Source organism: Buteo buteo, chromosome 29, assembly GCF_964188355.1.
Source record: "Buteo buteo chromosome 29, bButBut1.hap1.1, whole genome shotgun sequence".
Lineage (NCBI taxonomy): Eukaryota > Metazoa > Chordata > Aves > Accipitriformes > Accipitridae > Buteo > Buteo buteo.
The window spans coordinates 1,045,857-1,099,998 of NC_134199.1; the positions used below are offsets into that span (position 1 = coordinate 1,045,857).

Here is a 54,142-nt window from a genome sequence, read left to right on the forward strand (position 1 = left end):
CTGACGACTTCAGCGCCCTGTCTGTCGGGAACTGCTGAAGCTTCACCCAGCTTTGTCAGGGAGGAGCGGGTTGCACCTCCACCTCACGAAGCGCAGCAGGTGGGGAGGCAACGTGCCTGCATGGTTATCGACCCTAGCGTGTGATCGGGTCATAAACAATCCACCCGCTGTAGTTCACCTCTTTCCCTGTCTCAGGGAGTGGTGTGCATGCATTGACCACAGCTCTGCAGCTGAAGCAGCGTTGGGCAGCTGCCATGTGAAAGCCATCGGTTTTCCAGGAGAATCTGGGCTGGGAGGAGCTGGTACAGCTACATTCAAAGAGCCAGCGTTTGCACAGCCTTTTTAACCAAACATTTTTCATTGATAGCAACATTACAAGTTAACAGTTTCAACTGAAGTTTTTATTCAATGACTCCACTGCTTTCCATATGCCAAGAAGCAAATTTAGAGGCAGCCATATTGCTGCTTTTGTCTCGAAGGATTTAAAAAAAAATCCAAACCACACAAAGAAAACAACACACCAGAAATACGTACTCTAACTGCAACATCTTGCTTTGTTTAATTTCTTACTTTGCTAATCATTCTTTACTTCCAATTCATTCTTTCTGTTTTGACAGTGTTAAGTTTTGGTTGTTAAGGGCAAAATTGGATAATCTGTGAGAAAAGAAAGTGGCAGGATTCAGTACCAGCTTTGGCATAAAGTGGCAAAGAGCTGAAGGTCTCATAGCTGTGAGCCTTTGTCACAGCACAGTGGAGGTGAGAAGCTGCACAGAAAGAGCTCAAACTCAGTCATATAGCCCAGTTTTCTTGGTACACACATGCTAGGGCTCAGTCCTCACTTTTTGGATGGAAAGGAGGCATCAAAGAGTATTACTAATGAGGGTTTTGTTGAGCTTTTTAAATTGTTCTTTGCTTCTCATCATCTGGTTTAAGAACACTCTTGCACATTCTCAATGCAAAATTAAACTGAAGCTGCCATTGTATATTGCAAAGACCAAAATCCTAAAGTTGTACACAAAAAGGAGTTAGTTAACTTAATGACATAGATCACAGGATAACGCAACTTGAAAGGAACCTCAGGCCTAGAGTTTAACCTCCTGCTCAAAGCAGGGTAAGCTAGATCAGACCAGCTTCCTCTGGGCTTTATTCAGTTTTGTCTTGGAAAGCTCCAAAGACAGACACTACACAACCCTCTCAGGGCAACCTATTGCTCTTCCTGATTGTCCTCAGGGTGAAAAAGTTTTTCTGGTAGTGGCTATATAAAAAATGATGGCCTGAATACAACCTCTACACCTAAGTTCCTGCTTATCTGAAGCTGTTAAGGAAAAAAAGGTGTGTGTGTGGGGGGGAATAAAAGCCAAGATATACAATACCTTTTTTATTGTACCTTTTGCTTGGTGTGGTGATTTTGGTTTTTTGGGGTTGGGTTTTGGTTTTTTGGGTTTTGTTTGTTTGGTTTTCCTTTCTTCCCCTTGTTACTGGTGACCATGGATGAAGACAGGACATTCAGGACAGACAGCCCTCTGGTTTGACCCATTTCTGACACTCACAGTTAGCAGACACTATTGGGAATGGAAGCTGTAAGGCAAAAAAACCCCAACCAAAAACTTCTCTCACCATGGTGAAAATAATGAAAATTCTGGAATGGGAGATGTCAATGATTTCACTGAAACCAGAACTTCACCTTGGAAGGCTTAACCGTATGGACAAATATTTAGCGCTATCCCCCCACTTCCCCCCAAAGGGGCCGTTATTATGTAAATAAAAGTTAAATGGAAAAATCTGATCAGGCATGAATGGCAAGTAACACACTGGACATTAAGTTAGACCAAGTATTAGTATGTATTTATGCACAAGAATAAAAACAGCTTTACAAGTTGAATTGGAAATTTAAACAGAGGAAGTTTAACAGCTTTTGTATATTATATTAAATAACCAAAACACCTTTTTCCAAAATTGGTAAAGAATAAATAATATAATTTACAATATGGTACAAAAAATAATCAGTAAGGACAGGCATTCTGCTTTATACATACACTATATAGGTATATTTATAATCTATAAAACAAATTCACATCTCAAACAAGCCAGAAACCTTAGATGATATGGCTTAACTATTATTAAAAGAAACAGCATTAAATTTTGCTGCCAGAACCATAAGCTCTAAAGCAGTTATCATGTTTCAATAATTAATGATAACTTATTGCCGTAGTGCTTGCCAAGGTTTCACTTAGTTAACATTTACAAATTGCTGTGAAATTAAGAGATTCAAAGGTTTGAAAAGGTTAAAAAAAAGTGCAGTACTTTCCTTATAAATGCATCTGAAGTCTGAGTGTAAAAAACAAAATGCAACTTAATTTCCACTCTGGGATCTGCGGAGTCAGTAAATGAGATGTCTTTATAGTTTAGATTTGATCCAAGCCATTTAGTTCAATTTAGAAATATAAAGAGGGGTGTCAAAAAAAAGGTTTAACAATGCCATATTAAAAACAATTAGTATTCCTATGCTTAGTAGATTTAGTGATAAAGGATAAAACGAATTGTGTGGGTAATGAGGATGCAACACCCAGCAGAAAACCCAGTTAGTGTGCACATGCACACACGGGTGGATCTAATTCTTAGGATGTAGTACTGCTTTTCACCCAGACTATGATGACAACAAATACTGAATTTTCTGCCATTCACCTTGCTGAACTGCTCAGAACTTCCTTATTGTATATAGTCACTAAACCAACATGGGGAAAGCCTAGAGCAATTAATACTAGAACTGGAGGTTGTTAGTGTCCCTCTCCAACCACCTTACAGTGCCCCAAGAAGCTATTAAGCTAACAAAGTCATGTTTACCTCAAAAACAATCCTGTGTGCATTTCTGTATAACTTGCTTAGGATAAGCTGACATTGTTACACATACAGATTTTGTTACTTCTGTTGGGGAAGCTGAAATAATTAAAATTGAAAAAGTTTTGTGTTTAACAAAGATTAAATATATACACGCACATAAGCACGCATGTATGTATGTGTGTGTATATACACACCTCTCCTACACCCCCCCAATTTTTCACTTAGCAGTCTTAGGCACAAACTGATGGTGATCAATCCTGTAAAGCACATCCACCTAAAATCTAGAGCTGGTGGAATCAGAGGTGTGTTTAAGTGACCTTTGACATATTAAGGGTAACAAATTCTGCATCAATTCAAAATTACCACAATGCTCTAAGTTATTTTTAGGTTTTTCCCTGATAAGACTTACTTGTCCTGAAAGGGCTTTATTACTAAACTGCAGTTTGCAAAGCATTACATTTCTGAAATCAAATTCTGTTTCGTAATGACAACTTTTAAGAGGCTGATGACAAACACATTTCTAACCACAAAATTCTGAGTGCTGAACTGACCTCTGTCATTTCCACTTTATTACTTGGTGGTCTAAGTCTACTCGCAAAGGTTCAGTACATTACAGTTTTCTGATCACATGGCGTCATTAAAAATAGCCACTATTCTGACTTCATTCTGCAATTCTATTATTCCCCTATGACAACTGAATGGGCTGAGAAAGGGCAGCTTGACACCTCCCTGTACCAGATGGCAGGAAGTCTCCACAGATCTTGAAGCAAGTGCTCCACCACAACACTGGCACTTATTCTCCTAGACAACCTAAGAGTCAACTACATCCACTCCATTACCAGCATGGGCAAAGAAGATGAAATGTTTGTCAAGCTACCTAAATACACTGGAGACCATCAGGCTGGTCTTTCAATATTTAGAAGTTTAAGAATGAGTGTTCAGATTTTATTTTTTTTTTATACAGTACTTGATTAGAATGTATCACATCTCCTCCTGCATGTCCTGTAATCCACAGCCACAGTAGGAGCCCTCTACTTTTGTCCTGCAAGTCCAAAGGATTTTTGGAGGTACAGCATATAGGATAATCAGCTTGCTAATGTAAGAAGCCAAAACCAAGAGGAAACAATCTGGGAAAGACTGAATGAAAATACAGCTCAACTCTAAGTAAAACTTAAAAGTTTTAGAGGGAGTGACTCTTGATATTAAGGGGTGTCCTCGCCATACCAAGGGTGAATGCTCAGAATGATACAGTCCTCAGCATTCATTGTTCTGACAGCCTTCAACTTTTTGTATTCTAGGTTTATATAATTTCTTGATAATTGCATCAGAATTCTAAAACAAGGCTCTGTAAGAATAATGAAAGAGAAATAATGACAGAAGGACTTAATATCCCACATGACATGCAGTCAGAATAGGAAGTTAGCTCACAGGTATGAAATTCTCCATTCTTCCAGTCATGATCGTTTTTTTGCTAGTAATACAGGTTTGCCTCCCTGTTGGCAACATCCAATTGCACTAATGCTGTTTTGACACGTCTGCATGGTTTCTATGTCAAAGAGCAGAATGTAGCAACCTGATACATAGGGTCTTGGAATGTCATCCAAATCTCACTACTTTTTGAGTGAAATCAGGAAGGTTGCTCTGGGTCACACAAAAGGTGCATCAGAGAACTTGTTACATTTTCTATTAACAACAGAAAGCATAAGGCAAACTATATAGCGGTTAAAAAAAATAATCTACATAAAGCAGGGTAAAAAAGTGACTGGGAAAAGAGCAAATCCAATCAGTGCATCGTGAGCAAAGTTACAAGGAGAAACTCCCAGTCAAATGCCTTGTAAAAGTAGCTAAAGGCAGGTAGAACTACATCCACCAAGTATAGTGCAAGTTGGGAAAATGAACCCCTGATAATAGCCTAAGAGATGGAGAAGTTTTGTTTATTTATTAATAATATAAAGTTGAGGTTTATATAGGACTAGCCCCTTGGATAAGTTCAGAGCTACTTAAAATAGCCAAAGGACATTCTCTTACTGGAGAAGCAGACAAGTGCTTAAAAAAGGGGCACAATAAAGGTATTCTCTCTCATGACAGGTAGGAAAGGAAATAGGAAAAGTCTCCTGAGTTATAAAGGTAGAATCAACGGACAACCAGCTGTAGAGAAAGTAACTTTATATTCCTTTGAACCTGCTGGTATCAGGATCTGGGTCTTTCAAATATTAAAACACTAACATTAAATGCATAAGGATTTAGTAGAGGGCGTACCAGATCCACTAGTGCCTGGGAGTGACTATAATGATGCCCTGAGGTACTACAGAGCACCTGGAATTCACAGAACAAGGAGGAAATAAGGAAGGACTAAGGGATTAAGCTAGGACTTGACACCTCTCCTCTTCATGACACAAAACAGATCTGAACAACTTTAGCGTTAACATATTATTTGTTTCTATACATTACAATATTCTTTCCTATTTCCTCTCCCAGGTAAATCCTTGGGTTTTGTGACAAAAGGTGGCAATATATACAGGTTTCCAGCAAAGCCAAGACTAATTATGACAAAGCTTTCCTAGTGATTCCAATAAGCTCTTTTGCAGTGTTTCCCAACTTAAAAAGCAACCGTTCTTCAGGGAAAGCAAAAAAAGCACTCTCCCACTCATGGGATGAACTGTGCAATGTAATGAAGAATCTCAAAAGTGGAGAATATGAGTGCAGTCAGGATGATGATGATTGTGACATGTGATGGCGTTTAAAAATAGCAGAAACTCCCCAAGGATCCATGCAGCCTGGGAGTAGGGTAAATCGGAGCTCCCCTACAAAACAAGAAAGCAGGTACGTGCCCCTGCTGGAATGGTCAAACAATAAAACATAGCCAAAGAAACAGAATGGTCTATAAAAAACAAAGCATCGTAGAGTTGCAGCGACTGTGAAGAGAGTGCAAGAAACTTCAGTTTGACTGATTGATAAAAAGAGTGCCAACTAGGACATGTCAAGATGCAAAATGGTTCCCATACCCACCCCCACCCTTCATCCTCCACAACTTCAATGTGGATCCCAAATCATGGCATTTTGATTACTACGCAAAAAATAATTCACGTAGGGGAGCTTCTGGCAATACCCTTCCCTGCTTGAGCTTCTTGCTTAGGCCATTCCAAAGTACAAGTCCAGGACTATCCCATAAATCTGCCATTGTATATCACTGAGGCAGGGGACACACCATTTCCTGTAATACTATTCCATGTTTTGTTGTTCCCATATATTGCACATTCCAGGACTTGCAAGTACTTCTTCAGACCTTTGAAGACAATGCTTCTCTTTTAGGAAAAAGTGCACAAGACAGGGACAACTGAGCCTCAGCTGCTTCTCTACAACCTGCCCTTGCCATGATCCAGCGCTGCAAGCTCCAACTTTAGCTGAATAGTCTATACCAGCCTGCTGGTCTCATACACTCACTGTGAGAGATCCCCAATTGGGGGACCACCACCTCCTCCATCGAAGAGAATTTCCCTGCGGGTTGGCTCAGGTATTGATAGTTCCTGGGCAAGGTCATTAAAACGAGATATGTAATCTATGCTGTTCTCATTCATCATGCAAGCCAGCTGGGAATCCACCACCTAGAAGAGACATGAGAGAAAAAAAGAGATAGATGTTAGTAGAAATTTCACAGAATCACAGAATTGTTTAGGTTGGAAGGGACATCTTGAGATCATTTTGTCGGACCATCCTGCTCAAGTAGGGTCAGTTAGAACAAGTTGCCCTGGACCTTGTCCGGCCAGGTGTTGAATTATCTTCATGAATGGAGATTCCACAACTTCTCTGGGCAACCTGTTTCAGTGTTTGACCAACCTCACATTAAAAAAAAGTTTTGTTGTGTTCCGGTAGAATTATCAAGTGTTTCAGTTTGTGCCTGCTGCCTCTTGCCTTGAGAAGAGTTTGGCTCCCTCATCTTCATTCCCAGCCTCTCCTCATACGAATGCTACACTTTATCTTGCTTTATCTGAGTTAGAGAACAGCTTTTATCCATAGCTAAATGGAAGCCTCTAAGAAAAAAAAACCAAAAACCCACCACCAAATTTATAGTCTCAATGGGCTTTACCTGCCTATCCTTAATTTAGCATTAAGGTACACTAGTACAAAAACTCTATAGATAATTACCTCTAACTTAATAACTGCATTTGTAAATAAAACTGAATTCTGCAGGACACTTAATAAAACACCCTTCAAAATTCTCCCATCATTAAAGCCATTTTAAAATGATTCTTGTTTCCTCTGAAGACTCCCACACAAACCCACATCTGCCACAACAGCTGCTCTGGTGTGCCTAAAATGGTGGCTTAACCCATTTTCTACTGAAGGCAGTTTGTAAGATCAAGGACTGCAATGTCACTTCAAATCCACACAAATAAATTATCATATATTCCTTTAATTAACACACACCTTGACAGACTGTCACCATCAAGTAAGCAGAATCTTTATATTTATGCCAGGAAGTGGAGCTGTGTGTGGAGTCTGAGGCTGTCAACGGCACATTAAAACAGCATGAGCTTGCTGCAGCTTCTGGTTACAAGGTCTGTACAGAACCTCCTTATCCAGATCCAAAGGACAATGGTTGAATGACATTTTCCTTCCATCATGGCAAGCTCCCACAAAGTTACAACGTATATGATGTTACACTGAGTCAACCACTGTAAACTGTAGGATAATTAACAATGGCAGGGACCTGAACAGGTCTCTAGTTCAACCTCCTGCTCAAAGCTAGGTCACCTAGGAAGACCGTCCAGCTTACTCAGGGCTTTATCCATGTTAGCTGTAAAAAGCTCTGAAGACAGACACCGCACAACATGTCTGGGCAACCTACTCCCCTGCCTGACTGTCCTCAGGGTGAAAAAGTTTTTCCCTATGCGTAGTCAGAACCTTTGGCAATTCAGCTTTTGCCTGTTCCTCTCACCACGCATCACCACTCCGTGAAAGGGCCTGGCTACATCTTCATCAAGTACTGGCGGGCAGTTGGGGCCCTCCTGCCCTGAAGCCTTCTCCAGGTTGAACAAGCCCAGTACCTTCAGCCTTTCCTCACAAACAGGTGCTTCAGCCCCCTAATCACCTTGGTGGCCCTCTGCTGAAGTCGCTCCAGTTTATCTATGTCCTTCCTGTATCTGATGCTCAAAACTGGTCACAGTATTCTAGACATGGTCTCACAGCTGTTGAGTGGGATAATCATCACTTTGTTCAATATACTGGCTATGCTCCTGTTAAAACAGCCCACAATGCTGTTGGTCTTAGCTACCACAGAACATCCTGGCTCATATTCAGCTTGCTGTCTATCAAGATGCCCAGGTACTTCTCAGCAGAGCTGTTTCCGAAACAGTCAGTCTCCAGCCTATACTGCTGTCAGCATTATTCCTTCCCAGGGGCAGGACTTTGCGTTTGTCCTTGCTGAATTCCATAATGTTCCTGCAGCTCATTCCTCCAGTCTGCCTCTGTCCCTCTGAAAGGGAGCTCTATCCTCAAGCGTATCAAAGCCTTAATAACTGCTGTCTTCACTTTACCCCTTTGAAAGACTTCAAAACAGAAGGATAATTCTACCAACAGAGAAAATAACTCAGCAGCATAGGACCTTTTGCCATTCTCTCAGGTAACTTAGTATTAACCATTTCCTGCTTCTTCCTTCTGGACTTATTTATTTTTTTCTACCAGTTCTCCAACTGCACTGCAGCGGCATCAGTATTAACCTTTCTCTCATTGCGGCAGTACACTCCCCCCCAGCAGGAAACAAAACTTCTCCAGGCAGGGAGAAGAGAAAAAAACCCCTAAACACTAGAGGCCGCAGGTTGAAATTTGAACTGACCAATTGAGACATGCCAGGTACACTGAGGTGACCTTCTTGGCCAATAGGGATTAAACGACCACAGGTCAGATTCGACAAGGGTATAAACGGGGTCCCACCGGAGGACGTGTTGGAATCAGTCCTCCTCAGAGAAGCAGTCTGCAGTCAGGGACTCCCCCTTGGGTCGTCGGGGCACTGCCTGAGGTAACTCCTCAAGGGAGAGAGCCCTCATCTTTTAGGTGAGTCATATGCGCATTTTGGAGCCATCATTTTAAATCTTAAGAATTCTTAAGTCAGCTGTGTAGTATTAATTCCCTTTACATCATTGAGCCTGTAGTTTATAAAATGTTACTGGAGTTCTAAATAACTTTCCTATTGAAGAATAAATCTGTGCTTTAACGCCTGTTGGATTTGATTGCGCGTGCACCCGTAACAGTATTTTCTATTCCTGCTCTACAAAGCAAGATACACAAACCAGAAGGATTATGACTCACTCTGTCAAAACAAAGATATGTCCAACAACACAAACATGACCTCCCCCAGCAAAAAGAACCTGGGTCAAAGGTGCTCACAACAGCTTCTTGCACCAGCTCTGGTGCTGTATACCCTCAAGTTATTTTACATCTTTCCGTTAAGACTGTAACCCTGTTTTACTAAGCTAAAGTGCAAATGTCAAAGTGTCTTTGCCTAGAGTATCTCTGGAAGGTATGATGGACAATATACAATAAAACTGCACTACAAAAGGAAGCAGACAGCTGAATGTAATTTGATGACATACCTCTGCTACATCTGCCAGAGACCGTGACACAAAAGAGTCCCGTGAGTTTCCATCCAGAAGGCTGGGTCCCAGCAAGGAGGTGCCACTGGTAGTCCCAACAGGAGTTGGCAACATTTTTCGTCCCTTCTCGGGGGAGATGAAACTTGCTATAAAGACAGTAAGTCACTGCACTGAGTGTTTGCAATTGGGAGCATAAAGAGAAGGACAAGGAAATAGAAAATGGAGGAGAAATCATCTATTTCTTCTGTCTCTTAAAAATTACGTGTTACCAGCATGAACACCATCAGCACACTGCTAAGAGTACAGAGACTCATTACACCGGTCCCATCAAATATTAATTAAAAAACCCCACCAAACAAACCCCAAACAAACCCAGTGATCTCATGTCTTTGAGATTATGCTCACCAAGCACAGAACGAAGCCTATTTTTCCAACAGCAGAGCCAAGAGCATCTTTTCCTTTTGGCAGAACAGCCAAAATGTCTCAACCTAACTGATGAGTCAGGCTCCAAACAGACTACAAAGAACTGCCAAGGAATTATTTGTCCCAAGGTATGGGCCCCAATCTAGCAATAGGATCTTTTCAGGAACAGACTTGTAAAGAGAAAAAAAAATGTATTCAAGGCAACACTGTTGAAATGAAAGCAAGAAGTAAGGGAAGAATTCTACAAACGTCCTACTGGGTTTACAATTTTCCAAAGGATTCACTTCTAATAAACAGTGCTCCCCTCCCTCCCCCCCCAGTTCTCTGCATCCTGACACTTACAAAACAAGCTGCTGAGAGACGAGTCTGTGGAGTCATTGGGGTACCACTGGGGATCATGGCTGGGAGAGGCAATCCAGTTCTGTTGAGGACTACTGGATGGGGACGGAAGACTTTTGGAGCTGTCACTGCCATTCAGCTTTGCAGGAGAGAGAGAAACACCTTCACCTGTAAGCCAATGTCAGGAATCACTGATTCAGTCAATGCGGTAAAGTTATAGGATACTGCACCAATTTCTGTTTAGAAAGGGGAAAAAAACCCCAAAACACCAAACCCCAACAACCAAAAAACCCTCCTATATATGTTAGAAAATAAAAACCAGGTACATAATTTTATTTCCAACAGGTATTAAAAAAGACCCAACCCAGTAACTGCTTCCTGGAAAAGTTTCTGCTGACATGTGAGATGACAGGATTTCTTTTTTAAGGTAATAGGAAGACTTTACCTAAATTCAGACTTACTGTATTGACCAGAGCTGATAGCTATTTCAATGATGGAATCACTGATTTGAGTGGCAGGTTCTCCTTGAGAAAGCACGTCTTCAGGTGGTCCAGGCAGAGAAATATCCAAAAGAGCAGAAACATTGGGAGGAGAGAGCCGGGTACTGGAAGCCTCTGATGAGGGAAGTGGAGGGGTGGAAAGACCATTTTGGAGGGGAGCCTTGGACAGTTCTGACAGAGAAAGGACTGATGTGCCCTGTTTCAAGAAACAAGAGATAATTGTTCATAGATTTATGAAGGACTTGGAAATCTGTCTGAAAAGCAGCAGCTTAGCTCCTAAGCATCAGATTAAAATCAGACATTAAGGGGTGGGGGAGGGAAAAAAAAAAAAAAAAAAAAGAAAAAAGAGAGGACTAATAATTCAGCAGATAATATTTCTAAAATTTTAGGAATATATTATTTATATGATAAATTTGTATTATTTTAATGAACAATATCTGTAAGCGTGAACAAACATGCTTCAGCCCACATCCTGCCAAATCATCTGACAAAATATGGGTCTGTAACATTCCAAAGAATGTTTAATACAGCCTACGTAACAGAAACAAACATAAGAATAAAATTAACATGATTTTGATGAACCTACGGATAGTTCTTAAGAATTAAGTATTAATTTGCCTTTGTGTAGGCAAAAAACCTAGAATTGCTTGGAGAGTATATAAATATTTTAAACTGCTAACTCACTCCTCTTTACAGCCAGACTTCCCAAAACTCAACTGAACTTTTTTAAGGAGTCTTGTTATTAGTACCTCATCACAGAACTGTTTGTGATTTTTTTCTGATGTAGTACATAAAAAGCTGTCCTGAGAGCAAGAACCAGAACCTAAGGCCCCATTACCACAAATAAATGCCTAGTAGGTTCATGTCCTAACATCTGTGCTGTAAAAAAAAATAAATTCCTCTCCCTTATGCTTTCCAATCAAATTAATTTGACCTCTTTTGCATGTATCTGTCACAGGAAGGGTGGAAACTGCTTCCACTGAAAAAAAGAAAAGCCTGTATCTGAGACTTAAGTATCTCACACAGGTCCTGCATCCCACCAGAGAAGGAAGTTGGGGATAGGACAACACCACTCTTACAACTTAGATGCTGCCACAGTTACTTTTAAAGTATCTATGTCTTATTGGATCTAGCATAAAGAAAAGTGATTCTCTGAAGAGGATGCTGGCATTACAATCACGCTTCTTGTCTTAATATTCCTCCTTCAGAAACATACAAGCAGCAGGACTGCCAATTGCTGAAATTTTTCTTTGTCATGTCTAAAATACACACGTATGATATAGCAGAGCAATTATAAACTTCTCCACTATATCAAGAAATACATAAAAACTATTTGCCCTTCAGAGGTCAGAGATGGTCAGCTTTGCTTTGCTTTTTTAGAGAACAGCACCCACATAAATTTAAGGACCCTTCCTAAATTTCTTTCTTTAAATTTCTTCAGATGCTAGAGGTTTCAATTTCCACAAAACAGTATCAATGGTGTACAATTACCTGGGAACAAGGGGGTTTAACTAGTAATACCATTGGTGTTTTCAGAATATTACCCATTTCATACAACTGTTCTTTCAACACATACTCTACCTGGAAACCATCAGGAACTGCCTCCTGCTCATGCCGTGTTGGTAGGCTGATGAACGGAACCCGACACCCAGGGCCTGAGCCCTAGAAGCACAACAGAAATCATGTGAGTGCCAAGTATTTACATGACGTGCTGCAAATATAGCTGGGGAGGTAAGAGACAAGTGCCTATCACTGTTTATGCATGCTTTTTTTTACTATCATGCCTTTCAAAATTGTCCATTAACTGTCTGAGAAAATGACACAGACTAACATGTATCTGGGTCTCAATAAAAGAAATGGCAAGGAGAAGTCACAGTTTCCATTCCAAATACATCCCTAAAAGTCCATGTTTTGCCCCAAATTCCCTCTGGAATTACTGCTTATTGAAACGCTACTGTTTCTTTTCAAGCCCAGATTTCTGGATAGCCAACTTCAACAGTCTCACAGCGAAAGCTATTCTATAGGATGGAAATCTGTTCAATGTGATGATGATTTGATCCCTCAACCCTGAAATACACACTACACAACATAGATTGGGTTTGCCATGATAAAAGCGTCCAACAGCAAGCTTCAGGAGAAAGCTGATTGAAGAGTCATTAATAACACAGCTTTTTTACACAGTCAAAGAGCAAGACACTTAAGTACTTTAAAAAGCATGCTCAAGAGACTCTGACCTCTACAGTGGTGATGGAGCCTCCGTTCTGATGCGCTACTGTTGACTCCTGCCCTGTTACCACTGTGGTCACTCCATCTGGTGACAATGGAGACACACCTGACAAACCATCTGCATCCAGGACAGGCACGGGGCTACCAGGGATAATACCAGCACTTTTAGCTGCCAAGTCAATAGCACCTTTTGTGAAACAAAAAAGCAAAAAAACACATTACAAGCCTTTTCTTCAGGCAATTACTTTGTTGTGACTCATCTAAAGGATGATTTTTTTTAAAAATTGCCAGAGTCAAAACTTAACACATGCAAAAAGTGAAAGTGGTAATTATCTGATCAGCTATATCAGTTGTTCCTCTTCACAAAGTGTAACACTTCTTTCAGCTAAAATGTTTAATTTTTCTGCCCTGTTCCAACATGTTATCAGGTATATCAAAACAGTTTAGAGAAACATCCCAGTTCTCTCCGCTGCCCTTTCCTTCTATTTTTTTTTTGTCCTGCAAATTGTTAAGTATTTGGTTATGCAATTTCTAGAAATTTCCTATAGTTTACTAGAGGAAACTCTAAAACAACGCAGCCTTATTTTGTTACCTTGTATCTCTAGCAGCCATTTAGACTCTATATAAAAAAAAGCATGTCCTTGCAGGGTCAACCTCACCCAGATCTTTTAAAATCCACTTAAACCATCTGAACGTCTTCCCATCAGAGAGAATCCTCTAAGAGGCAGTCATTGTTTTCACCTCAGTAGTCATTCTAATTATGGGACCCATTCTTTCGTTGCAAGACGAAGTATTTGCTTGGGGTACACCAGCATGTTTTTTTTCTTGTAGACTTCATAATCCCACATTAGTAGATAAGATGTGTATAAGTTTCTTTCAAATACATCACAACCCCTTTTCAAAGTGGTCTTACAACAAAACATCACAAAAGTGCTCAACTGTGGTTACAAATTCTAACCCCTTGCTTTGCCTGCAGGTCAGACGCAGCGATGGAACCTAGTTCAGACTGTCCCACCACTGACTGCTCCCTTTCTGCAGTCACACAAAGCCACAGAAAGTAAGATATCATTAACGCAGACGTTTTCTTTAACTTCCAAAAGCACTAATGATTCTACTGAGGGAATAGAAACCAACAATGTAACATCATCATACAGATCACAACAGACTGTGACTCACATTCTGTTTAAGAAATGACTTACTAGACAGATGGTTGGTAGCCTGTGTTGGAAGAACTTTGGGCACAATTGGACGAGAAACAGCAGCTTTAGTCAGTGAGGACTGGATTGGCCGAAATGAACCTCTCCCTAGGGTGAAGGATTAAATACCTCTCAAGCAAATGAAATATAACATCTTTAAAGCACAGCATAACACAGTTCAACGGAAGCAAAAAATTCCAAGCAGTAGCAAGCTCCGGGAATGCAAGTAGTGGAGATGATGAAACAGACTTGAAATAGTAATGCAAGCTAACCAGTGCCTTACCACACAACTGCAACAGCAAGTGTTGCTGTGTTATTGAAGCTGCTTTCATTATTTTCAAAGAAGGTAACCTTTAAGGTCTCATGTTGATTTTGAGATTTAAGCCGAGATGGGGGATCACCAGTACTACCATTGTACTCAAGTGTGTATCAGCAGAAAAGGAGAAATGAGCAGTATATTGATCATACTGTAAACAGTATCCCAGGTACTAGGAAAAGTCCATTATAAAATCTAGACAAATGATTACACCCTACAGAAAAAAATTATCAAGTATTTTATTCCAAAATTTAGTCTCCTTTAGAGAACTCCTTACTATTCCCTGCTTTCAATACTGGGAAACAGAAGAAAAAAAATTTCCATCATAATCATGACTTGCTTAACAATGATGCAGGAGAACAATCCCATCAACCTGTAGGAAGTGACTCAAGCAACTAGTAAATGACTCTGTGGTTTTGAAAGGGTATTTTCCTCTTTTTAGAGATTATTCCTTAATGTAGTTTTAAGGGACACTTCCCAGTCCATCTCATGGCAGCTAGAAGATACGCAGACTCACCTGTAATGGATGAGTTGGATAAAATAGAAAAGGAACAGACATGCTGGGACGGATTTCCAGATGGCCTGGGGAGCAGTGTTCTCTACATGAGAGAAACAACAATAAACCAGAACATATTTAAACACAGAACAGAAGGTAAAGCTCATCTTCTAAGGCACAGAAGTTCACAATACCTTTCAGTATAAGTAGAGTATTTAAATGGCATGATTATCATGCAACACCCACAGCAATAATGTCTGTGTAATCTTGAGAAAGAAACTACAGATAGGAATCACGTGTTCTCTCTGTAAACTACTTTAAGAGAAAATTCCCCCATGGACAATTCTCAGAGAAATGCTAATTAGAACTATATTCCTTTCCAATTATACTTGCAGTAATTTTCAAATCTCCCCAAGAATTACAGCAGTCATCTTAAGGATGGAATCTTGTCTGTGTGCAAACTGATCTTCCATTACAATTGAACAAGTGTAAACTAATGAGGCAGCTGTATGTACTTGGGAGCTCTCAAAACAAATGGAATTGCATAGACCAGAATATCTCAGTATCAAAAAACAGTACCTATGTAATTTCTAGGTCTCCTACTTTTATACAGAGCAGGAGGGACAAAAGAGTATATTGAAACTTGGCAACTTTGTTTTCCCCGAACAAGCGTCCATTATTTTGGTTTTAGATTTCTTGTATTTTGTCCACCTGCCTGTGGTTTCACAGTGGCATGTGCCTTTTTGTTGGTTAACAGAGTAGTCTAAAGGAGGTTAGTGCCTGCCTCCCACCAAAGTTCCATGACAACAGGCTACCTCTTACATAAATCTCTTTGCAAGTCCCATTTTTTTCCAGAAATCACTGTTCTTTCAAATAGTGTTATGTTTTATTGTGCTACAGAGGTTTATAACCACCCCAGTTTAATAACCATTAGTGAGTAGGAAGCAGGAAAAAAATACCTAAAGGGAGATCTTGTTGCAATAGCACTGACAGCTCTAACACTGACAGATCAGGATACCACATGAACACACTGCTTGTGCATCAGTACCAGCAGGCCCAAACAGCAGAACCTGCTTTCCAAGGAGGGGCTTTTTTTTTTTTTTTCCAAACTACCTCCAGACTACTACTGTTGTTGACATTCCTCATATAGGGAATATAACATAGCTGGTTACAATACAGACTAAAATGCTTCTTCCTTCATATGTTCAGCTTCACTTTTCCAGCAGATGTATGAAGGAAGTTCAATTCTTTATTTCGGTTAGGTGCAAATCACTATAGTTTTACTGATCTATTCAGAAAACAAAACAGGCATTTCACACTTTGCAAATTGTTCTGACCTGTACTACTAACGGCTTCCGTAAGTGCCTGTTCCGTAACTTCCTTGGCTTTGGCAAGAAGAAGTCTGACTGCATCTGGACAAGAACAGGAAATGCATTAGGAAGTATGTTAAGCATGCACACAGAGAATAAATTATACCCCCCAAACTCTGTTTTTCAATAAAGGTGTAACTATTTAAAATACTGTGTTTTGTTTTAGACAGGAGAATATTCTTTTTGCTAGAACATGAAAAATTTCCACCACAAACGTATTTTTGTAATTCTTGTTTTATGGAGATAAAGCTTTCTCCCAAAAAAACCATTTCACTACTTAACTACTGTTGCTTGCTATGAAGTTGTTACTGAGATTTTTATATATATATATATAAAAATATAAATAAAATGAGTGTTTCAACTAAATACAGCAATGAGGTTGTATTAAAATTAGCTGCACAAGAAGAAGGGTATCAGTTTTGCTAAACCCGGCTAACATATTTGCTGGAGCAAAGAGAGTGAACCAGTTTCATCAGGCTGTGTGATGGCATTCAGATTCAGGTCTGAAGAGGTGATGACACTTCAAAGCATAGTTATATAGTCAAAATCTGACTAATCTCAGCTAATATAATGTTATGCTTGAGCATCGCTAGATGCACTGCTTCACAGGGAAGCCCATACTTTCTGATGAACCAAAAAACCCCTGTAATACTACTGGAAGCTGGCTCAGGCACAATATGCTACTTTTTTCATTCAGTCATCTCACTTACACTGATTGTGTCTAAGTGCTGCCGGAAGGTCAGTTCTGCTTCTTTGCTAGGCAAGAACAGTTTCCCATGGCGGCTGTTGGGTGGTAGAGTTGTAGGAACTGCAAAGAGTCCACCATCAGTATCAGTGCTTCCAGAACTTGAAGGACCAGCCACCAAGAGAGGTCTAGGAAGGTTTCTCAAACCTAGAAGATTTTAACAGCAATTTAAATGAAGTTAAGTGAAACCAAAAAGAAATTAACTATTTAGTAACTGAAAGATCATACAGAGAGCTGGGACTTAGGGATTCTCGCTCTGCCACCATCTGTTTGTGATCTCAAATCATGAAACTCTTGATACTTCAGTCTTCCCACCTGCACGTTGACAGTATTTACCTGCTTCACAAGGATACCGCAAACATTCACTTGCTTTGAAATCCTTGGAAGAAGGGGGTTAAATACAATTTTATGCTACTAAAGAAACTAGAATTTAAGCACCCAGTTTTAAGCCCCACAAAAACTGTGTTAACCAGTTTATCTATTCAGCTTGTAGAAATACCTGAGGGCCCTTCCCACTAAACAAACTATATATCCACCATTCCTTCTGTAAGGGAAGATAATACAAACAAAGACTCATTCTACAATGCTTATGTTTTATTTACACTCACCATCCCCCACCCTTTCCCCATGGTAATTCAAAGTGCAACCCCAATAAAATTATTCTGGTGACAGAGGAATGGAAGAGCAGGGATCAGTTTACCAAAAATATCTTCTAAAAGATGGACTGTCTTAGAAATACATTTGGCACATTGAAATAATGGCATCTGGTCTGAGTAAAACTTCTCCATTTACATTTAACTTTAAAATAAACATTGTAGGATTTCACAGTGTTGTGCCCACTCTGCAGGCATCCAGCTAGGATGAAAACCAGTATCATTACTATGTCATTCTGAGATAACCAAGAAGTGTACCTGCCTCTCTTCCACAGATGTGCTCGCTCCACATATAACACTGTGCTTCATTACAATAGACAACAACAGCTATTTTCACACGCACATTGCACCCATACATGTCATGGTGCTCCAGCCTCTACTGCTGGGCTGGAGATCTCAGCTGGGAGGCAGCAGGCTCCTGACTCACCCAGAGGGGGAAGAAGCAAAGTGGGCAATGATTCTTAGTTGTGCCTGCTGCCTCCCTGGGCAGGAAGACAATACAACACAAGCTTGGGCCTCACTAATGCAGAACATCAAACTTTATGTACCAAAAAAATAAACCTCAGGGTTTTATTATCCTCCTATTTAAAAGGGGAAATTGCCACCTCCACCCTGCTGCTCTAGATTCTGCTGTTTTTCCGAAGGTCAGTTAAAATCACAATGTGCCAATGTATCTAAAAAACAATTAAAAGCAGAACATATAAATCTGTGCCTCCTGCCTGACCAGGAGTTAGAGAGAATTGTAAAAGATAAAGTACATGATATTATCTTTTAAAAAAGCAATAAAGGGATGCTACTAATTACATAATTACATAATGATATTTTAAGCACTATAGGTGATGTTGTGTCACAGCTGTGCTTCACTTTTTCTAAATCTCTTTGCATGATTATCCTTTTTTTTTGTCTCCCCAGGTAGCTGTCTGGCCTTTGTGGAGCTGTTGGTTTGCCAATACTTTCACTACTTCTGGAGTGGACACGGGCTATCTTCTAATCTTTATCTTCTACTGAGAAGGCCAAATCAATTTATCTTTAATTAAAAAAACCCAAAAGATGAAAACCAAACAGCAGTTAGCATCTAGACAGACTCAGGACCAAAGTCTATGAGGGAATGCACCTAGAACACTCATCACCAGAAGTAACCTAGCAGTTTGCTTTCCGACAGCCAAATTACTGTAGTCATTTAATAGCACTGTATGTGAGGATACAAAAGAAGCTTGATAATTACTGTATACTAAAGACTGCAATCCAGACCACAAACAATCTCATTTTAGATTCAGAACACCCTTATCAGGGGTGATAAAAGGCATTCCGTTTGTCTACCAAAACAACACAACTTAGGGTGAAGACTTGCTTGGGTATCCATTTGACGCGCTGGAATGCCATTACCTGAGGCCTAAGCTGAGTGCATTACCCCAGGCAGAACTGCTGAGAAGCTAAACTAATTAACTAGGTAGAATGTTGTACTAAACACATTTTTACTGTTCCCCTGTTCAAGCCAAACAGCTCAGCTGAAGCCCATTTGGCTATCTTTGGTACTGTACAAAAGCAGGAATACATAATCTGTATTTTTTACTTCCTGACTTTGCACTAAAGACTACATGCTTCCTTATATGTTAAACCACAGTGCTACATGACTCTACTTGTAATTCAGTGATGTGAATCAAAGACTAACGTGGACAATTATATTAGTTTTTGAATCAATGAAGCTCTATGTAAACAGAACAGGTGCCCGTTTCTAGGGGATCAGATGCAAAGTATTGTTATCTTCTTGCTGTTTCTGTCTAGAATCCTCAGTGGATGATCCTTACCCTTACTTAAAACGCTTCAGGAAGGATTTTCAAGGCATTAGGGAAGCATAAAGTACAATCTCATAAAAATGAAGGTCGCAAACTAAGGAAGTTTGATTCTACTTGCAAGTCTGATTAAAAAAAAAGTATGTCCTTCAAGCCTGTGTATCTCACTGAAAGATAACAATTTATCTGTTTGATCTATTCAATTATTGGCTTTTTAGTAAATATTTAAGTAAGCACATCCTTGTCTACAAGGAAGCACAACGAAGCTTCAAAGATAAAATTGCTATAATGCCATTTTTAAATGAAAACCACACAGCACCAAGTAAGTTTTACAGCATCAGTAAATTGCTCATTGTTCATTGCTTCTTACAGCACAGGTGTGAAAAGGACAGCATAAGAATCACAGTTGTTCCTAGTAACCCTGACACCTTCACAGACTTTATTATAAAGTCATAAAACATTCACTGGCAAATGCAACAGGACTGAAGAACAGAACTGAAATCCTTGGTCTGCATGGCTAGGGCTCACAAGTTACAGCAGCTGTACCTTCTAGTAAAAGAAAAGGTAATTCATAATCATTCCGTATTTTATAATGGCAGAATGGCGCAGAAAATTTCAGTAATTATTTTATCAATGAACTTTACACTTTAAATTTACTCTCCTGCTCTGTAAGCCTTTACTCCCTTGAGATCCCATACCCCGTATCACTCAGCTGCTAACAAATGCTAGCATGTTCTGTTAGGAGCCACTCGTGAGAGCTCTTCTGGACTGTCAACTGTGTTATTGACATGCATTGTTTTTCAAGATTCAAAGTAGTATTGAATTTAGGACAACTCTAAGGCAAATTAACACATACCAATGTTCTTAAACAGTTAAGTTCGTAAGAGTAGGAACACTCATTCTCTCAGTGTTACATTACTGGAATGTACTCATCGCAGTCTGAGGTACTAATGGTTTGATCTCTTGAAGTGGATTTTTATGAATACCCACCTGAGGAGCTGGAAGCAGCACCAGGAGAAAAAGTCTTGTTGTTGCGAAGGGCAGATTGATTTCGTGCACAACCTGGACTCCTGGTGCTGATGGCAATCACCTTTCCCGGAGGAGTCAGTGACTGCTCCTCTTGAGCAGGCTTTATAGGTGACGTGGCAACAGAGCTCATCTCGGGCATCTGAAAATGCACACACATTAAATGAATGTTGTGTACTGTTACAACAAATACAGTGTTAAACTCATTCTACTTAGGAAGCTTAAAAAAAATAAATCTGACATACTACAATATCTTTAAGTACTCTAACCAATACCTCTGTGTGTGTGTGGTGGGCAACTGAAATTCCCTTCCTGTGCATTTAGCAGTGTTAAATGTCATCAGTTCAATACCATTAATTTATGTTACAATCAGGTTAACCCTTAACAAGCTGCACACTGTGCTGGACCACCCGAGGATTTAAAAAAAAAAAAAAGTAAAGACACAGATTTATCACAGTAATGGAAAAGGTGTTGTTTTTAATTCAGTGCAAAACTAATTTTCATAAAGTCTAACCATCCAGAGGGCTCCTCTGGTTGGAAGTACACCTGGACAAAAGTGTTTTGCTCCTAATTCTAATCAAGTAGAGACCAACAGTTTTGATTTTTTTCCCATCCCTTCTCCTATTTCATAGGAGTAATACAGCAATAACAAGAGGCACATGGCAAGGTGCATTACTATTTTCCAGGCATATCCAGTTATTTCATTAAGTTGTTTAAACATTTTTCTAGAAAATGCTCCCTTTTTAAGGGATCAGTGTGTAACCACAGGCATAAAATTACCCCCACACACACTTGACTGCAATGCAATTTGCTACAGTATGTTTTATGCTGATAATCTTCATTTACAGGAATAAACCACAGCACAGTTGGCCGCTTTGGCTTCGTAACATATTGTCTTGAGAAATAGCAGGGATCTAGACAATCAATCCTTCCCCTGTCAAAGTACCCTGTGGCAAAAATATTATTGTTCCTGTCATTATTTGATGAAATGCAGAAGATTTAAGAGATAGAACTTTCAAAAAGTCTACAGTACTTTCAATTAGGCAGTAAATATCACCCTCGCCTCTTGAATATTTATCAGTCCCACAACATTCACTGCTGTAAGAAGACTATCTCTTTTTCTGAAACACAATGAGTATAAAGTAGTATTTGACAAATACAAGGTTACATTACTTCTTTTTATTGCAATGTACAATATGGTACATCTGAAAGAACTTTATTTTTCAGTAGCACTAGGCTACTTTCATTAAGACACCAAGAGTGTTAAAGTGACAGGAAAACACTTGGAAATAATAACTGGTGGTTTTTTTCCCTCTCTTCTATCCCTCTCTGCCCCAGTCTAAGGAGATGTCCTTCTTTCTAGGTTGTGATTGTTTAATCATGTTATCCCTGGTTGTCACACATGTCACCAGAAGTAAGAGTGGATGCCAAAAGAGGAGACATTGTCACAGATCTGTCTTCGGTCTTAAAGTGTTCACAGTTTAAACAAAGTCTATATCTGGAGCTGTATCTGAGCACAGATAGTTTTAAATTTATAAAATCCTACATTCTATGTCTATAATATCAGGATCAAAAGGACCTTTGAGGGGGGTTAACTCTGCACCAACAAAGAAAGATCAAAGAACTACATGTGTTTGGGAATAGTGATACATTTGCATCCTATGCTGGAATAGAATGCAAATGGCATCTTTAACTCATCGCATCTCCACCACAGGCATTCAGTCACATCTGTTGAATTCAGTGTCTTTTTGGTCTTTAAAAGGATGTTTTACTAAGTTTCAATCAGTTGCACTTGGTGGAAGTGGCTGCCCAGGTATCATAGGGGCAGATCTTAAACATTGGTTACAATGCACGAGACGGAAAGCAAGTTCATTCCCAGTTGTCTGCCTAGGGAAGAAAGTATTCTTCTGGGTCTGTTAAACAACTATCCTTGAGTCTGGGAACTTTTACAAAAATCACTGTGGCAGGTGCAGTTATATTGGCTATGCTATCCCAAAGAAATAAAATTATTTTCACACTTACACTTAGTGTAACTTGAACTATATAAACATTGGAAATTAAGGGTTGCAGTTTTCAAGTGGAATATTAATCTCATCTAGGCTCCCTTTGTCATCTTGGCTCCATTTCCGACAAAAGGCTGGACCAGATGATCTTCCAAGGTCCCTTCTAACCTGGGCTGTTCTATGGTTCTCTGAACCTGAGAGAGAATAGAGGGCACCTACCTAACCTAACCTCATGACTGATCTTTTCAGTAGTCACATTAAATGTTCACTGTAATACCATTGAGTCTCCCAGCAAACCAGAAATTAAAAGGTAGTGTAAAAAGCAAATGAAGCATATTGAGGAGAAGTCCACTCCGTAGCAAGCTGGGTTGTGGTGGTGTGGTTTTTGGGTTGTTTTGGAGTTTTGGGGGGGGTTGTTTTTTGTTTTTTAAACACAGGAATCTCCAAGATCTTGACAAGGCTGGTCACTGATTTACTATGAAAACACGACTGGGCAATTATTCCCCAGATCAAGAAAGAGTTTAGCATCTGGAGCATGAACAAGAGCTACTTACTGGTTTGGGATTGACTTCAGTAGAGATGAGTTTTAAAAGGCAGTTTAGGAGTCTCTGCTTGTGAAAGGTGGTACATGCAGGAACAGCACTTGACTCGGATGTTTGCTCCTTAGCATCCTGGGTTTCTGGCTCCAAGACAGCCAACCAGTCATATTCCAGCTGCAACTTGTTCGGTTTGCCCATCATGAGGTAGACTTCAGCCAGCGTAAGGCTCTCAGAAGTTCTTAGACTCCATCCTTCTTCTCTAACCTGTTGAGAGAGCCGGCTTGGGTCATCCTTGAGAGACTTTGTACTAGATTGTCCCTGAGGTGGAGGTGGAAATGAGGAGCCCTGCTTCTCTTGAGAATCCTCCATTACTGCATCTGTTATATCCTTGGTACAAGCATCAAGCTGCTGGCCCTGGCTGTGGCTAGCCTGAGTTTCATATCTGGATGGGCCACCACTGGGTGAAGCCACACCACCTCTTGGTAGCTGTGAATAGGAGTCAGACGTCTCTGCGCTCTTCCCGCTTGGAAAAGCCACAGGAGAAGTATCACCAGCTGCTGGACCAGATTCTTTCCCATGCAGTTTGTCTGTGCAAGAACATTTCTCTGGGACGATCAGGTCCTGACAGGACTTCATGTACCGTGGGAATGGATCGAGCAGAGAGAGTTCCTCCACATCAGGGATCTTACTGCAAGCACAAGCTGTGCTGCACGATGGTAGCACAGCTGCTTGGTCACTAGCCAGGGCCTCCCTGCCCTCCACACAGAAGGCCACTGAGCTCAGCTTTTCGTGGTTTCCTCCTGGATCTTGAAGTCCAGAAGGCGGTTTTTGGAGAGAATTAGTGATGCCAAGATTTGCAGCTGTTCCTTCCACCAGGCCAGGCTCTGGGGCGCCATCTTCAGTGCTTGCAGAAACTTCAGCTGTGGGCTGAGAGGTTCTGCTTGACTCTGTAGTGCTCTCTGCCCTTCCAACACCCTTACCTTCTGTTCCCCGTGTGTATTTTAGCTGTCCCCTAGCTGTCCCCTGACCACTCTGTATGCCTAGGATTTGTGCAGGGGGTAGTAAGTGAGAGTCTTTCGTGTTCTGTTTGCATTTGCCAGTTTCCTGCCAATGCACTGTGCAGAAAGCCTTGGAGTGGACCACTCTGGCTACCCCAGGCAGTGGAGTGAGTGTACAATTCTCTCCTGGAAAGAGATGGAGCATTACTTTCTCCTCTGAGAAGCCACCTCTTGTTTCTGAGTCTCTGGAGTCTTGAAGTTGCCGTTCTTCTAGTGTTTTTCGCTAAAAAAGATGCGTCAAAGAATACAACAATCATGCGCCCCTTCCAAAAAAGCACCTGGTAGCCTACTTTGCAAGTTAAAAAAAAAGAAAAAAAAAATCCCAAACCAAACCAAAAAACATAGCTGATCAAGGACACATTCTCTATTCAGCATAGGTATGAAGACTCTATGATCAGAACTTAAGTCCTTTTGTGATGGTAAGGGCTACACTGAAGACCTGCTACAAGAAACTAAATCTCTGTTCCAGACAAAATTACTTCTCTCTGCTTCACACACCATTGTAATGGTAAAAAAACCCCAACCAACAAACAAACCCCAACAAAACCAAGTAAAAAACCCAACGTCACTGTATAGCAAAACAGACCACCCTTTCTGTGCAGTAACCCCCACCTTCCATGTTTTGACATCCTTCTAAGTTTCAAGTGCCATGCTGTTACTTCTTTCAGACTCACAAATTAAAAAGAAAAGCCTGAATTAAAGGACTAAGAACAGGATATAGCACACCAGTCAACAGGAGAACAAAATGGCTGTTAACTCACAAATCCTCCTACTCCATGGATCGAAGTTCAGAGGTAAGGTAATCTCTAATGTAGTATGGCTCAGACAGCATATAGATACATAACAGATAGCAGAGCTACCTAGACAAGAAGCTTAAGCCTTCCATTGGTGGAACTGCATAAAGCAAGTGGAAAGATCTGTCCTTAACCTTTTTGCTGCAACTGGAAACAAAATTATCAGTTATCATCCAGGCTTCTATGGTTGTCTCCCATCTACAAAGAAACAGAGTAAGCTCACTGTTTAAGGAAGTGAAATAAAGGCAGGGAGCTTCATTTATTACTAACTAGCTTTTCAGGGGATCACAGCAGAGAAGAGTTTGGATAAAAGTGGAATATTATGGGTTTTCCCACAAAAGGTTCCATTAGTGATGCTGAGAAACTGACCCCTACCTTTACTAAGCAAGGGATGGTGAATTTATGAGATAGAGTCACATTCCCAAGGCAAAAATGAACTTAGAATACGAGGGTAATTGCTCCCAGGACACAGCATACAGAACAGAGTAGCAGAAAAAGGATACAATACGCACTTCATGGAGAGCCCACTTCTGCTTCAGGAACTCAATGAGGCTGGAGACCTTCCGATGCAACTCCACAATCATCCTGTATGCCAGATAAACAAATTAAGGGAACAGAGAAAAAATTTCAGCAGAGGTTCAAATCACAGCCTCAATGCTAGAATGGGAATTAAGGGAAGAAACTGGCATTCTGTAATACAAGCACAGAGAACACACCTACCACTCCCAAGCTCTAAGAAAAAAAACAAGAAAAACAAAAACATATGTTATCCCGCAACTTTAAAATCTATATAACTCACAACTGAGAAAGATCTAAAAGCCCATCAGATAAATCTGATTGCCATGATTCAAGATATTAGTTTCTCCAGCTGGAAGAAGAAGATAGCAAAAGATGGCAAGACTTAGCTAAACTGCAAAAGTGCAGGCAAGGCACAAAGCTACCACATGAAGAAAGAGAAAAAGGGGCATAAAAAAAAACCCTGCAAACATTTACTTTTTGCTCCCAAAACATTTTACAAAATAAGCCTAATGGTAAAAAATCTTAATTATCCTCTCTGCATGATCTTTAGTCATTATACTGAAGTACTCTTTTTGAAAGAACAATCAACATCCCAGAGGCCTCCTGTTTTCTGCCCCGAGTTTTGGACTAGATGCAAGTACTAGGATGAACAGCCATTGAAGGCACTGAAACAACAGCACCAACTACATTTTGCAGGGAGGAGATTAAGCTACAAATACCTTCCTTTCTGCTAGGATCACTGTGTTGCAGTTGACATGTTCAGAGTCTTGATGCAGGCGCCTCTGACCAGTTTTACTTCAGTCCCCTGTGCCTCTGTCTTATGGTATATTCAATACAAATTTTAGTAGAACTAGTGCTGCGTATCTCCACTTTACTTGCACTCTGCTCTGACAACTGGGTGTAAGTGGCACGAAGTATATTCATCTCCAACTCTAGTGGCTCCTTTCACTACTCAAATTAAAAGATATAAAGAACAATCTAATTTTCAAGTCTGGTATCTCATGTTTACAACTATCACTTTCTCTGGTTGGACAAAGCCTTCAGAATAAGTACATTTAGGCAAACTGCACTATCAAAGATGAACTGCCCAGTTGGCAAAGAGCACCCTGAAGAGACAGGAAGATGCCAGAATGCTGCTCGTATATTGCCCTATTCTATTCTGAGCACCACAATCAGTTCTTCATTACCTAAGCCGTGGATTCTGGGCAAGACTCTGTACTCGAGCCCAGGCATGATTATTTCGTGGCTGCAACTCCACAGGGACCTTGAGAGGAAGACGTACTGGCTTCTGGTCCTCTTCATCACTAACACCTGAAGGGAGATGAAGCACAAAGGGCATGGGTCAAAGCAAGGACAACTCAATCAGAACACTGTATGCTCAGTTACGTGAAAAAAAACATCACAGACATCAGCATCACCTACAGACAACTTCAGCAGCTCAGCTTCACCAGTGGAGCCTGCTTCCTTTAGATTACTTCCTGTTCCAATAAGTTTTATTTACTTCCTTGGACACTGCAGTGGTACTGGAGCTTCCAGTTGAGCAAGCAGTGTAAAAATCAGGTGGCTGGAAACTTTGAACAAGTACAGTATTTCAGACCTTTAAACTGCACTGATTCTGCTTATTGGGGGGAAGGAAGAAGAAATAAAAAAAAAAAAAAAAAAAATCACAGATAGCTGAACTAGAGAAGGTAAAAAAAGTAAAAAATGCTCATTGCTAAACAACATACTACTGCTTATTCACTGGCACAAGGGACTAAACTTTGCACAACTGGTAAAGCAGTAGCGATCTTGTCTGGTATAGCTATTTCCTTTTCAATTTAGCTAGTGACGTAGTCCAAGACTTAGAGAGCTGGGTGGGCCCTGAAATTACTGGGATTATACACGCAAACAGAGTAAGACAATACAGACATATCTGTGCCCAACACAAACGTGAAATAGCACAAACTCCCCTGCCAGTGATGTACACATCCAAACAGGCCTACTCTCTCTCATATTCTTCCGACCATCTGTTAAAACCCTTTCACATTCCAGCGTCTCTTACTTACCATCTGGATCACAGAGTTTCTTCAAAGCCCTGCACATCGGAGCTTTGATACGAAGGTTTCTGCCTTTGTAACGAACAGTCGTAGCCCTGAACACATTGAAAGAGAAGTATTTACAGGCACCATTGATAAAAGTTTGTGGATACATACGTATTAGGGACACAGAGTCAAATACAATCACGGCTATAGGAATGAACAAAGGAATGTAAGGGTTTGCAGTGCTAATTCACAAGAGCATTCAATCTTTTCTATCACCTCACTTTTCATTATAGAAATGCTACTATTGTGATCCTCTTCTTCCGGACTTTCATGAAACACTGGGCTGTCCACTTAGGAAGGGACCGCTATTTTATGAAGTGGACTAGAATTAAGTTACTTCGGTTGAAGAATACCCTCAGAGACAGCTTATTCATAAAAGACAAGTGGTTTTGCTTTAGTCTCCTCTTTATACTCCTAACTCTTAATTATGGGAAGAAAAAGATCTAAAGTTTTTGAAGTTTTCCATTCTGGAATATCAACACCGCATCTGTTGCAGAAATGAGGTCTAACAGCTTGTGCGGGAATCTGAACAAAGTAACTTTTACAGTATGATTTCACTGGCTTTTAGCTTTAATACCACATTAACAGCTATAAAGATCCTTAAAAGCAAGAGGCCATTCTTCTTTGCACACAGTGGAACTATTTGATTTCTTCACTCAGTCAGCCCTGTTTTCTTTCTAGAGACTTAAAATGCAGGCATTGAAACCAACAAAGTTACTGATGGCAGTATTTACTACCTAATAGTTCAAGCAATAAGGATCAGCTAGCATAGAAACAGCAGGATTGAACACAAATCCTTGCAAGTAAAATGAAAAGAAGTTACGGAGAATATTCCTACAGCAGGATCTTATTTTTTCTTATGCTGTAAGGAAGACAACATCAGGCAGAAAGAGCACTTATCTGCACTGCTATGAGGGAAACACACAAAAGGGCAGCAGAAGTGAAGCCAGACCTGAGAAGATGGAGTTGATGAGGTGAGCAGCTCAAAAGTTCCAATTACTAAGCTGTAAACTTCTATAGATTCAGAATATCCCAGGGCTGGAAGGGCAAATTTCCTCAATCTGCACTGAGGTACCAGAAGCTAGAGGGAATACGTTAGCCCTCACTCTTTCTCACAAGCTCTGACACAGAAGTAGTGATGGCTCAAGTAATGAAGAGAGGAGAAGGCTCTCAAGTGTTGACAAGAAACTAGCAATGGTGCTACTTCAGAAAAAATAAAAAAGACCCAAGAGCACCTGCCTGGTTTTAAATAGTGCTTCCTATTTCCACATCTGCAACTGCAGACAACACTACAGCTGCTCTAACAGAGGCATTGTTGTTACCTTCCCCCTTTCAACTTAACCCTAATTTGAATTGTTGGAAACGAATCCAACAAGATAGTGGGTCCCCCAAGTACAATGGTCAATCTGTGCCAGTGGAAAGACTCGGACATAGTGAGACTCATGGATATCTAGTCAATGACATAATGTAACAATGAAATGTAAAACTTCCTCCTGGTCATTGCAATGGACAGCTTAGCCTTAATGAATGAGGGTCAATATCCTCATCATTGTATTAAAGTACAGATATAATTTTATCAGAAAATCAGCATATTTGCGTATTTTAGAAAATAAATCTCCTAAAAAAAATTTTAATCATCTGCAGCTAGCACCCTTTTTTTTTTTTTTTTTTAATGTGTAAATAAACTGATTTTCAATACACGTGAGGACAAGATCAGTATGAATCAACCCAAACTCACTTATGTCAAGTCAACAGGGACTGCAATGTTTGAAGACAGGAAACTCGACTACAAGTTCTGCTGCTCTCAAATTTAGCTGGTCAATGTTTGGACAGCTTCTCTCTTGAGTCTGAATCTTTAGGTGGAGAACCTCCACTTTTCTTCACGAGCCCAAACTTTGGTCTCAGCCAGCAGTCAGAAGCAGCAGCCTAGTATAAAAGTGCCTGGTACAAAACCTGAAGGACTTGGCAGAACCTAGAGAATTTGCAGTAAATAAAAACTCTAGATAGATTTCTTTGTCCAGTGCTTATTATTATTTCCTCAAAGAACAGTAACTAAAAAAACAGCTGATAACTAAAGGTCTTCAACTTTTACTGTAGCTCCTAGAAATCACTCTTCCTGTTACACAGTTTTCTGCTAAAGTAACACATCCTCATGATTCACAACAAATACCTTTTGCCTTTAACTACAGGGATTCGACAAAAGCTACATTTACTCTATTACCACTAACACTGTTCATCACAGTAAGCAATTTTATAAAGCTCATGTTGAGATGATAGGATGCATGAATGCACCCAACTACTAGAAAACGCAAAGTCTGGGAATGTAATAGAACAGTTTTACGGAAAACAATGCTGCTGCATGAACATGCCAAGATTATCGTCTTCCTTGCTCTTGCAAGGAGTTAATTACAGCATTATAGCAATCAGAACTGCTGTAATGATTTCTTTGCTTAGTGAAGACACGCCTAGATGTCCCCCCCCTCCATTCTAGTGGAAAAGAAAGTTTCGTAATAGCCTCACACACAATCCACTAAAGCCAGTGAAAATAAATCCAATAATGCAATGCACCTTGAAACAGGTTGCTAAATTGCACTACTACTTTAGGACAGCAAATTCTTTTGACTACTTGTGCAAGCTGAGACTCTCCTCCTGCATCATGATTTTAGCTAATGCAACACCTTTTTATCAAATGTGCCCTTGAAGTAGCTGCATTCAAGTGAAGAGTCAAAAATAGCATTAGTATTATTATTGTAACTTTAACACTGTAAGGGTATAAATGAGAAGGGTGTTGTGGGGAGAACATTATTTCTTCTGAGATTAACTGGTATGACTACATAAAACAGACAAGCTTTGTGGAAATTGTTCTGTCACATGACTTGAAGGTGACTGAAAGAAGGGCCTGAATGCTCAAAAGCCTACTTGATCCACGTAGAACAGCTGAACTAATTTGATCAAGAAAAAGAAGAAGAAAAGCACTGCTGTTCATTTTTCGTATTTTCCATTTCTCTTAAAGAGCCTAACTAGTTGGTCATAAAGCATTTATTATTGAGTCAGGCTTCCTGGCAGTTGCTCCTGATCTATTTGTCTACCACCTGCTCAGCTGCACTTTGGCTTGCAGATACCAACTATCTGTTACCACCATGGAGCAGCTCACACATGAACAATGGATCAGCATTATAAGCTCCTGGCTGCATTTGTAGCTATGCTTAAAAGGCAGAGAGGGGAAAAAAAAAAAAACAACCCACCCACCAAAACCTAGGATAAAAGCCAGAAAAGAAGTGTGAAAAACATATTACAGAAAAAATACTAAAAAAAAAAAAAACCACACAAAAAAACCCCTAGGAGAAAAATCATATTGGAGGAAAGAAGACAAATGCAAAACTGCTGATAGCTCTAAAAGAGGAGCAGGAACTATGGTATTCCCCAAGTGCTGAGTGGGAATGGCACAGTTTAGAAGTTAGCAAAGTACACTGCTCAGTAAATGAAACAACACAGACCACAGAAATTGGGCAAAACAACATTAAAAACTTCACATGGAACTTTTCACCCTGGCACTACAGCACTCTTTCATGACTACAGCCATCAATACTTTTATTTTCATTGTTCCCTAAAATACATTTTAGAAGTAGCATCCCAGCTCTCTAGATTCAGGTGTTGTGCTTGGAGAGTCAGAAATAATTCCCCGAATTTCCTTTTCCGTAAAGTATGATGGGCTTCAAGCAAACTAGGGAGAGTCTGATAATAAGTTATGCTTTAAACTAATATAAAATTAGATATATTTAGAGACTGTAGCTTCCTAATTGAAATCCATGGCTGGGAGGCTGTTCTACTAGAACAGTAGTAGTTTCTACTAGTAGAAACAATAGTTCTACTAATTTAAAAGAAAAGCACGATAAAAAATGAGACAGCTTGAAACAGAACTACTCTTATCTTAGCAATACTTATTTCCTTCTCTTCCCTTCCCTTCCCTAGATCCTGGATGTCTCCAAATGCAGAAAATGGTAAATCTTAAAAAAAGTTATGCTACTGAATATGCATTAAGAACTACTAGTATAACTTGAGACCAAGAGCATATTCTACCTACTTAAAAAGATCTTTTTTGTATACAATTTTTTTCAGGATGAATTGCAATTTTATTATCAAGATTTTTAGGGAGTTACAAATACCCCTCAGCATGCCAAACAGCGTTTACAAGGAAATCAAAGACAATGAAGGATCACTCCCACTCCACACAAAGCACACCCAGAACTGAACCAGCCAGATCAATCAATACGTGTTAAAAGTTTCTGTCTTTAACGGTCTTTCTTACTTGTGATATTAAGAGCCTCTCAGGTCGAGGGGCAAAAACACATATGCTAACAGTAGTACTGTGCTTTAACTGTTGCGTATTTACAGTATTTCTTTAATTATGTGTTTGTTGTGGTTTGTTTGGGTTTTTTTAACCCATCCACAAATCCTACAGATCTACAAACATATCCAGAAACTATTTATATTTCTTCAAATCTATTTTTTTATTACAAACATACCCAGAAACTACTTGTATTTCTTCAAATCTATTTTTTTATTAAATGTAGAGATTGTTACAAAACCTAAGTTAAATTAAAATGTTTCACTCCTAAAAGTGAAACAAAACAAAAAAGCTTTGGCTTAAGTTTATCTAAATAGGTTTCTGAGCAGTTCTGATATACTGCCAGAAATAGTTTTTCATTGTTATATATCCTAATCACACAATCCAGTGACATATCGTTGCTGTAATAAAAAGCTAGCAACAAAGGACTGGACAGAAAGTCATTCAGATTCCCTGTAATTTCTAAGGGAGCTTTGTTTCGTAGTTGTCTTGCTTAGCGATTCTGAAAGCTTCTTCAAGCAGTTCATGTGGGCCAGTGTTGACATGAGTATGCTAAACTACTCAAACCAGTTACAAAACTGGACAGAACAATTCTTATCTTTCCCTTGCATTTATAAATATCTAAACTTTGATAAAGATCTCCAATTCATTCAGCTACAACTGTACCAAAGGCTATGGTCTAGCCTGATTTTACATGTTACTGAAATTCTGAAGACAAGTACAGAGACGTATACCAGTGAATGGCCTTAACTTCAATAACCAAACAGGGACATTTCACACAAAGATTTTGTTGTTACCTGAAACTGCTAGTTGACTAAGTTTTCAGGCACCATTTAGTATCTGTGACCTGTGTTATAAGCTCAACTGGGAAAACTTTAAATATGGTTTTCTTATGAGCACCTCACAGGGTCATTTGTTTTACCATACACCATGTAATTATCACAGAAAGCCAGAGATGATGTGTAACATAAGCAAAATAAGCACTGAATTAGAATATGTAACTCCAGGGTCTAGAGTCATGCTGCAAATAAATTGCCAGGTAGCTCCTCACAATCTTAGCCTCTCTTGACCTTTCTTACCAATTAAACAAGGCTAATGTTTACCTACTTCAGGAAAAGATCATCAGAATAATGCATGTTCACAGTCCCCATTTTTAATTGCTTTTGATTCACTTTCACTCAAGACTTTCAACATAGTGACAAGCCTTACAAAGTGCATTGCACTCAGAGGAAAAGGAGGACTATCACACTTGAAAGAAATGTGTTATGAACTGAATAAAAGAACTGCTTACAAATAAGAGAGGAGGATCATAGAATTGTAACATCACTGAGCAAGATGGAAAGTTTAATCTAATGGGATATATGGAATGTGCTTCCTTGTGTGACATATGAGGATGCCCTGCACATGCAGGGGATTAATTCAGATGATGTAGACATCCAGGTCGTAATGAAGACGAAAAAGTGAACATTGTTTCCCTGCACAGTTTGCTCCTCTTCGACTGACAAAGTTTACCCACCAACTGGGTAAGAGATGCAGGAGAAAAAGAGAAGCAAAAATGTGTCTTCCATCTGGTAGACAAAAGTCCTATACAAGAGCAACTATTTCTGAACTGCCTAAGAATTTTAATATTATGTACACTCTAGTTTTTGGTTAGAAGATTAGCATTAGTATTTTCAAATGCAAAGACTCCTGTTTGCAAAACGGTTTGTCACAAGACTGGCTTTTACAGAATAAACACCTAGACTTCATAGAAATCATTAGTCCTCATTAACAATTAAGAATAACAACTAAGGCCTTAATCATGTGAAGTGCTAGACTGATGCTACAGCTTGCTAAAACTCATCAGTCTCGTTTATTATGGTTTAGTCTATTTGGATGACACAGTATTAGAAAGGCTCTCCAGCACAACAGAGAGACCAAAATGACATCCTACATCCTGAACTCTACAAATATTCAGGACACCAGCGAAAAAAGGCTCATCCCAGGGCTATTTTAGCTGATAACTCCAATTTAAAGAAGTAATTGGCTTTAAGAATCATTTTGTTATATGAAAAAACTTACTGGTAAGATTTTCTTAATTGTACAAAACCCAAGCCAAAGGGCAATTTCTCTTCTAATTTCAAACTTTACAGTTAACAAAAGAAGGAACAAGTGATTTCATAAATAATCACATTCAAGACCTGCAACAGAACAGCAGACTGGACAAAGTGCATCTCCCAGGAGATTAAAGGTTAATAAATTGTAAGGAACTCATTTGGAAACTCAGTCTGTGAACAATACAAAGGCACAACAACAAGTACCCATTTTAGGTAAAGTCAAGTCAAAAAGTCAGCAGCTGCTGAGTGGGCAAACCCTTCCTCCTGTTTACAGTAAAGTTTATTTCATCAATAATTTGTCTGCTACGATGAAGCACCCTAAAAGCACAAATGCCAAAAGTAAAAAGGTATATGTAACAGACAGAAAATAATACTATTTTCAAATTGCTTTTAAAGACATTATTAGGACAAGCCAGTGTCTGCTGAGTGATGCCTGCTTAATGATCATACTCCATAAAATAACATCCTTTGAAAGAGATTTCAGTTTAGAGTACACAAATGCTAAAAGGACTACTTCAGAAAATTTTACATACAAATATATCAGGTATTCCCTCACTTCTAATAGTACAGCAGCTTCTAACCCCTTCTGTATTCTAAAAGTACATTGCCAAGACTGAACCCCCAAATCCCACAATTCTTTCTTGAAGTGAAAGAGAATACTTGTTCTTAAAGTCACGTAGATGCAGAAGTGACTGGAGGGCTGAAGCCTATGGTGTACTGGAAGTGTCATTTCAGGTCTGAAAGTCAAGACTCCTGAGCACTGTTGGCAGAACTGTTTAGAGATGAACCCTCGCTACAAGAAAGACACTGAGGTGCTGGAGTGTGTCCAAAGGAGGGCAATGAAGCTGGTGGAGGGTCCAGAGCACAAGTCTTATGAGGAGCGGCTGAGGGAACTGGGGTTGTTTAGCCTGGAGAAAAGGAGGCTGAGGGGAGACCTGATCGCTCTCTACAGCTACCTGAGAGGAGGTTGTAGAGAGGTGGGGGTCAGTCTCTTCCCCCAGGTCACAAGCGATAGGACAAGAGGAAATGGCCTGAAGTTGTACCAGGGGAGGTTTAGACTGGATATTAGGAAGAAATTCTTCATCGAAAGGGTTGTCAAGCATTGGAACAGGTTGCCCAGGGAATGGTTGAGTCACCATCCCTGGAGGGATTTAAAAGACCTGTAGACATGGCACTTAGGGACATGGTTTAGTGGTGACTGGCAGCACTAGGTTAACAGTTGGACTTGATAATCTTAAGGGTCTTTGCCAACCTAAACAATTCTATGATTCTGTATTCCCTGTAGTGAATCAATATAGTTATAATGTCAGCTTCTGTAAAGAATTCTCATTTCATTACCTTCTTAAAACCACCCATCATTTACTACTAATAACAATTAATGGCTTCATGGAAAAAGGGAGAAAAAAACCCCACATACAAAACAAAGAATGGAAAATGGGAAACTACAGCTCTAACAAAGTAAGAAATGACCCCTAGACTCTGGACCACCAATTCAACAACCACGCTGCTGAACAACCCAGTTTTAAGAGTTTCAGGAATAAGTTCTTACTTACCCGGCTTGAATGAGCTCATTAAGTTTAGCTGCGTTCTTGTCATCCATACCTTTACATGAAATGGGATAGAACAGTGAATTAGGATTTAAAGTGATATAGTCATGACCTTTTTTTGTGTCCTGTTCTGTTTTGAAGGGTATTACATTTCATTCTTACATAGGATTAAGGTGCATAAATGTGCTGTAACATGCCCTTTCTGAAAAGTTTCTGGTTTTGTAACGTGCAAGCTTTATACAATCCTTACCATGAAAATTACATTTTACTCATGGATTAAATGACCCTAGTTTAGGCACTACAGTCACCTTGGGTTGCTGGGCGTTAATCTGACACTGCAGTATTAAAAAGAAAAGCTTCCTCATCTTCCTGCTCAATCTCTGTTGCTAAGGCAGCACAGTGTAATGAAAGAGCATCAAGCCCTCATAGTACTGAATGCAATAAAAAAAGTAAACAAAAATAACAAAATGCACATGTAACCCACACTTTTCTTCTATGTATTATACAGCACATTTTTAAATGGACATTATGGTAACTTGATATATATTCCCTATGATAGTTAGGCCCAGATCTATTTACTGAACAATTAACCTCCCTCTGGCAATGCTGAAAGTATTCTGACATGTTTTCATGTCTCAATAGCTCTACAGAAGTCATCTCAATTTCTGGGAAGATGGGACTAGGTGAATACCACAAGGTTTCACCAGCTGCAAAACAGACCTCTCATAAACTGGCTGTAGAGGCTTGTGGCTTAAGCCCATTTGGTCTTGGACACCAGAATTTTCCAAGCGACATTGGGTAAAATACGTAACCAAGTACCAAAGTTATAAAAAGACAGAAGCACAGAGTATGCATGCATTGCCATGGTGACTGTGTGAAACCTTATTCCCAGTCACAGCAAGGAGGGTCTGTTGATGCTTTTAAGACAAGATGTGGACGTAGGGAAGAAACACTAATGCTGATTTCTACTGACAATGCAATCTGTCTTGCCTCTGCACCTTCTTTGTCATGAAACAGTTCAAAATTGCTTCTCCAAGATGAATTAACACACTGGAGATCTTTGAACAAACAGAATAAAGTCAGTATGAACATTCACAACAGTCTTGTTCATGACATTACAGTAAAAATCTCAGGTGAGGAAATAATATAGCAAAAAAAAAAAATATCTGCCAAAATACCATGATTCTGTTAGGAATTGTACACATCCACTCATTAAAGCTTTCTTGTCTTTTCCACTTTGCAACTAGTATGACTCTACAAAGAAGTGAAAGTATTTTGATGATTTTCCATGTCTCTCAAATTGTCTCAAAACATGTAGAAGATGCGCTATAATATAAAACTGACTCTACAAAAAACTTGGGGACAAATGAAAAAAAATACAGAGATACGTGTATAAGGTATACGTGCATGGACTAGTGCATACAGTGCATGTTCTTCTGCCCATTCTCCAAGCTAGTTGCATTAGAGCTGTCTCTAGTCTGGAAGCCATAAAGACCATGAGAACCGTATCCCAGGCTGCATAAAAAGCAGCGTGGTCAGCAGGTCGAGAGAAGTAATTCTGCTCCTCTGCTCTGCTCTGGCAAGAACCTACCTGGAGTACTGCATCCAGCTCTGTGGTCCCCAGCACAAGACAGACATGGACCTGTTAGATCCAAGGGCTGAAAGAACCTCTCCCATGAAGAAAGGCTGAGAGGGTTGGTTGTTCAGCCTGGAGAAGAGAAGGCTCCAGGGAGACCTTCTTACTTAGACAGGGCTTACAAGAAAGATGGATGCAGACTTTTTAGTGGGACCTGTAGTGACAGGACAAGGGGTAATGGTTTTAATCTAAAAGAGGGTAGATTCAGACTAGATATAAGGTAGAAATTTTTTTACAGCGAGGGTGGTGAAACACTGGCACAGGTTGCCCCAGAGAGGTGGCCGATACCCCATCCCTGGAAACATTCAAGGTCAGGTTGGACGGGGCTCTGAGCAACCTGATCTGGCTGAAGAGGTCCCTGCTCATTGCAGGGTGGTTGGACTAGTTGGCCTTTAAAGGCCCCTTCCAACCCAAACCATTCTATGATGCTACGAACATGGTACTAAACCTAAGCTCAAATATTTTGCTAATGCAACTAATCAACTTCTAGAAAATGGGGGAGCATTGGTAGGGCACACACTCATCTGTCTACACCCACCCTTGCAGACAAAACCAGCCTCCAGGATTGACAAGGTCAGAATGTATCTTGGTTAGCCAGTAAAGTTGTTATTCCTGTTTATGATTTGTAATGCTTTTTCATCTGCAGGGTTCAATTAAGTAAAGATTTAGAGAATGACTTAGAGAAAGGCACCACCCCAGATTTGGATTGCATAGGCAGAAATAATTGTGGGTGCAAATGAAATCATTTACACATCTAATTGCTTAGTTTTCAATAATAATAAAATAGACAGATAATCTAAGCTGCATATACATTTACCTGTCATCTGTGGGTATTACATGCACTGCATTCCACAGATAGCAAAAGCTAAAGAAATGTCAAATAAAAAGGGGACTAATGCAACAGACTAAGAAGGTCTTTAAAAAAGAAATACATTTAATGAAAAAGCGGTACCACAGATTACTGCAATAGAATGCAATGAATACAGATTCTGAGTAACTCAAAAGTGAAACTGTACTAGACATTGCCAACTTCAAGGGTAGAAACTTCTGATTCTACCATATAAAAATAATTTTATGTCATTCATACTCACATCCCCCAATCTTTTTCCTTAGTTCCCCATAGCAGATTAAGCCATAAAGCTCCAGTGAGGATTTTTTCAGCCCTTGAGAAAACACTGAAAAGCAGAAAAGGTTTAAGTGAGATGCAGATTGCAGATACTCTTACACAGCTACATTGCAGATACTCATTTCAACACTGAAAATGACATAATTTGTATTTTCAACGATGAGACAAACATCTCATCAATGTAAGACTAAGTTCTGTTTCAAGAAACACTATAAAGACATAGGTTCACCAATTTCCTTTTGGTGACTTAAATCTGGGAAATGCAACATTTCTTAGATTACAGAAAAACCAAAGCATCTTCCACAGAATTTAAACAAATATGCAACAGTTCAATATGCAAAATAAAACTGATTCATAATAAAGCTAACTCTAATATCACTTAACTGTTTACAGTTTCTAAAGGAAATGTCCAGATGCCCCCAAGAAAACACATACAGAACTCTTCTTATATGAAAATTAAGAAGTAGGTCTGAATTTTCCAGAAGACAGAGAGTGTCTTCTGGGCACATGAATGCACCTGGGAGATTTAATGCAAATTCTAGATTCTAAATTTTCATATGAAGAATTGCACATATTTTATTGAACAAGGTTTTTTTCTCCTTTCTCATCAACACCATGATGTGCAGATTAATATTGCTAATAGATCTAAATATCTATGACAGCAAGGAAAGACAGTCTTGTGGTTTACAAATCAGATGAAAATATTTATTCTTGTCTATTCGTCAAGAATTCAGTTCTCTCTGACTTGCAGACTCATTTAATTTCAAAATCCAGCCACACATATTTCTGCCAATACTAAAGCTAATCAAACTACTGCACTAATTCTTAAATTCCTTCAGCCAATGAGACTTCAGACCTTAGAGGTATAAACACAGAACTGTACATTACCCAGAAAACAGATGAAGTTCCTCCATGACTTCGTTTTTTTTAAAGTACTTCCATGCTGTGTTTGCTGTAACATTTGTTTTTAAGTAAAATACTAATGACTTGTTTCACCTTAAAATGCTGTCTTGTTTTGAAAAAGGAATTCAAAAATACACCTTATGACAGGTATTTTACATGTGTAACTCCTCCTTTAGATAACCTAATCTCAGAAACAGACAAAACAATTTCATAAAGAGACTACATTATACACTATGTTTGCATTCCTTCAGCTTTTTTCTAGTCATATCCATTTCTCATTAATGAGTTATTTTTAATTTGAGAGGCTCTGGCCACAAATCATATAGATTTAATTTACTATGCAAATCTTTGCTGATGTTAAGGAGAGTTCTTTAAAGACGAAAAAAATTCAACCACCACGAAACTGCCATGATTTATGCAACTTAGAATATAGCATCAGGACAGGAAAGCCCTGGAGATCTTTATTTGATCAACAAGCTAATGGGAGAACTGACATTCTTCATACCTTAAAAAAGTCTAAAGAACTGGGTCTTGGTAAAATCGGTTCACTCCAAAATAGATTTAACTCGCTATTCAGATTAGGCTACCCACAAATTGACTTGAATTCTCATTGCCTGCTACTGAAGAGCATGCATTTTATAAAAATCAACTACCAGTTATCATATATTACTATTATTTTTACAAAATACCACTTGCAGTTTGTATGTCTTCCCAAGTTCCTTTTCATTCAACAAGGGGAAGGAAGGAAGAGAATGGAAAGAGGGGAATATGCCACCGGGAATCCTAAGTTACTGAACCAACGATACAATTTCAGGCTTATTTGAAGTGTGAACAAGTATTTCACCACTTACACTTATATCGGACTATTTATTTCTACCTTCCCCCAAGAAGCACAAAGCAGTGCTGGAGTCAATTTGCTCAATGAAGTCATGCCTGACTAACATTTAGGCAACTGTCCTCAAAGGTGTGTTCTTGAGAACAGAAAAACATTTTATTGAATCTGGCTTTCCCCTAATATTAATAGTAGGATCAGCATTTATTATGGTGTGGTGAATTCATATAAAAGCAGTGATACAAATACTAGTTTTTGAGAAGTATTTTTCAAAAAACATGAACTGCAATGTGGCCATGCTAACAAAAATAAGACATGTTCAAAGACATCCTATTCAGTATTTAATTTCTCATCTCCACCATTCCTACCCTCCCTGACAGCACTAAATGGCAGGACTCCAACCCTCATGAGACTGCGAGCTCTATCCTAAGCCCATTTCATTGCATACTAACCATTATCAAAGTCAATGTACTTTGAGATCTTGTGCCAGGTGCGGTAGTAGAAATGGCGGACCTGTTCCTTATTCTTCACCATGCTTGCTGGTTTGCCTTTCTTCTTGTATTTCAGGGCAATGTTGTTCTGGATGGCTTCAAAGTCCTTCCCATGCTGAAGAAAAAATAAAACAAATCCAAATACTCAAACCCAAACTTGAATCTTGTCATAAGACAACTCAAACAACATGAGGGACTTTGGGGTTCTTTGTGGGAAATTAGATTTCATTGGTCATAAACAAAATTCTTGGGTATCAGAACTCAACAGCAAAAGGATGACACTGGTTTCCTTTATTTTATATAAAATGCACTATAGATGTCAAATAAATTACTTTCCAATTTCTTGAACTGTTTCAAAATAGAAACTGCAAGTTGCTAGCAAACTTAAAAAAAACCAAACCACTTTACTTGTAAATGTGGTAAGTAGCAGAACTGAAAATACCAACTTTCTCACTTAGCTTTCTTTACTTTCCTCTATTTTCCTCTTCTCCCTCCTACTTCCATTTCTAAGGTGAATGAAAAGCTTATTATATTTAACAGCTTCACTTTTATTTAAAGTGAATTTCACATTCCAGTTATTAGAAGTACAAAATTTGAGTTTCAAATAATGAAGGAAATTATTGTATTTAAAAAAAAAACAAACAAACTTCTTACAGAAAACACATTTTTACACTGTAGGTCATTCAGAAGTTTATTCTCAGGGTAAAAATAAAAATGAGACATCTAAGTATCCCTTTAAAACTAGCTAATTCCTATAAAATCCTTGGAGTTCAAAAGAGGAAAATTTAATTTCATATACATTATCATTGAACTCCTGCTATCACAAAATTTCTTAGTATTCAAAAAAGGCTGGAACTGATTTAAATTAAAAAAAAAAGTGAAAACCTCTTTTGAAAGGTAGTAACACAAAATGAATGGAAGTGGGGGACCAAACAGAGTCCCAAATCCACCTTAGAGCAAATTTTTAAACTTTTTCCTCAGCATTCAAAAAAAACCCCAACACATTACATTTTCTTTGAGCGATGAAGGGACTTAAAAATTATATGGTTCCCACGAACATTACTGCAAGTCAGAGGAGTTAAAAAAAGAAAACAGTGTTTAAGTGTTCATTTTGTCCACAAAACATATACATGTGAATTATGCCTACCACTAAAAAACCAATATTTTTAAAAAGATGCACACGTGCAAAGAAAACCCACCACTGCTGCTTTTGCTTACACCTTTAATATGTATTTTCATAACAGAAGTGCTCTTAAAATAATCATAGAAACAGGACAACCAGGAATACATCATATACATCATATGAGATAAAAGATAAGATGATCTAATTTTTCTTTGTCTCTCAGCCCTAGTACTGAACTGGCTCAAACCTTTTCATGGTGAAAGACTAAACACCGTGCCTACAATTCTTATTAGAATAGGACATGTTTTCTTGTTTGGTAATATTACAGCCTAAGTGTGTTGTTTTTGAAAGTTGAGATGGGGACATTACTTATTTATTTCTCATTTAAAACAGAACCATAATTGAAAAATAACTGAAATTATTATAAACGTTCATGAATAAAACTCACAAATATTTCCTGTGTATTTCAAAACAAACAAACAAAAAAGCTTGACACTTTTGAAATGTGCCTGTGATTGACAGCTGGTTTACAGCCAACTATATAGACACATATGCATAGACAAACAAATGTATATGTGTACGTATGCATTTTGTTCCTGTAAATCTCCATTCAATCAACCTTCTTTAGGAATATCCAGATACTAAATGAAGCCATCTAAGCTTGCTGTTTTCCTCTACATGTACCTCATACAGTCCCTCGAAGAAAGTATTTTTGTCCTCTGTGCTCCACGATTCCCACTGCCGTCTGACCTTCTTTCCTTCCTCCTTCTCTCCAGCTGAAGAGCCCAGGTTCCTTGCCGCTGACTTGGAATTCCCAGCAGGATTGTTGGCAGGAATTCCTGATGTGCCACCAGATGCAGTCCCTCCATTATCTGCTGCTACAAAAAAACATGACCAGAGTGAGTATCAAACCAAGAGGAAGATTCATGGATAGCGGTAACGGAGGAACTCAGAATTTCCTCCTCCTTCACTGGTCTCATCTATATAATTATTTTCCCCCAAGATATTTCACCTGAAATACAATAAGCAAATAACAAGGTTTGTTTTAAAGAAATAAAATCTCAAAGAGCAAATAACAAGGGGAAGGTTTCAATGGCTTAATTTTGTATTTCCAGAGATAAGACAGATAAGCAGGAATATACCAAAGCAACCTCTAAAGACAACACACTCTCTGACGCTTATACACTGGTGTGCTCTGCAGTTGCCCCTCTGCAGCTGAGGGGAACTTCTGACCAATGCTGAACATTGATGTGACCAGTAAAGCAAACTAATAGCTCTGAGAAAATATACACAATTTCATATCCTTGTCTTTGGTCTTGATCCTATTGCCTCCAAACTAGCTGTGGTAACAAAAAGCCTGAAAGATGTCTACTTTAGTTCATCACATGACAATGGATCAGCATTCTCAAGAATCTGATCCTCAGTATAAGGAGCACCATCTCTGACACTTAGCCCATTTAGGATAATTCAAGGTATCCAAAGGACAGCAAGTCCTAACCCCTTCTCCTTCCCCAAATCCTGGTGTGGCTTTTGGAAAAATGGCACAGAAGTGTAATCTTGATTGTACCTTTGACAGTTACCAACACCCCAAAAAACATGGATCAGAAAAAAAATTACAAAGATTGGAAATACTATAATGAAAATAAAACCTGATGGAACTAAGAGAATTTGCTGTTTATTCAAGTAGGGGACAGAGAAGAAAATGGGGTGGAGAAACTGCAGGAAGGTGAGAGCTACACGTAATGCAGTAAGATTCCATTCCCTCACCTTAATTCATAAGAAAAAGCCTCCTTTTTTTTTCTTTTTTTTTTCTTAATCACCTCTGAAAGTATTAGTCTTTCAAAGACATTTTAATCAGAAAAAACATTATCAATTCACCTTAAACCTGTGATTTATTCACAACAGAAATCAAACCAAACATGCTTGGTTTGACACTGTAACAGATAATCAGAATGTTAATCCAGAAACCAGGGAGACCTCCCAAAAAGTGCACTTGTTTTTCTTCCATGACAATGTAACCATTCTCAGTAACTTACATTTCCAAAATATAGTCTCTTCAATTTTGCTAAGTAGTATTATTTGGATTTGACTGCCCTTATCAATGCAGGTGTGCACTTAATAAAACAGAAGCCTTTTAACATTAAACATACATTGCTCATTATAAAGAATGCTTATTACCATTTCCATTTTTCTGGTTACTCTCCTTTATGTTTTGTGTTTTATCTCATAATAAATTGGCTTGTCTTAGTTTACTTGCTTATAAATCCAGCTTGTACAATACAGCAGTCCCAGCTAGTTTCCCAAACTTTTACACACATTAGCACAGTTCTCTTTCATATTTAGGCTTAAAAAGTTCAGTTACCTTTTAAAATTTAATTATATTAAACAGTTTGTTTACCTGACAAACTCAGTGTTTATACACACACACACCCCCCCCCCCCTCATTCAAGAACCAGGATATTCCAGTTTGATAATCCAAATATTACTTTAAAAAGAGTACCAGAAGAATCAACTGTTATAGGCTTACTATGCTTTAGAGATTTGAAAGACTTGTACATAAATCTTAACTGTAACTATTCAGTTGCAATTTAAAAGTAACTCCTTTGGAGGACAAAACCATATTTCTCCAGATCCTAAAAAAGCTGTTTGGTCAAGTAACAAAAAACATTTGAAATCAAACCTGGAAGAGAGTACAATGTGTGAAAGTACTTTTTCTTCCTGCGTACAATAAATATCTAGTTGATATAAAACATGACATTGTGACCTTTTTTATGTTAATGTTTCTTTTATTTCTAGGAATGACTATTTGACACTTTCGAAGAAAATTACTGTCACCACAGGGAAGCACGTAAGGCAAAACATGAAAAAGAATCAGACATCTAGAAGAAAATGCACTTAAAAACAACTTCTCAAATAAACAGCTTCTCTATTTCCCAAAACCTTCATCAGCCACTGATAAAATAATTGAAAGTTAAGCAATTTAATTCTGGTACTGTGAAGGTAAATTCTGTATGAAAAAGGAAACCATAAGAAAAACCTGAGCACTTTAATAGATGGCTGAGAAGAAAACCAACAATTTTAAGACAAAAAATTCCTTCTTTATTTTGCAAATGAGAGATTGGAATATCACAATTTGCATGGTAAAGAAATACAGATCTTTATAGATAACATCTTCAGTCAGGAAGGGGGAACTCAAACACACCAGTCCTCAAGCTCAACCTACCATCTCCTGTTGCTACTAGCTCCCAAAAAAGACGTCCTTTATCAAGAGACAGGTACAGGATTCTATTCCAGAGTTACTATTCTGATCAGAGACCTCTAACTTTCTGAGAAACCATTTAGAGGAACTACGTTTGTGGGTTTGGGGGTTTTGTTTGTCGAGTGGCTGGTTTTTGTTTGGGGTTTTGGGGGAGCTTTGGCCTTTTTTTACATCACTCTGTATACGTACTCAAATAAGTAAAAACCTAAAGTCAGCTGCCTAAAGTTCAGATCTTATCAAGGGATTTCTGAAGATTGCACAGTACACTTGGTACACGTGAAGTTTTCATTATTAAAAAGCGTAAGAAGCAAAAGTATCAGTGAGGACTTCAAATTCTAATAAGACTATACAACGTTCAGTAGATTTCCTCTTAGTTGTATGTAAAAGATTAAATGAACAGAACAGTTCTATCGAGGACATCCCCCTCACTAATGACAGATGATGATGATCAGTAATTCCCAACAATAGATTATTTAAAACTTCAGAGAGAGGAAGGGGGCTTACCCTAATAATCTGCTTAGGTGCTAGTTCTAAGTAAGATCATTTATAAAAGGAGAACACTGCAGACGAGACAAAGACAAGATGGTCATTCTCACTCTGTCGACTTATCCTGCATCACCCAACCACTGGACTGGACCACATCCACATTCCCTGCAAGCCAATGCTTCATTTTGAGTACTAATATTGTAACTGGAAAACAAATTTCTACCTTTTATGCCTCCACAGTAAATAACACGGACTCCTAAGAAGGGTAAGTCTAGGACAGCTTATGCCATATTGCATGGTTATACCATATAGTGTTCTTGTTATGAATTAACATCCAAAGTTTTAAACACAACAGGTAAGTGTCCTACAAGGATACAGACAGTCTAGCTTCTTCTACCTCTTATTATTTAGAAGATTTGCACAACCAAGAAGTAGTTGAATGTGTTTAAACATATACAGTGTCAATTATCAACAGGAGTCTATGAACAAAACTATACTGAAGGCTTGCTTTTCTACGGACAGTATATATTTAAGCTATCAAATGCAGCACTATCTGAACAAACCAAGCATAGCTGTAAAAAATAAACAGGGTTTATTATAAATTTGTTTACTCCCCCAGTAAATCATTATTCTCTTGCTCTTCCATCAGAAACACCCATAATGCCTAGTATGAAGTTCCATCTAAAGCACATGGTTGTGCAGCCCTGCTCAAAGTTCAGCACCTACTGCACAGGGGACAGGAAAAAAAATCCTCCTCTTGTGGTGCGGGATGAGATACTGTAGAGTTCTGGTCCTGAGCCACTTTCAAAGGCAGGGTGGGAGAACTGGGATAAATGGGAGGGCAAAGAATGAATGAAAGCATGTCAGAGTAAGATGGAAGGAAAAGTACCAAGTGCAAATGAGATGGACAGAATTAAGGAGAATATTAGAACAAGGGAGCATGCCAGTACTTTTTAAGCAGTTGTTTATGCCTTAGAGAAATAATGCTGGAGGAATGACATTTCAAATGAAGGTTACAATACATTCTGCAGCATACAAATTTGGGAAGATATAGTAAAATTGTATTGTAAGTACATACACCGGGTATCTTGGTATATACATCCTCTCCACAGGAGAGGACCATAGTTAATTTGATCCCCATGCTATGGGACACGCAACTTTGGTGGGCTGAAACAAACTGGACTGCCTTCTTGCAAGTTTTATACAATGCCAAAAGATGGAACATTTTAATTCAATTCACGCTTTCAGCTGAATAATTCTTTTTTCAAGAACAAACTCCTTATTACTGCAAAACAAATCCAAAAACTTGTTTGGGCCATTCTACGCATTTTACGAATAAAGCTAGAGTAACGGCATGAAAGATATCTTCAAGCTTCAGCTCACTGCCATCAGACTTTCTTACTATTTCCTTCTGACTTCATTCTGCATTCAGAAAATGGATAAAAACACGGAAATGGGAACACTCTACTCTAGTTCAAACTAAATCTACAGCACATGATCGCAATGTATTCCACATTTGCTTTTACCAATGTGGTCACAACGTATACATGCATATTCTAACCACTCTCCCTTGATGGAAAAAAGCCCCAAAACACACCTTAAAACCTGTGCTCAGCAACCATGTGGCTTATTTGTATTTGAGAACTAAACTCTCAGAAATCCCTCTTTCTCAGCAACCTTATACTGGTCTGCTTCCTCTCCCTCAATGAACCTCCCTGCTTTTAAACTCTCATCATAAACTGCCTCCACCCCACTACTCCTTCAAGTTCCTCCTCAGATTTCATGCAAGTTACTTTAAGACTTACTTCCAAGCATTCATATTTCAAAAGGCGTGCATTGGTTGAAGTGTAGACTACAAACTTGAAAATACAATAAAAAGATGACCAGCATTTGAAAATAAGATAATAATAATAATTCTAAAAAAAATGCACAGATTTAGATATTTGTGCAGGAAATTTGATAAACCCTTCAGCAATTCAAAATGGATTGGCTATTTAAGTGAAAGTTTTCAAACTTCCTTTTACTATGCTACTTTCTATGTAATTTTTGCCCTAAATTCAGAAGTGCAACTCAGTACACAAAAGACAAGAGACAGACTCCAAAGATCCAATGAAAGATTACATCAGGGTAATCTGAAATTTAGCAATACATTTATACATTCTACTAGGCAGAACTTGAGAATTACTATTAACAGTCTTCCCTGAACCACAGTAAGGTAAAGTTGAAAAGTCAGCAGCTGCTGAGTGGGCAAACTCTTCCTACAGTTTACAGTAAAGTCTACTTTATCAATAATTTGCCTGCTACAAAGAAGCACCCTAAAAGCACAAATGCCAAAAGTAAAAACGGATCTGCAACAGACAGAAAAAAAATTCTACCTTCAAAACTCTTTAAAGGCATGATTAGGACAAGCATGATTAGGATATAGCAAGCCAATGCCTGCTGACTAACTATAATTTGAAAGAAATTAAGTTTATTGATTACCCTCCTTAATAATAGCCTTTGAAAGAGTTTTCACTTTAGAATACACAGACTGTAAAAGCAGGACCACTTTAATACAATTTTAAGGGTTACAAAGCATTATTGAAAGACAATGACAAAAACAAGTTTCTGGTTCCACTGGACCAAGTATAAGTGTGGTCTAGCCACTCCTGCTGGCCATTGTTAAAATTACCTTTGCAGCTATCACCTTGACTGTGACATGCAAAATGGAAAAGGTTCCAGATTTCAGAGCTGATCCAAAGCACATGCATTCAAGCTTTTTATCATTTTTTTACTTAGAGGGGGAGGAGAAAGTTGGTAGGAGAGCAAATGGAAGGATTTAAGTTCAACCTTTATTAGTAATCTTCACCCTTCAATTAGTTCTCTATTGGAAGCTAGCTCTGTGAGACACTTCATTTAGAATGCAAAGCCCTATAAATTCTGATCACAAGACATTCCATTAGGGAAAATTCAGACAAGCCTGGAAAACTTCTCAGTATGCATCCCCGAACGTAAAGAACTCAAATTAGAAAAGATCCCACTCTGTGGCCCTGTTCTCCAAGATCTGACAGTTATAATCTCAACTGTATCAGAGAAACCAACTTCAATGCATTCACTTCAAAACTAGCCAGGCAGAGCTGTGGCTGGTCTTACAATTCAAAAAGTGAAAGCATAACCATAATTCTACCACCGACTGTCACCCCCAATGATTTAAGAAGTTTCCCCAAAGCTGACAACATAGTCAGGTACAGCGATTACAAGCACTATCTATTACCAATTATTGAAATATTTTCCATTCTGTATATAATTTTATTAGGGTTATTTTGGAATCTGAATTGCAAAATAAACTAAGTTTGCTTTTCAATTGTGTTGATACACCTAGTTAAAAATCGTTCTGCTGCTCTAGAATTGGAAATGAACATTTATGTACAAATATACAAACATGAATATACATGTACACGAAGATACATGTACTTTGTTCACACGTGCATACACTTTCAAAGCAATGGAATAATTTCAAATGCATATATTTGACTTGTCAATCACAGACAACACGTATTCCAAAGAAACACCTCCTTGTATTTAATACTATTTACCACCCTTGAAATAATTATCTGTAGCTAAACACTTCTGGGTATTCCATCTGGTTCTTTATTTGGTTTAATGCAACTGGGAGAAAAATTACTAAGGCCTTTCTGTTCTATCCTCCAACATGACACACAGGAGCTTTTAACTTAAACCAAAAAGTTTAAGAGATTAAAGATGACTTACTAAGGTATTAAAAAATACTTCAGTCAATTATATAAACTGTTAAGCAACCAAGTTCAAGATTTTTTTCGTGATATGGCAATAACTAAAATATCACGATTTCCACTGCTTTGTTACTATAACACAAAACTACCATAATTCGTAATGTTTACCTAAGGTCCAGCATGCACATACCACTGTAATGGACCAAAGAGCGAGGTAATCTCCAAGATACATTTATGCTACGCGGAGTTTTATTTTGGTTTAGCAGACAAGTGTAAACTTTGTCATTTCAAATGTTGAAGGCATCTCCGAGTGTTGTCTTCCTCAAAAGTTAACAGAAAATAACACTTGCGTACTTTTCCACATGGCATCCAAAACGAGTCTCAAGTACAGCTCAACTACAGTGCCAGGTGTCATCCAGTAACTGCTGAGCACACACCATAACACCAAGATATTCCAACACCTCTGCTGTCTTCTAGCTACTCAAGTAATAAACAGCTTTGAAAAAAAACGAATTCTTATCTACAATGTAAAGTGAAAAAGCATGTGTATATTCATGGATGTACATACAGACAGTCAGATGTACACAAAACAATCTTAATAAAAACTCAAATTCCATGAAAATGTCCAAACTGTTCTGAAACAGTAATGCGGGACACACAAAACCTTAGAAACAAATATGTCAGTATGTGTATTTTATAGCTGTGTCCAAAACAGTTTTTTGGGGTAAAACAGTCATAGAAATAACTGCAGGAAATTACCAATGTCTTGTGGGTTGTTTTTTTTCCTTTTTTGACTAGCGCCCCGTGAGTATTTTGTTATTATCCAAGAACAGAATTCAGAGTGCAGCCACCTGATTACACAGCTAGCTAGAGTCTAATTTCCTAACCAAAATACAGGAATTTCCTAAAACTCAAGAGAGATGAAATGCAGGAATTAAAGGTTTGCTTCAATAATGGAGATTTCTTCCTCCTCCACAGACACATCCAAACCCCCCATTTCTGCAAGTGCAAAGAGGACAGTGGGCAGCAGAGAAGATGAAGCCTTGGGACACAAAGAAGATTTCAGCTACTGTGAGAAACAAGCCCCAAACCACCTTCCCCCAAACCAAACAAAAGATGGCATCTACAGGAGGAGAATGACAACCCCCAAACCCACAGGTGACTCCCCCCACCCCCCCACCACCCCTCTTGCCCGCATGTTTTAAGGGTGCCAAAATACAGTACCTTTGCCTTTTGCAGCAGTGCTGCTGCCAACTGAAGAGGATGCCTGGGAATCCTTCTTCAGCCTCTTGCTCTGAGGTCTGACGCTGGACCTGAGAAAATGATGCTGGTCCTGGCTGTGGGAGGGCTGGAGGGAGGCCGGGGCCTGCGATAAGCTGGGGTTCGGTGGGGGGCTGCTGTTAGTGTTGTTGTTAATAATCTTCTCTTCTTTCTTTGTGCTGCTGCTGCCTGGAGCTGCCTCTCCTCCTCCTCCTGCCCCTTCTTCTTCCAGGGACTCCTCATCTCCTCCTGCTCTCTTGCCCAGCTTTTTCACCCCTTCCTCCCCGCTGCTCTCTCCCAGTTTCACTGTCATCCTGTCGGGGAGGAGAGAGAGAAAAGGGGGGGGCACAAAGTCAGGCCAGGGAGCCCCCCAGAGAGGGAGAGAAATCCCTGGGCTGAGAGGGGAGAAGTTTAGCTGCAGAAATTCCTCTCAACATGGCCGCCGTTGTTTGTTACTAAATCCCCTTTCGTTTGCTGTCCCGACCCAACAACCTGTGCCGCGGGCGGGAGGGGGAAAGCCCCCCCCGAATCCCCCCCCAAACCGGCCCAAAAGGCAGCCGGGCTCCCCCGGCAGCCCTCCGGCACCCTCCCGAAGGGGTTCGGGGCGCCTTTGGCGGAGAAATCGCCCAGCCAAACTCGGGCGTGTGGAAGCGCTCGACAGCCGCCGAGAGGAAAGGCAGCCGCCGAGCCCGGCGGAGCGGAGCGGGGCAGCGCGGCCGGGCCGGGCCGGCTGCTCGCCCCCCATCCTACCCCTTCGGCGGCTCCTCGGGCCCAGGGGGGCTCTTCCTCCTCCTCACCATGGAGCCGAGGCGATCCGACCTGCCGCCGGGGGGGGGTTCATGCTCCTAGATGCGGCGGCGGCGGCTTCTCCTCCTCTCTGTGTGTGTGTCTCTCTCTCTGGGGCTGGGACTGGCCGAGGCTACCGAGATTTCCAGCTCCCCCTCCGCCCCCACGCCCGCCAGAGCCCCGGCACCTCTCCGCCGCTCCCCGCGGGGCAGCCCCGGGCCCGGCTGCCGCCTCTGCGAACTGCATCGCGCCGCGGGCCGGGCGCCTGTCACTGGCGGCCCGGGCGGACCGGCCCGCGCCGGGAGACGGCCCGGCTCCCCACCGCCGGCCGCTCCTGGCTGGCTCCGACAGCAGCTTCCAGCCGCTTTTTTTGCCTTTTTTTTTTAAATCAGCGCGACCCCCTTTGTTGTTTTTTCAATGGGAAGGGCGACAAACTCTACAGGCGTCCGCTGCGGCTTTTCCCCCCTCGCCTCGACGGGGACCGCGCAACTCCCGGCGACTCTTGGCCAAGCGAAAAAGTTTTAAAACACCGTTTGCTAGAGGACCGCTCCCGGACTTCCCAAGAGGCATCGCTGAACAACTTTAATTCCAAATCTGACATTTGGACCGGCTGCTGGGGATGACCTCTCACTCTGCGTCTAACTTCACAAATCCTCTCAATTCTGAAGTTCTTTTTAAATACTTGGAACAAAACACCAGATACACACACAAAAGCTTAAGGCATTAAACCGTATTATCTGCTAAAACCCAACAACTGTTTGTTGTTTTTTTTCTTAAAGAGTGTAAAAATATTACTGACACCATATCTAAAAGAAGTCGACTTCCAAGAAAGAAACCACTTACAGCAAAACAGAAAGAAGTAGCAGTTGCAATGCAGCTGCCTTATCACCACAGCAGGAGCCACAGTCCAACTTTAATTAAGGGAAAAGATAAAAAACAAGAGAAGGATATTCTGAATATCACAAATAAAGAATGCAGTTACTACAGATTAGTCTGACACCAGAATAATGTGGTTTAAAATAAACAAGATGCATCAGCATTATATGGCATACAAATTTGTGTGATTACAGCTTATGGACTGTATTCCAACTGTTAAAATCATACTTTTCACTCTAATGATTTTGAGCTAAACCACCGAATCTACCAATTCAGAATTATGTTGGGCAACGTTCCATTCTTTGCAAACGCTCAGTAAACTGATTTGAACTGTGGATCTAAACTCACATTAAAACTTGGCTAACCATTCACCTGACGGGTCCCTAATTACAGATGCAAACTTGTTCTCCACACATCAAAAACTGCAGTGTTTTCAGTTATTTTGAAGACAGAAATCTTCCAACTCTGACGGTCTGTGCTCAAAAACTTCACCTAAGCAAGGCTGAAATCTGCCTGATTTCACGTTTAGTTTTATTACCACAAATTAAACGATGCATCCGCTGGCATCCCCCAACAATTAGTAGGGGCATACCAAAGAAACACATCTTGGGGACAGTTACTTACAAGACTAGGGCAGCAAATCCCAGCACCTTGCCCCACTTCCCAACAGCCAGCTCCTTACAGCGTCCTGCCTAAACCCTCCGGCAGGGCCCCACACCCAGTTTACCCATTTCGGCTGCGATCTCCTTTCCTTTTCACGCTGCTCCTGCTTTTCCTTTTTCTCCCAAAGGGAAAAATCTTCTCAACCTCGCCCCTTTGGTCTTCCAGACCTTCACGCTTAGTCGCCGTCCCTTCACTCTGCCTCCTACAAACGCCCGGCTCCCCTCCGAGGGGACGCTTTCCCCGCAGACCCCAGCGCCGCCACACCCCGTCGATCGACGGCCCGGACGGGAGAGCCGGGCCGGGCCTCCCCCGGGACACGCGGGCCCCACGGGGGCCCCAAGGCGCCGCTTCTCCCCCCCGCCCCAGCAGCCCCCTCCGCCCCGCGGCGGGCTCCATCCCCCGCCCCGCGCCTCACCTGCCGCATCAATGCCGCCGCGCAGCCTCCGCGCTCCAGCTCGCCCGCCGGCGGCTGCCTCGGGTCTTCCGGCACCCGCAGCCCCAGGCACCCCCAGGCTGCGCCCCAGACCCGCCAGCTCGGGAGGAGGCCGGCGCGCCCTACGCCAACCGCGGACCCCCGCGGCCCTCCCAGCTTTGCTGGCGGCGGCAGCCCCCGCTCCCGGCCGGGGAGGCGACCTCTCTTCCCCGGGCTCCTCCGAAACCGCGGCCGCGGGCCCGGCACCGCCGGCGCCCCGTCGGGCCTCAACGCCCCCGGCCGGAGCCGCGGCTCCCTGGCGCCCCGGGCTCGGCCGTCGCTCGGCCGTCGCTCCGCCGTCGCCCCCGGCCCCGCGCTCGGCCGCAGAGCGGGCCGCGATGGGGTTCCTGCCCGCGGCGGTTCCGCTTCCTCGTCAGCCTGCGCCGGGCCGAGGGGGCGGGGCAGGACGCGGCGCGCGGGCCCAGCTGAGAGCGCCGGCGCTCCCCTCCCCAGGACCGCAAACAAGGCGTCCCATTGGCTGGCGGCAAGCGGGAGCGAGACGGGAGGCGGGGCCGGGGCCCCCACGCAAGCCAAACAAAGCGCGGCGCGGGGCGGGTGACGAAAGCTTAGCGCAAAGGAAGAGGCGGTAGCCGGTGTCCGTCAGAGGGCGAGACGAATCCCGAGAGCTGGCCGCTGATTGGCTAAAAGAAAAACTAATCGCTGGCCCTACAGCCGGGGCCCTTGGACGTGATCCAGGATTCCATTGGTCAGAAAGCTGCTGATTTGCATGCGGCGTTGTATTTATGACCTGCCGGGGAGGGCAGGCGGTGGCTTTGTCGGGCAGGGCTGGCGGGGGAGGAGTCAGGAGGGAGGGGCGCTGCACCGCCCGGGTAGCGGGAGGGCTTCGCCGGGTGGGCTTCGGGAGCGCATTGGGGCGAGGCCCTGCGCTGCGGCTTTGCTTCGTTCGCTTCGCGGCTCCCCCGCGGCCCCCGGTGTTTGGGCCTTAGCCAGGCGGTAAAAGCAGTGTGGGTCCCGTCCCCCCTCCCCCCCCTCCGT

At 40.4% G+C, this 54,142-nt stretch overlaps 1 protein-coding gene across 4 annotated transcripts; it reads right to left on the reverse strand.

The window, feature by feature from the left end:
- Positions 1–1,823: 1,823 nt before the first annotated feature.
- CRAMP1 (cramped chromatin regulator 1) lies at positions 1,824–53,531 on the reverse strand. 4 transcript variants are annotated; one of them, XM_075018278.1, is made up of 22 exons: positions 53,090–53,531; positions 50,314–50,663; positions 42,298–42,491; positions 40,452–40,605; positions 38,230–38,313; positions 35,509–35,557; positions 27,476–27,561; positions 26,618–26,741; positions 25,415–25,496; positions 23,075–24,340; positions 20,482–20,659; positions 17,011–17,192; positions 16,268–16,342; positions 14,952–15,033; positions 14,122–14,226; positions 12,931–13,109; positions 12,278–12,358; positions 10,658–10,892; positions 10,200–10,364; positions 9,435–9,580; positions 6,286–6,446; positions 1,824–5,645 (listed from the first exon to the last, which is right to left on the reverse strand). In XM_075018278.1, the coding sequence occupies exons 2-22, from the start codon at positions 50,660–50,662 to the stop codon at positions 5,582–5,584; spliced, it is 4,041 nt and encodes a 1,346-aa protein (XP_074874379.1). In that variant the 5' UTR covers position 50,663; positions 53,090–53,531; the 3' UTR covers positions 1,824–5,581. The 4 variants fall into 4 exon arrangements, with proteins under 4 accessions (XP_074874379.1, XP_074874378.1, XP_074874381.1 ...); XM_075018277.1 differs by lacking the exon at positions 53,090–53,531 and adding an exon at positions 51,147–51,561; XM_075018280.1 differs by lacking the exon at positions 53,090–53,531 and adding an exon at positions 51,147–51,561 and having other exon boundaries at positions 1,824–6,446.
- Between the last annotated feature and the right edge of the window lie 611 nt (positions 53,532–54,142).

Coding starts and splice junctions, on each gene's coding strand:
- CRAMP1 (XM_075018277.1), bottom strand. CDS start 51,190: ATGAACCCCCCCCCGGCGGCAGGTCGGATCGCCTCGGCTCCATG. Junction 17,193..20,481: donor TGCTGCTTCCAGCTCCTCAG/GTGGGTATTCAT, acceptor AAAATCTTCTAG/GTTTGAGAAACCTTCCTAGA. Junction 10,365..10,657: donor TATCAGCTCTGGTCAATACA/GTAAGTCTGAAT, acceptor ATTGGCTTACAG/GTGAAGGTGTTTCTCTCTCT.